The sequence below is a fragment of the Clarias gariepinus genome, chromosome 16 (genome assembly GCF_024256425.1).
Source record: "Clarias gariepinus isolate MV-2021 ecotype Netherlands chromosome 16, CGAR_prim_01v2, whole genome shotgun sequence".
NCBI classification, from domain to species: Eukaryota; Metazoa; Chordata; class Actinopteri; order Siluriformes; family Clariidae; genus Clarias; species Clarias gariepinus.
The window spans coordinates 689557-758969 of record NC_071115.1 but is presented as its reverse complement, the minus strand read 5'-3'; the positions used below and the strand labels follow the sequence as shown (position 1 = coordinate 758969).

Genomic DNA, 69413 nt, shown 5'->3' with positions numbered 1-69413 from the left:
CTCTAACAGGAAGGGCTCTTTGATGTTGTCGTTCAGGCGAGCAAACGTCACTTCTTTGAGCGGGATGGGACCCACGTAGTACTCGTCCAGCTGTCCGGGGGGCAAGGGGGGAGAAAAGGGTCGTCTCTTTAACTTAAACCTTATGTAACCATCAGATATCAAACATAAACAAGTGTCCAAAACAACTATTTAACAACTAAGAAGCAAGAGAGATAAGAATGTGTAGAAGGATGGAGATGCTGCTAAATAAGAACTCCAACAGCTCTATAAATACTGGTTAAAGTGTTTAATTTCCTAAATTTGCACAACACATTCAGTTGTACCAAAAAAAAAAAAAAAAGAACAAACATAACATGTCAAGACCGATTCATTTCAGTTACATTTAAACACACAACATAAAATATTTAAATGCCTTCAAGTACCTTAAATTTGGGCAGAGGAAGTGTCATCTCCGTGTGTCTGGACCAGATTCGCCGAGGTCGGGGGTCACGTAACTCCCCCACAGGAGGAAACCCTGAGTCCTGAGGACCAACAAATCAAAATAATTTACTTCCACTAATGTATAAAATAGATTTGTTTTTTAAAATCTCACACCCTGAGCATCGAGTGTGCTGTTATCGGTGCTGAGAACATTCACACAGCTCACACACACTTCCTAAATGTGTTTCTCAGGTGTGGGAGTCTAAAGTGGTCTGCAGTGCGTACCGGGACGCTGAAGTGAATCCCATCGTATCTGTAAATTTTCTGAGCAACCCTGCGGATGGCCGGGTCCTGGAGGAGTTTGTAGCTCTTCCATTGCAGGCTGAGAGTTCGCTGGGTGTCCGCCCCGCTGTCTGGATCCATGCTATTACTGCAAACACACACACAGGGAGTGAAGATGATCAGCCAGAAACACTGATGTGACAGTGTGTGAGAACAGTGAAAGTCTCAGAACTTAAGAGCATTAAGTGTATAAAATCTTCCACAGACGTGTTGGAGGACAGCGTTCTGCTAGCGCTTATTGTGCTTCATCTCTACATAAAGAAAGTGGTGCGGTGGAGTTTTGGTCTTTCTTAAAGCAAACATATCAGCTTAAAAACATTCAACTTTTATGCCATCACCACCGTCATTGCTGCCACGCATCATCTTGTACATCACTACATAGCTAATATGCTTTTTATTTCATACGCATTTTTCTCCACATACACACGACAGGAGATTAGCACACTCACACTAGCTAAACACAAAACACAGTGACGAGTGCCGAGGATTTCTCAGCGCCGCCTTGACTCATGCTGGTCCACCTAAACCAATACGACAAGAAACACTGTGTGTGTGTGTGTGTGTGTGTGTGTGTGTGTGTGTGTGTGTGTGGAGTTGTGATGTACATGTTTGAGAAGAGGTCGATCATCAGTGTTGCCAATAGCAACGGAAAGCCACACAGTCATCACGGGGGCATAAAATAATATCAGACTCTGGTGGATAAACAAAATCCTAGATCAGTCTAAAGGAACGGTGTTCAAACAAGCAAAAATTAAAAGTCACATGACAACACAAACTCCGCCCACCTCAAAAACATTTTCAAAATCTATAAAGGTGTGCGTGTAAAGACTCGAACTGAAAACAAACCGTGAGTACTGCTGTAGTACTGACCACGCCCACCAGGGGCGGAGCATCTACACTACAATACACTAGAGGGCTGAACGGGAGGATCACAGAACTGGAACATTAGCGTTTATTCAAACTTAATGAACTAAAAGTTTGTCTGAAGGAGTTTCACAAAAGCGGGAATCTCGATATGACGAGAAGCTGCAGCAGTGTTTCAAATCCAGCTCGCTTATTCATTTAGACATCACGTGACCCTGTAAACTGAGCGCTAAGCCTGTTTAGTAAATATTCAGACACACACACACACACAAACTCTAAGAAACACACACACACACAGAACACTAGCACGGTATCAGCTCACTCGGGTGCGAATAAAGTGACTTAAGAGATATAACTTTTTGTTTGTGCTCGCGCTCTGTCGTTAATAGTGACGTTCACGCGCAGACTCAGTGATGTTAGCCGCGTTAGCTCACCTCAGTTACCTCAGCTCATGGGCTTTAAGATATAAAACCTCTTAAATCGGCACATTAAATTTCACTTATCTGAGGTAAATCTAGTCCTTTTCGTGTAAACTCCGCCGGAATAAGTATAACTGTGTGTAAATGAAAGCCAATGGAGACGCTGGCGGAACACAATTAGCATCATGCTAACAACAGTACACGCGTAAAGCGTTAGTCAAATTTCAGACTGAATAAAAATTAAACTAATCCAAGTAACAAAATAAAATAAAGCGTCATGTGACGAATCAAAATTAAACACACCGTAGAGAAATGTTACATTAATGTTATTGTTGTTATTATGAACACGTATATCGTTATCGCAATACATTTCATTTAAAGCGTTATGAGTGTGATTTTTCCGCTATAAGAGTATAAACACATACCTTTTTATTTAACTTCACTTCCGGTCAGGTTTCTAATCTTAAACTATTAAAATCCAGACCTGTGACATGATGCGCGAGCGCTGTGAGCTAACTGTGCTAGCGCGCGAGCGGTCAGGCCTACACTCCGCTCCGTCGGCCGGGAAAAAACACCAAACCCTGAGCGCTGAGGAAAACACGCAGTTTAACTCCGCCTCAGGGCCACAGTCACATCTCAGAAAGCGTCGCTTGAGTTCCGGTGCAAATCCGAAACCTTACAAACCTTTACATCTCACCTCCGAGCGCGGTTTAGTCAAAAACAGTGAATAATACAGAGCGCCGCCATGGCGTAACCAACCTGTACACCTCGCCTGTCCGCCATTACAGTCTGCATCACTGCACCGCCCTGCGCATTCACAGCCGCACTTTCCACACCGCGCAGGAATCGGCAACCGATGATAGTTCATCTGTAAACTTAGTTATTAACAAGACAAAAACACTTAATTCGCCAAACTTTGAATAAATTATCTATTCTATATATATTGACTAAAATAAATTATAGGCGATAAAGGTTTACTTTTTTTATTCGACAGTAACATGAGTGGGTGTAAAGTGGCGAATGTGCTGTTGGGGATGATAAATACGTCATGAGGTCAGGCAGCGGAACTGTTAGCGCAGGCCAAGTTCAACAACAACAAACAACAACAACAACAAACAACAACAGTGTCGTTTTAATAAATTATTATTTATAATTATTGTGGCGACTCCTTACCTGGAGCAGCCAAAAGACCAACAACATTATTTGTAATTATTTTATTTGTCTGTTCCTCCTCAAAAAAAAATCCTGATTTTTAATCATTTAATTGGTGAAACTAATAAGATATACTTTTTATTAAATAGCATTTTATATGACTTATAATTAACATTAAAATCTATTTAGTTTTGTAACTACATGAAATTATTTGATTATTATCTGACTTTAATTTATAAATATTGCATTTTAACTCTGTGAGTGTTTTAGTTTATTTTAGTGACGCGTCATGTGATTGATGTTACTGTCGCTCTCGAGCGGTTTTTATTATTTATTTATTTATTCACTTATTTCGCTTTAAATGAGGTTCAGGTGTAATTATTAAACTGCGTGAATGGAAAGCCATTGAGGTCAAAAGCGGGTCGCGTGACCCTGAAATCACACGGTGTGGAACGCTGTGGCGCGCGCACACAGACACACACACACACACACACGTTTACTTAGTTAAGTTTACATGTGCATGTTTTGAGTAATGTTTTATTTACAGTAGAAACAATCAGTTAAGGTTGAAATCTTACTTTATATCTTTATTACATGATTATAATCACATTAAACTAAATTCTCCTCCACATTACATCATCACAAACTCAACAGCTCATGTCTGTTAAGACATTTATTCCTCATAAACTGGACAGATTGTTAGCAGACCTACTGTATAAATCTGTATTAAGACTCTGACCACAGAACAGTTTACACGCTCGTATTACTGACACCAAACCCAAACAAAATGTATTAATTTTGTTTGGGTTTGGTGTCAATCTTTTCATCTTTTCATCTTTTTCATAATTGATCAAATCTATCAATCTTCTTACATCCATGAACACTATGGACAATTACATGCTCACCTTCCTTCATATATACACTACATGTCGTACGTTTACATCCTGGACCATTGCACAAAGACACTTTAATAACTTTGCACACCTACCTTCACAACTACACTACATTTTACAGTTTTACGTTTACATCCTGGACCAGTGCACAAAGTCACTTTGTTCTATGCATATTTGCACACCCAGTACAGTATATTTTAATTTGTACAGTATATTTCTATTTTTATGTACATCATATTTCTATTTTTATTTTTAGTTCAATTTTTTCCTAGCACATTTCTATTTTTATTTTTAGTTCTATTTTTCCTAGTTTAATTTAATTTTTTATTTAATTTCTATCGTATTTCTTTTAATCATATTTATCTCTTATTTGTAAACTTTAATTCTCTTCTAGGGTCAATGGCAGTCGTATAATGCATTTTACTACATTTCGTACTGTGTATGTTTGTGTATGTGACAAATAAAATTTTAATTTGAATTAACTGCTTTAAACATCATAAAATTATTAGGGCCTAAGCACTATGACATCAGCACTATGACATCAGCACTATGACATCAGCACGATGATGACATGACTATGGGCCAGGTAGTGGTTAAGGCATTGGACTACGGTTCGGAAGATCCCAGGTTCAAACCCCACAACCACCAAGTTACCACTGTTGGGCCCTTGAGCGCGGCCCTTAACCCTCAACTACTCAGATGTGTAATGAGATAAAAATGTAAGTCGCTCTGGATAAAAGCGCCTGCCAAATGCCTAAATGTAAATGACTATGGACAGCTCAAAAGACACACAGGTTTGTGGTGCACCCAGGCGGCCATGGCACAGGTGCATGGGCCCACTCATTGTTTCTTGAGACTACATTATTTTTGTTTTTTTTAAATGTATATGAAATAAAAAATGTAAAAAAAGTTACTCATCAGAAGGTCAGGGATTTAAGCTCCAGTACCGCTAAGCTGCCCCTGTTGAGCCCAAGACCCAAATATTTGTCACGTGTACCTAAAAAAAATAGGTACACGTGACAAATATTTAAAAATTAGCTTATGGTAAAATGTGTCAAAAATGCATTAGCGCTCATTCATTTCAAACACTGGATGTGATTTTAACAGAAATCTGACGGCGGTTTTGCCCTGGAGGACGGCGAGCTGTTAGTCGGCTTTATGTGTTAAGGTCCAGAGTAAGAAAGAAAGCCAGATGCCTAGCTTTAGCTGTTTAGCAGTTGTTGCTAGCTCTGTTATTAAATCCAGACGCCGACTGATGACGTCATGCCATACGCGTGCACAGAGCACTTTAAAACATTTTGTCCTGAAAAAACAACCACCGAGATCAGTTTATCAAATGACACTATCTCTCTCTAATATCTATTGTTTTTTTTAAACAGATCCAAAACCCAAACCCCAGCAAAGCAGATCTGTTCTATGACCACATCATTAATGTTTACTGTAAACATTAAAAAACTTGGGGACGTGGGATTATGGAAAAATAAACTTCATCACACCGCATCATCGTTTATTAGTTCCCTACCAGCACACCCCTGAGCTTTTTTAACCCTAACTTAACGCTCTCTTAAATATGTATTCAGTTTATTTGATTTAATTAATTTGATCTTTTACATTTTTATGTGTTCCTGTATTAACACACACAGTGATTTCTGTTGTATAAAATAAATACTACGCAGACATTTATATGACATATTTCTGTTTCCGAATGCGCATGATTCATGTCAATTTTTTTTGTGAAGGATTTGAAAATAATTTTAATGCAAATTTAAGCAAAGTTTTCTTCTCTGTAGAATCTCTGTCCGTTTGTGTGTCGCTCTTTTCAGCTCTGCATCAGCTGTGTTCCTGATTTAAGTATTATAATGAATTATAACAGACATGTAGATTTCCTCGTCATGTAGATCGTTAAAACTTCATGTAATTTGTTCGTTAGCGTGATGGTGTACACTAGGATGACATCACAGTATCACCTGTTATCAGAAATATCTAACCAGATTTCAGTTTTCATATTCGTCAGTGAAGGAGCACAGCATCTGTGTGACTCCCGCCGTCACTCTGACTTTATACACACACACACACACACACACACACACACATACAGGCTGAAACATCTCCTGCTCTTTGTTTGGCTCCTCTACCTCCACCATTACCAGGGAAACCAAAACCGCCTCCTCCAAATCCACCTCGTCCCATCAGACACACAGGAGTTACACAGATAATGAAGTCATCACACACACACACACACACACACACACACAGTAGTGTATACTCTGTGCAGGATGAACCGTGGACCTTTGATTAGTAGAATATTAGAAATGTTAAGTAATATTTGAGTAGCCAGAGCCTCCTGTTCTTCTTTCTCTTCTTCTTCCTCCTCTTCACCCAAAGTTTGGCGTTTGAGTGGCCAAGGACACCTTAATGTGGCTGCCAGCACAATTTTCACCTGATGACTTCCATTAGAAAGAGAAATCATAGGACATTTTCTGGTTTAAGTGGAATAAATTAATTAATTTATTTTCTCATGCAACATAAATGAACAATCCTGTGACACTCTTATATCCCCAGCAGGGGGCGATGGTGTATTTACAGTATTTACAGGTGACCATGCAAAGGAACTATAACTACTCTATACTGTACCTGTCTGTACACCTGCAGGGTAAATGTGAAATAAGAACAACAAAAAGAAGAGTTGTTGCCTGTGTCACGTTGTGCATCTATAGAAACTAGCAGCATATTTAGAAGAGGTCACATGACCATGACGTTACCTGTGCACCAGGTAGAGTAGAGAGAGCACTTGTTTAGGAAGCAGGGTTTAGGAGGGTTTCGCTGTTTAATCTGTATTGTGTGTAATGTTTATGTAACAGAGGGGTGTACAAGTTAGAGGAAGAACAGAGGGTCAGTGAAGGACGAGGACGTCTCACCTTTCAGCTTCCCTGTCTGTCTGTCTGTCTGTCTGCATACAGGTTTATCATGGGCAAACCTGTCTTCACCAGGGTCAGAGAGAGAGACACAGACAGAGAGACAGAGACACACACAATGTGCTGATATAAAATTACAGCAGTAAGCAGCGAGTGATCTTCACACCAGGGTTGGAGGGTAACTAGGTAGCTACATTTACTTCATCATTTTTACATATCTGTACTGTGCTTGAGTAATTTTATTTGTTGATATATCTTACTTACATTTACATTTAGGTATTTGGCAGACTCTCTTATCCAGACTGACTTTAAAGTGCTTTGAAAATTCCCTCACTGGATAGGGGGGTGGAGGTTTTCTTGATCAGCTGCAAAAGAGGAATAGTGGACAGAGACAGACTTGCCAGGGGTGAGGCGCAGTAGTCCAGTCTTGAAAAACAAGGGACTGAACAAGCACCTATGTAGCCTGTGAAGAAAGAAATAGGCGGATACTTTTAATGTTGTAAAGAAGTAATTGACAAAAGCGAGTGAATTTTGTGATATCTGGAGAGAATGACAGATGATTGTCCACGGTTACCCCAAGATTGCGGGCAGTGGCTGAAGGAGTGATCTGATTGTTGTCCAGGAAGATCACAAGGTCTTGACCTGGGAATGAATCACCAGGGATGAACAGCAGTTCGGTTTTACTCAGATTGAGCTTCAGCTGACGAGCTGCCATCCAGGATGAGATGTTTGCCAGACATGCTGAGATCCGGGTGGAAACCTGAGTGTCTGAGCGAGGAAAGGAGAGAATGAGTTGCGTTTCATCTCCATAACAATGGTATGACCTTAACAGGGACCAGGTATAGGGGGAGAACAGAAGAGGACCAAGTACTGAGCCCTGTGGGACACCGGTAGAGAGTCTGTGTGGGGCAGATGTGGATCCCCTCCATGTCACCTTATACGACCTATGTTCTAGGTAAGAAGCAAACCATTTCTGTGTTGTTCCACAGATTCCAAAGCTTATAAGAAAACATAATATAATCTTGGGTAAAACTGAGGTACTGAAGTACTTTTCTACTTTTACTCCAGTGTACATATAAACAGAGAACTTCTACTTTCACTCAAATAATATTTGACCTGGGATTTCTCTACTTTTACTCATGTACAGGATTTTTGTTCTTTTGTATGGTTTCACACCACAACTATTAAAATTTTGATTGTTCAATAATATATTTTTTTCAACTAAGTGTAGATCATCTATTCACCAAACAAATGTGTATAAACCCCCGTTTCTGTTATGGAAACTAAATCAACACAAACACACATGAGTGGAATCAGAGTGTTTTCTTCACTTCCTGTCCCCAATTCTCCAAGTTTTAGACCAAAACAGGAAATGAGAATTGAACACATTTTTTGTTGTGAATATACGCCAGTCACTTAATAAGAAAAATTAAGTGTGTGCCACTAGTTATACTTATTATTAATGATTAATTGACTCCTGATTGTTGAGGTTTTATGTGAGAATGTGTTTAATCTATATATATATATCTTAATTTTGACGATATTTCATACAGGTGAGTTGAACAGCTAAAATCAAACTTTTTTTGCTTTCATCATTAACATATTAACATATCATTAACCCACAACAATAATGATGCAGCAGAACCTTCTTAAAACATTAATGAAAAGTTAGTGAATGTTCTGGGGAGGAAAAGTAATAAGGGGAAGAATAGAGCTGTGGCATTATGGCTCAAGACCCTGGTCCCAGATGGTGTGTGTGTGTGTGTGAGAGAGAGAGAGGTACAGGAGAGGATTTAGAATGATAACTTACTTAATCAAAGCAGCTGTATGTATATTATTTCTCTCTTGTTGAAGCTTATAGAAATTCAAAACCCTTGAGGAAATGATTTTTCCAAATACAGTAAGAGAGAGCGCGTGTGTATGACATAGGGTGTATTGTTTGGTGACGGCACTGCGGCCCTCAGGACAGTGGGTGTGAATTACAGAAAAAGAACTGGCCTCAGTGTTTCTTCTCGAAGTACCTCTGGATAAGGGCTTTTCTCGTTATTTAATCCCATTGGTCTACTATCTCATCACATCAGTGAAAGGGTGTATTTAATAGGGAGACTGAAGGATGTCACCCCCATTTTGTGTGAAAGAGGGAAATTTGTCCTCATTCATTTCAAATCAGGATTCAGGGTCATGAAACTGCCCTCTATCGCGTACTATCCTTTATTACTCTACCATTATCCACTGCATGTGTATATGGAAGCAGATCTCCATAGTTTATATGTACATTTTTCCTAAATATGTAGAAACAAGCATATTTAAATATAATCCAAAACAACCCACTGTTTTTTTTATAGATAAATCAGCTCTCCACACAGTACCCATCATGTCTGACTGAGAAGTTCGCCCTGCCAATGTTCAATGCAACAAAGGTAAGTCTGCAACTCCACAGAATATTCCAGAATGGACGAGATCACAGCCCCTTAAGTCCATCAGCACCAGGGTTACGTTATGTCATTTTATGCATAAAGTTACAGACAGACACACAGGAGCAGGGTACAGACAGTTTGCTGAATTTATAGAATCTCCATGAAAAGCAATTAAATGTAAATGTTCAAATTACCAAATCTGTAATAAATCTGTTCATATGCAGCTTGATACACAACACCCATTATTTATATATAAAAAGTGTGTTTTTGTGTAATTAATACATGCATTAACTTTAAAATATGGTTATGAGTGTTTGCCCTGGTACAAGATCGAGAGTGAGGTGATCTGATCATATCGATTAATTTACAGTAAACATTCCTTCCTTCTTCAGGCCGAGTCAGGCGTGAGCTGTACCTCACTGTATCTCACTATATTCATTAAACACTCAAACATAACAGTTTTAACACACAGTTGTAAAATAAAACAGTGATAAACACATTGAATGTTAATTTAAAGGTAAAGACACTGAAAAGACATTAAAGTCATTATTGCATTTATCAATAAAAAAATTAAAAAAGCCTGATGCATTTTTTTTGTGTAAAAAAATAACGCCTAAGGTTTGGGTTCATTGATTTCCTGTCGTAGTGTTTCTGCATGATGGTGAGTGTTATCTATATAAAGAGTCCCGCATGGCTCCAGGCTGTGAGACGTCCAGGCTGCAGGTCAGTAGTGCAGTGCGAGTCCACTGAACAGGCTCACTACCTCCCGAGGATCAGGGCTGTGAGGACCACACCGAGCACCACCAGGCCAGGAGCCGCACGCTTACAGGCCCGGTCCAGCAGCTGGGCCTCCGGCACCGTGGAACGGATCAGGCCCGCAAAGCTCGACACTCTGGCGTACACGCCGGGTCGGTTCCTCTGAGCACACCCCAGTCCAAAACTCACCACACCCGCCTGGATCCATGTGCCGTTCCCGAAGGAACAGACGAGGGGTCCGCCGGAGTCGCCCTGAGAGAGGAGACGTCTTCGCGTTAATGCTAGCTCTGAGACATGAGGGCTGACGTGCACGATAAGTATTATATCAGGTACTAATAGTGTAAATCAGATGTTAAGCTTCAACCGAAGTCAGAAAAACATTATTAAACTCTCCCTTAAATAAGCCCCTCCCACAACTGGACCTATAATATTAAGCTCTGTCTTTAAATAAGCCCCTCCCACAACTGGCTCAACGTTATTAACCATTGTATTATGAATAAGCTCCGCCTCCAGTTGGATGATTAATAAGCCGTGTCTCCTTCTGTAAAGAAAGCTGGTTGTTTAAATGCAATCTTTTTGCCCATTGCAATAATTTGCTGATTTCTACACTGACTACAGTAAGTGGTCATGTGACCATCTTACTAAGATAAACTCAGACTTTTGGAATTCGGCTCAGTAATCTGGCGATTCTGCAGAGGCAGGCTATACTGTTAATCTGCCATTTTACCCCTGCGCGAAAGCCAAAACCAAAAGCAGACTTTGTTTTATAATGTATGTACACTCTAAAAACTAACTCAGAGGACCTTTTACCACTACTTGATTTAATACATGGATGCAAGTTAAACATTCTAATTAATTGATTTAGATGAACTTTCTAAGTTGCAAACTTTATTTTTATAAGTTGTGATCAAATAATAATGCTGGTAATTATATCAACTTAATTTTGCATGTCATTTAAACTCAAATTTAATTGTTAATGGGTTGAAAACAAAATTTAAGTTGTCTTAACTTTAAAAAGTTGGCATAATAAGTTATTTTTTTTAAGTTATATCCTACCCCCTATGCCTGGACGTGTTCCAGTGGTAAGATTGTGTGTTAGCAGAGTTATAGGCTAACCAAACTCAATATAAACAAAATTTCATGGTGAGTAACACTTCAATTTACATCTAATAGTTCTACTAAAGTAATGAATTTACACTTGTTTCATTGAGATATCTGCTCAGCAAAAGAGCTGTTTGGGAAAACATTATTCAGGTTTTGCTAATTTGACCATTTGACTGTAAGCTACGTAATGTTAACTAATTTCAGTCACAGCCACAGTTTTTAAAAGTCTTTTGTTCATTCACATGGATGGCTGTGTGCTTCCACTGTAGGCAAATTGTAGTAGCAAAGAAGTAAAAGCAGAGTGTTTCTTTTATTTTAGTTTGCTTGTATTTTAGTTACTTTTGTAATACAATTCAAAGTTAATATTTTTCTGGGTTTTGTGGTATTTTTCATAACATTAAAGGGTATGTAAAATGTTGGCATTGTGATTCTGACAGTATCACTGAGGTGTTTGTGTCCACCTGAAATTAATATTTTGCATTAATAGTTATTCAATAGACATTATCAACCTAATGAGAAGTGTGTTTTGTAAGTTTGTCAATATTGTTTGAAAAAATGGGCTGTGAGTGCAAAGTGTGTAAATTTATCTCTCTCATTGGAAATGACTGTCATTCAGAGCTTAGTCTCTTGGAATGTTCTATGACATGCTACTTGGCTTTTGACTGTTATATTTATAGAGATTTGCCTAACTTTGTTGTGATAGCATAATTTATTATGCTTAGTTATTCTTACTGAGGACCAGTTGAATTTTGAGTTTTTTATTTGCATTTTGTGCAAGATTTATATATAATTTGTTCACATACTCAACTGCAGTTGAAAATAAAAGCTATTTGCACAAAAATAATGGTTGAACTAATGTCTTTTTTTTAATCTACTACATTAACAAAAACCAAAAAACCCTACATAAAAAGAAACCTGAAAAACTTGGAGTCACTTAATTTTTTAAATGGTTGCTATTTGAAATTTTGTATAAATTATTATAGTAATTAAACAACATATAAAATTGCTTTAAAACAATATGGTAAAGCCATTTGGAGCAACATAATTTATACAAGTTATCAACTTAAAAACTTGCCTTTTGTCTAACAGTTAATAAGTAAGGGGTAATTAAAATAATCTTTGACTGAAGAGGAAAAGCTAATTCCCCCAACGCAAAGAAGCTTGTTGGTTCAAAATAATTTCAAATGAAGTTGTCATAACGCAAAAAGACTAATGCAAAACGTTGCGTTAATTTTTTTTGTTAAGTCTAAACATTTCTTTTTAGAGTGTACAGTGTAATTATATTACTGTAATACTATTTTTAAATAAATATTTATCAGCCATGTAACAAACTTTTATTAACCAGGGACCTCTAAAACAAACAATAAAACCATCATTGGACTAAACCTGAGTTAAAATTGGATTATTGCTGAGATCAGACTGGTGCTGTTTTTAGATCGTTGTGGTCTCAACATTACTCACTGCTCCTTTAACACACTGTGCCATCGTGTCGGTGTTTAGGGGGGAGTGTTTGTTGTTCCTACCTGACACGAGTCCTTGCCTCCCTCCTGGTACCCGGCGCAGATCATGTCTGACAGGATAGACACTTTGTCTGAGTTAGACGAGTCGATCTGGTACATGGCGTTGCAGGCGTCCCTGTCGATAATGGGCACTCCGACTTCCTGTAGCGTCCCGACTCCAGACAGCGAGACTGTAGAGGGAAATCATTCACTGCTGTTTGTCCTTTTTCTATTTGTATTGGTTTAAACAAGCCAATCAGACTTTCCCCCTATTATGAGCTCATCTACCCTCCCTGGCTCAATACCCCTTTCCACCCAGCTCTGCTGTTCTCTGGAGTAAATTTTTAGGAGTTACCCTAAATAAAGCTAGGCTAGAGTGTAGATTAATGAGATTAGAGTCTTTAAAATCTGTTTGTTACTCCGGATCACCTCATGCTGGTCCCACAGAGATCTTTCTTATCTCCAGTGTTTTGGTGTTAAACACTTAAGCAGGTATTTAAACAGCTTTTTACTGAGGCATTTCATCACACTACACTCTGTAGAAGGTCTCACATAACCCCAACCCCACACCATTATGTTTTCAGTCACAGCCCAGTGATGTCTCAGCTAACCCGGAGCACTGAGTTCACGTAAACTGAAACCCCCCACCCCCACATTATTTATCTAGTGGAGTGCTCATCTGACTGCGTCATGCCCTTCAGATCAAGTGCTTATTGCTGTACCTGTTCAGTCAAGCTTATTTTTCGGCACTCACCTCCCTCCTGCGTGTCACCCCAGCCTGTGACGTAGCACATGGTTCCAGTGTAGAAAGTGAAGCCGGTGTTGGGCAAACACACAGGCTGGATGTGGATTGTCCAGGTGAGTGGCGAGTCCAGCTCTACAAGTGCCAAGTCTCTGCCCTCCTGAGGGAGGGAGTACCCCTGTGCCACCACCACCCTCTTCACTAATCTCAGCATCTGAAACTGGTTAGCGCCGTTGAGCTGATAGCGGCCCATGTAGAGACGGTATGAGGACACATCTGAGGGGCTGAAGAGATGAGTAAACAGAGGAGGTGATGACCAGAGTCAGGGAGATGTTATATCTACAGTATATTATATATCTATAACATTAATACAATTGTGACACTGTAGTACATATAAATTAGATAATAAATCAGGTTTACAAATAATTAAATATTAATAAATTAAATTGTTTTAATATTTATAAGAGTGGAGAATCTACGAGTCCCCTTACACAAGAAAATACAAGGTGGTATCAAAAAGGTGAAACAAGTTTTGTAACACACCAACAGATGGCAGCACAAGGCTGCACGCACAGTCACAGTAAGCACAGACCTTCATAAGTCAATGTGCCAAAAGACATGGTCCATGTAGATCAGGAGCTGTGCGACTGGTGCTGTTCGAAGCTGAATGCCGTTTCATCGTGGAGAGCAAGTTAGAACAAAGAGCGAACGTGTAGTTACATGTGAAAGGAGACGACGAGAGATCAGGATGTCGAGAACGAGCTTAACCCCCAAAAATGTGAAAACTATTCAGCAACTTGTGCATAATTATCATCGGAGAACAATCCACAACATTGCTGCGGTTGTCGGTGTGTCACATGGAACAGCCCACACATAAACATGCACTGTTGCTGCTGAGTTCGTCTTCAGGCTGCTGATCCAGGATCAGGAGGAACATTGCATCAAAGTCTGCCAAGAACTCTGTCAGCGTGCTGTGGACGACCCGTCCTTCATGACGAGGGTCATTACCAGTGACCAAACAGTGAAAGAGCTTGTCATCTCCACACCAGAAAAAGGAGAGGCAGGTCTGCAGCCCGACTGAGTGCATACTTAGCGTCTGTTTCCACATTCGCGGCATTGTGCATCGAGAATTCGTCCCCAGAAGCCAGTCCGTCCATAGTGAATCTATTGCCTGGTTTTAAGGCGTCTGATGGAGGACGTACGGTGAAAGCGATGGAATCTGTGGGACGTGAATTTCAAAACTTTTTGATAATCCCTCGTATCCTAAATTTTTATTTTATATCTATGTCTATCTATGATGTCAATCTACAATTTTTGTATCATAATATTCAACCAAAGGGGGAAAAAGAACAATACGTATAAATGGCCCAAGTAGACTTTACATTCCAACAACTCAGCTATTCCAGTCTTATAAAAGTTCCAAAAATACTTTAAAATACTCTCAAAAAAAGTGTTCAGTGATGAGTTTTATCATTATATCAGTGCCACATCATAGCTTCTTAGATTTAAATTTAATTCAATTTAAGTCAATTTTATTTGTATAGCATTTTTACCAATTGTCATTGTCAAAAAAGCAGCTTCACACAAACAAAAGAAAATATGGAAGTGTCTATGAAATGTGTGTGTGTGTGAATCAGAATGATCAGATCGTCCCTGATAAACGAGCCGAGGGTGACGGTGCTGAGGGAAAAACTCCCTGAGATGGTAATAGGAAGAAACCTTGAGAGGACCCAGACTCAACAGGGAACCCATCCTCATCTGGGTGATAACGAATAGCAGGGATTGATCTGCATTTATACTGTGTGTTAGGAGGCTGGAAGTTCAGTTTAACAGGAGATGTGGAGAAGTTCATATGGAGTCCAGTCTGTTACAGGCTCAAGTAGATTGTAGGAAACTCCAGTCCTGGAATTTACACTTGAATGTACTATACTATTATGTAATATACTAGTTACACTCCATTCATTAATTTCTTCTGCTCCAGTAAGCACTTTGTTCTTCTCATGATCATGGTGGATCCAGAGCCAATCCTAAAAACGCTGGGAGCAACCTAGCACCAAAAACAAACATTCGCACCAAGGGGCAATTTACTGTAACCTATCTGCCTACCCACACGTTTCTGGACAGTTAAAAAAAATGGAGAGGCATGAGGAACCCCATGATTATTAAATCATTAAATAACTATTGGACCACAACCTTATTTTAGGTCATTAAATTATTAACAATAATCTCTTCAGCATGATCAAGTGATTTCACACCATTACACACGAGAAAGCATTTCACCCCACTGACGTTGTATTATTATTATTATTATTATAGTGTCAAAAAACTGACTAGATAAAAAGTTTAGCTACTTGAGCTGTTGACCGCCTGTCCTTGGTTCTTCTTGGTTTTCCTATGATGTGAAATAAACCAGTTCCACTGGAGAGAAGTGTTTTCACCTTTTTTACAAAAAGAAACAGACAAATCAATCAGAAACAGAAAAATTGTTTCTGATTGATTGAACAGAGTTGTGTATTATTCCCTCTCTTTCTTGTACACTTCTCCTCAGTATAGAAAACTGCTAAAGATCAGCTCCCTTAAGCGCAACAGCTGCTATAATAGATATAAAAAAGACTAACGATGTTTTTTCTGCTTAGATGCCACTGGTGCTCCTCCCATGCCAGAGGGCACTTTATGTGCTACAGGCACACTTAGGTTAAACTGTCACAGCACAAGATTGTAACTAGTAATCTCTGTTCTCTCTCTGTGGAGCTACTCATGCTACTCCTGAGATTCCAGGGATCCCGACTTCTTCTGGCCTCCTTCACACCTGCCTGATCCACCAGTTTTCCTAAAACACTGTAACCACACCAAAAGCTTGGAGGTCACCGTCAGATTATTGTAATTGAATCCACTCCGGAACCGTACAGATGGCTGTGGATGTTCTTCAGAATTACAAAAGTTTTAGTCACTGGACAGTTTGAAACTGTAGTTTGATATGAGAGACTGTTTGTTAACGCTCATTCTCAAGTTAACATAACCAGCAGTTTGAACATTAAACACAGGAGACTTACTTGGGGAAACAGTGTGCCGCGGACAGAACCCAATCTTTAGAGATGATGGATCCTCCACAAACATGGCCGCTTGCTCCCATCTGGATGTCCACTTGCCAAGGCCACGCCCCGTCCTGTGCCTCACTTCCTCCTACAATACGAGCTCCTACAACAGGCCTACCGCATCCTGCAGATCGGTCAAAACACGGGTGTCGGCTTTCACGCAGTACATAGGGTCGGAAAGAAACAAATCCCTTTCTCGGTTCTTAGAGTCTGAGGCAGAAACTCAATACTGTACTTAAGTGGTGAAAGAAAAAAGAAAATAAAGGATAGTGTAATTACCTTGAGTTTCACATGTTGGGATGAACCACACACCTGTATGGTGAAAAGAACGATGGTGAGAACCGGAATAACACAAACCACACAATAGAAATATCTAAGCTAAAGACGCTGAACACAAACCTATTATTTTTTTCTTATCCATTATGTAATATTACACGTTTTGGAAGCTCTACGCAGATAATTGTGACTAATTACAGACTATGTTTTTAATTCAGGACATGGAATTCTTGTACCAGCGCATCACTGGAAATATTTCACACTGGTTGTTTATTCATTCATTCATTCATTTATAAGGATCTAAAAATGACACCTTTGCTATTCTTTCCTGGATATACAGCAAGGACGTGTAAAAGTTTCTATCCTTTGCATCTTCTGAGGCAAAAAAAAAAAAGATATTGTGCCTGAGTGTGCACTTTAAACACTACAAAACAATGCAAATAATAAGATCCAAAAGGCTTTTCAGGTTTTTCAGAATTTTTTAAAGATTTTGGATCATTAATGAGGCAAAACACATTAGAACAGAACTGTGTATTTATAAATATGTTTTTGATTCATGTTGTATCTTAAGATGATTGTTATTAGATAATATGATAGTAAATATACTTTATGTACAATTTTATTTTAAACACTATTGTGGAGCTCATGGTTTTGGATTTTCTCACACTCTAATTTCTTTTTTGATTCACACAAAGTTCAGTGTGTGTGTTTAATATTTAGAGATATTGCTAAAACTCCTCCTGCACCTGTGTGTGTGTGTGTGTGTGTGTTGGTTTATTCACCTGAGGCGAGCATGGCGACGAGCAGCTCCATCACTAAATCCATCATTCTGTGAGGAAAAACACATGTCTGTGTGAACACCTGGGATGGAACCCACTTCTGATCATCTCCCAGCTCCATCAGCTGAAGGAGCTACACTCAAATTACACACTTATATCGACATATTGTTTAAAAAAAAACAACAAATTAATCCGCATTAAATTTACCTGATGGTGTGTAGCATGATGCTAATGAACAGCGACCGTTAATTCCGTTATTAATCCGAGCGCACGCGGAGTTAATTTTAAGAAATTTAAATTTCTTGCTCCTCACGCGCGGCTGCGCTCGACTCCCACATTCCCCTCAGAGTCTCCGTGTGTGTGTGTGTGTGTTCTTTCTTCTTTTGTGTAAATATAAACTTACATATTTTTCACTTCTTTAAGCGGTCATGAAATAAAATCATAAATAAATCCATTAAGGGTGTAAACAGCAGTAAAACCAACAGCTCGAGAGGAAAAAACGTGCGCGTGATATGGACAGCAGAGATTCCTGAGTGCACCTGTGTGTGTGTGGGGGGGGGGGGGGCACCTGCATGCGGCGGCCAATCAGAGCTCGCCACGTCACTCCGAGCCCAATGGAGCCATTGTTCTCCTTCAGGTACTACAGTCAGTTTCTATAGCGACATCAAGGGAGCATTGTTAAGGAGACCCCCCTCCCCCTCCCCCCCATTACAGCAACATGATTCCAACTTCAGAGCGCGTCACAACTTCACAAGATCAAACATTTAAGAGTGAAATAATCTGTTTATTTATATAAAAGTCTTTTTTTTAATAAATAACTATATATATATATACACATAAAAATGCAAACATGTTACAAATGTTAAGGTTATGTGTGTGTCTTGTGTCATTTTGACGGACATTTTTCTTCCTAACACAAATAATGTCTTGCCCTCCAGCAGGATTCACACACCGGTCACCCGAGCAATGGGTAATTCCATATGCTCACATCAATCATTCATGCGCTTCAGTTTGTGTTAAACACTTACCCGTACATCAAACATAAAGCAGAATTAGATAATAAACAAAGAGAATAAGATCAAGCACAAGCCTTGTTTATTTTTTTGTTTTTTATTAAGAAAAAGCAATGTACAGTCTAACAGCGTCCCTCTTCGTCAAACACTTCTGAACAGGACGATTCAGTGTCCGTCTCTACGTCTGTCATTTCTTGGAGAACTTGGCCTGTTTGTGTTTAGGTGGAGCCCATTTTAGACACAACGTGTCGACTGTGGAGAGAACAGAACACACACGGGTGAGGTCACTCATAGATGTGCTTCAGAGATGTGTGATGGACAAACTGAAATCTAACAACAACAACAAAAAGTCAAGAACAATAACATGGCAAACAGAGAAAACAATGAGATAGGAGATAATTTGGGATGATTTTTAGGAGAAGTACAACTTTTAGATATCAGACCACCCTTGTTGGTTATAGATGGTTATAAATTAGAATTAGCCGGTAATTACCACTGTGTGTGATGAAGTGCAGTTACTGTTCTCACCCTTTGAAGGCAAATATTTTCCGTTAACACCTTTCACCCCACAGCATTTTATTTTTTTATCATAAAATGTCAAGTGATGTGAATAAGTGCATTTCTATATAACCCCGCCTGCACCACCATCAGAGCTGCTGTTCTAGAGAATGAATCAACCCCGGTGATGTGGCTTGTACCTGTGATGGGAGGTTTCTTATACTGAGCGCTCTTCAGGTGTTCCTCCACCAGTTTGGGCGTGACGCAGATGACGTGCTGACCCTTCCAGTACTTGACCATGTTGAGAGACTGCAGCGTGCTAATGATGTCACTCTGCGTGATGCTAGTCATCTGGCTGTGGACAGAACAGGAGCTTTCTGTGAGCTTAGTTTGAACACAAAGGTGAGGTATCTTGTGCAGTGAAAGTGTGTTCACACACACACGGGCGTACCTGAGGTCTTTAATGGACAAGGTTCCTCTAAAGTCTCTTAGGATCTCCAGCAGGACCCACGACCAGTAGCTCCTGTAGCTCAACTTCCCCAGATCAGACAGAGGCTTCTCCGGAGAACCCACCGTACTCTCTAATTTAGACAACTCATAACCTGCAAGAGCACACACATGCACACAATTTTATCGATGACCAAAATGTGACTTAGAGGTTAACAGTGCAAAAGTCCTGGCACCCCAGTGAGCTGATCTACAGTTAGCGCATGACGAACACAAACCACACAAAATAAAAACATAAGATGAAAGAAAGAAATGCTGTGACGCTAAAACTCACTGAACGCGATGAGGAACTTGCCGTATCCTCTGCGCTGGTACGGCGGGAGTGTGAGAATACACGCCACGTTATTCCCATCTGGAGACTCCTTTTCCTGAATTTAACACACAAACACACACAGTAAGATGAGAAACTCAGAAGCAACAAATTTCTCTCTTACCCATATACACACACACACTCCCTGACCTTGGAGAAGTAACCAACGATGTGCGCCCCCTGCCTGTTGACCTCAGTGAGGATGTAGAAGATGAAGGGCTCCACGTCGAAGTAGAGCGTCTTGTGATCCAGGAAGAGTTTAGCCAGCAGACACAGGTTCTGACAATAGAGCTAGATCCGGACCGAACATCAGAACACATCAAAACTACAGCTTTAGAGAAATTAAAGAACTGAAAATTCGGAGATACACACTGTTGGTTAATAAACTGTTTAGCGCAGATTTAATTAAAGTGCTTTACGTTACTAAACTACAGCCTTAATATTTACATCAGCAATATTTAAAAGTTTTAACAAGTTTATTTATTGTATTTAGAAATGCACATATAAAAATCTGCTCTTCATTAGTTATTTTGCTTTTTTTAAAATCAATTTCTATATTTTTAGATTGTGCTCAAATTGGTGTGGTGTGCAAGATGCAGCATGAATCTCTTTATTTACATCCAAATTCAGACAGATCGAAAAACAAACCAGCAGTTTTCCACGAGCTTAAATTTAAATACTTAAAATATTTTACGACATGTTCAGATTATTCTCGGCCATTAAATCAATGTTTTATTCTGTCACCTGTAAATCATTTTAATAATTATTATAACCATGCATCAGTAACTGTGTTGATGGTTCAGGTTTTCTGTATGGTTTACAGAACAGACTCATGCACGTGTGTTAAAGTTGAAGCTGACCTTATGGTCTCGGCCGTCCACCTCGTAGACTGAGATGTTCCCCCTGCGGTAAATCTCCTTCCCTGGAGGCTGCCTCCACTGACACTGAGTCTGAGACACAACCGGCCACAGAAACAAAGCAGGAATAAGAAAAGTTTAAAATAACCTGGATGAGAACTGCAGTGAAACACTGCAGTTTCTTGTCATGGCGCCCCCATGTGGTGTAATAATTAAACCAAAACATCATGCTCAGGTGAAACTGACCAGGTGATATCTGAAGGTCTTCTCATACTTCATGTACTTGAGACAGTATTCACAGATCCAGAGCTTCGGCTGCTTCCCGTAATCGTCAGGGAACGGAGAGAAGTACCAGGCATCGATCTCGAAATTCCCGATCTGGATCTTATCTACGTACTTCACTTTGGTGATCTGCAGGGATTAAAGTTCCAACACACAGCATGAAAGGAATATCACAAGTGGAGAAAAACACACACACACACACACACGACTCATCCTGGATGCTGGCTGCAGTGGATTGCTCATCACTGACTGAACAATGAGTTAAACAATAAGAGGGTGAGCAGTGTTTCTCCCTCACCGCCTCGTGCTCCTTCTCCAACGCTGCTGTCGTGGGATCCATCTCCGCATACGTCTGAAACACACAACACAGCATGACATGACATATACACAGGTTCGTTTTACTATCTAAAGCACAAGATGTCCACATGATTAGACGCGGAGGTAAAAAGAAGCCGATTAACTCAACACTGTGAAGGTCTGTGTTCCGGTACCTTCTGCACATGGTTGATCTCGTCGTGTTTGCGTTTCTGGTTGCGTGTGATCTTCCTCTCCGGCTGATCCCCGAGCTCCCCTCCTCCTTCCTCCACGCTCTTCCTGACCGCATCCTTCACCGTTTTGGTCAGCGCCAGACGACCCTTTCCGACCCACTCGTCCAGACGCCTGTTAACTGCAACACAAGGCACGATAAAGCAAGAGCCGTTATTTTAGTTTCTTCTTCTTCTTCTGTCTGCAGGAAAACTTTGGTTACTGAACATTTATCATCTCACTTACATCCAACATAATGTACGTAGAACTCCTCTCTGCCCTCCTGCTCATTTAGTCTGGACTGGATCACTTCTGCTGAATCTATGAGAGAGAGAGAGAGAGAGAGAGAGAGAGGGGAGTGTGTGTGTGTGTGTGTGTGAGAGAGATGATTATTTAAATGGATTTTTGGAGGCAACAAATGAATGGTCCATAACAATAACTTTATCATTCCTGTACAGTAATAGTGATTTAAACAGCTCCACGTGGTTATAACTCGTTATATTTCCGACTCACGCCATGTTTTGTCTGCGCGCTGACACAGGTAAGTCTCCCCGATCTCCACTGACACCTCCTGCTCCCTGCCGCCGCACAGCGACGCTCCATCCCCGGCGCGCGGGTTACTCGAGCCCGAGGCTTCCCTCCGCCGCTCCGCGGCCTCCGCCTCGTCCTCCTCTCCGCCGCTGCCGTTGGACGATAAAGGCGCTCGGCTGGCCGTCTCGACGTCTCCCCGGTCCTTGGCGGGGTGTCCGGGGTCCATGTCCATGTCCATGTGGTCTCCTCGGCCCCGGGGGTTGAGTGTATTCGCGGTGCTACTCGGGACGCTGCTGGCCGCACTGCGCTCCCTCCTCGACATTAGAGACGATTTGAAAACATTGCGCAGCGCTCTGCACCCCTGCGCATGCGCGTTGCCTCCCGCTGGTGGGCGGGGCAAAGGACGCGCTGCCGGCTCTTTCTGCTCGAGCGACACGAATCGACTCACGTGTTCGTTCGTGTAAACAGAGTGGTGTGTTTAGCTCTTTCAGTGGTTGGGAAATTATCGTGTACGTTTAAAAAAACAACAACATTAATGTAACCACAGAAATAAAATAGTCTCCGTTAATAGTAAAAAAAAAAAAAAAAACTCGCACATAAGGCAATAAAAATTTGGGAGTCAAAAAGAGTCGATTCCTACCTGTGAGCCGAGTCAAATGATCCGATTCACCCGACATACTGAGATCACAATGCTACTTTTATTTTAAACTCAGCCTTAAAAATAAGACGTTTATTTTCCTTTTTAAGAGCAGAACTTGTGTGTTAACCTCGGAACTGTGTGCATAATAATGAAAGTACTTATGTTTATTAAAAAATATTGTTAATTTTTTATTTTTAGATGAAAACCCATCGACTCATTCTGCAGTCTATCTGGAAGTTAATTCATGTCAGCTGAATAAATTCTTAGTTCAGTGGAGACGTTTCACTTGTACATGTATGACTTCAGACGTGTTTTCTGTATTTTTGAGCAGAACCAGCCTGAAGAACGAGGATCTTATGCATTATGCATGCGTGTGTGTTTTGCTGTGTGCTGAGCAGAAATAAGGACACGGGTGAGTAGAGTGCAGGTGTGGAGTTTATTACAGTGGTGGAGGTTGGTGTAATTACAGAGGTGTTGGTGATGCAGGTACAGGTGGGAGAGCTGGGAGGGAAGCTGGTCGGCGTGTGCGCTCCTCCCTCCCCCCACTGTCAGAGAACTCCTTCCTTCTTGAACTCGCTCTCGGTTCTCTGATGCCAGCTCTTCCCGTTGCCTCTGTGGTGGCCCGCCCGTTGTCCTCTCGCTCCTCTGTGGTGGTGATGGTGGACGTTCCCGCCGTTATCCCACTGAGAGTTTCTCTCGTGCCAGTGGCTATACGGTGGCCCTCGTGGTCCGTGCCTCCTTCCCCTGTCTCGTTCCTGCCCAGTTCCTCGTTCCCTCGCTCTGTTTGACACGGCCTGCTGTTCGTGTTTCGACTCCGGTGCGTCCTGGAGGCTGGTTTCAACCCTCTCGTCTTCTAAAGCCGGTACCGCCTCCTCTATCACTTTGACTAAATGTCTGTCTAAATTTCTACTGGCGTCCTGTGGTGCCTCACTGTTCCTGCTGCTTTCTGCTACAGACACACTGAGCTTGGTCAGGTTCTCCAGCACACAAGGAGGAACCGCATGAGCCGCATGTCCTCCTCGTCCACCTCCTCCTTTCCCTCTGTCTCTCCTGCCCCCTCTAAACTCTCCCTGCTGTCTCCTGCCGTGAGAACCCCATAAAGCTCGGCGATAAGACGGGTATGCTGCGTTCTCTGCTCGAGGAGGACGAGGGTTCTGATTAGAGCACGCAGGAGGAAGAGGAGGAGGAGGCAGTATCTGGGCGGAGTCAGGATCTGAAGCATCAGCGCAGGCGGAGTCTGATGAGTCAGCGGGAGCCTTAAAAGAAAAAAAAAAATAACATGTTAAAAAGAGTTTTAAAGTTGAAAAGATTAACAATGTTTTCTAATTTGCATATTCATTCCTATTCCAAAGCAGTAAGCTAGATGTTGCAAATAGTTCCTCATTTGCATATTCAACTCATCTGCCCCAGTACCAACAACCATTTTAAAACATCACCTAATTCTATAATTTACATATAAATGCCTTTATGTTGTTTTAGCTACCCGGCCTGACAGAAACATGTGAACGCGCGTGACGTCTCCTAAACACGTACGTGGTTAATGTGAATAAGGAAGCGGTTCGACTCGGCCTCGGGGTCGATGACTCCGCCTTTCTCTCTCTGACGGTCCAGAATCTTCTGTAGATCCGCCCACTTTCTTTTAAACTCTGCACTCACTGCACTGTCCTCCTGCTGCAAGAGAGAGAGAGAGAGAGAGACAGAGAGAGACAGAGAGAGAGAGAGAGAGAGAGAAAGAGACAGAGACAGTGAGACAGACAGAGAGAGAGAGAGAGAGAGAGAAAGAGACAGACAGAGAGAGAGAGAGACAGAGGAACACATAAGGAACACCTTCACTGAGATCATCACTCAAAAAAATCCCAAATTGTTCCAAATTAACAGAAGGTGAAAAAATGAGAATAACTTTAGGAGAAGCCGCACTGCTCCCCTCACTGGAGAGTGTGTGTCCTAGTGCAAGAGCCTGAGAGACACAACGAGACACAACGAGACACAGCGTACACACACACACCCCTACACGAACCCAGCTTTTCTTTTATGTGTGTGTGTGTGTGTGTACCTGAGAGAAGCTGGGCTGTGGAGATGAGAGCAGTGTGTTCAGGTCGTACTCCAGCGGCTCTCTGCACACAGGACACACCACACACAGCTCCTGTAAGAGAGTGAGAGCAGAACCTCCTTTAGCAGAGTCGAGTCGTCTTTCATCGTCACTTCATCCACATACAGTTCAGTTCACTGTGACACCAGACAACGTTCCTCCAGGACCAAGGTAATACACACAACATAAGTTAGAGGAAACTCCCTCAGAAACCTAATAAGCGGACAAGCTGAACAAGACAGACTGACATTATAAATCAACTCTCAGAAAACTGTTCCTATGGTTCCAGTGAGGGCTGGACAGAACATGTACACACTGCGAGCTGAGTGATGTGTATGGGATGCCACACCTCACACTCTCCTCCGTCACGGGTCTTGTCCTGCTTCAGCTCCTTCACTCGCTCCTGCAGCTCCTCCTGCGAGTGTGTGACATAGCGGCCCAGGCAGTGAGAGTGGAAATAATGATAACAGCTCGTCTTGGTGAACACCTCGCCTTCCTGAACCCCATGAGAAACATCACAATCATTAGCAAGAACATCATCAGCAGTGAGATATTATTTCAAGCAGAGCACAGTGAGATAGGGTGGGGTCAGAGAGCAAGACATTTACGAATGAGTCAAGAGAGCAGGAAGCGAGACACATCTGAGCAGGTCAGGAGAGCAGAGAGCGAGACGTATTTGAGACGTAGTGAGTGTATTCTCTTTTACCTTAAAGCCATACAGACAGATCACACAACTGCCGTGAGGGATGTTGCTCTCGGTCAGGATCTCTTTGGCTTTCTGTGGAGAAAATGAAATAAAATAAAGTAGAAATGCATACATACATACAGACAGACAGACATTCAGACAGACAGACCTCAATGAGCTGATAAAGCACAGATGTCCCCACACAGTCCTCAGCCTCCGAATGTAAACTGTGCTCTAAACTGCAAGAAAACAAGAAACATAATTAACTTAAATGGATGGACACACACACACACACACACACAGAGAAGTTAGTCAGTGTGAGGTGTGGACAGGAACCTGAGCAGCTTGTCATCTGAGAGACCTCTGGGATGGTGGATGGAGATGCAGGGAGGAGACGCCGGGTACTGAAACACAAACCACAACTTCATCAGGTCTCCATCAGAACTCTGCTTCATTTCCACACTGTGGGTTTGAGCAGCAGTGCCAGAGACACGAACAGAGACAGGCAGGAAGAGAGACAGGCAGACACCCAGACGGGCAGACACTAACCCTTTATTATTAAAATACCTTTATTTCATAATGAGGTTCCATTTATTCTTCTAAACGTTTATATACTGTATATTTACAACACCTCAGTACCTACGGTACCTACAACACCTCAGTACCTACGGTACCTCAGCAACTAATTACAGTACCTCAGTACCAGGTGTGATGTGAGAACGCACCTCCGAGTCCAGGTCCAGTGTGAGAGTGAGACGGACAAACTGCGCGAGACAATCTTCTCCAGTGGACGGGTGGAGGACCACACTGACTCTCCATCCTCTACACACACACACGCGCACACACACACTTATTTCATGCACTTCTATAATGTGTAATAACGATAAACACCAGATGTTCACATAAGTATGTAATAATGAGATTTTATTTTACCCATCATTACTCCGGGTGACGGTCAGATCATCCAGATAGATGGACTGCAGAACCTCAATCTCACACTGGACACTGTAAACAACAACAACAACTATTACTGTTAGTTTTATTATTTATTACATTGTGTAACTCTGAACATAGCTAAATATTCTATTGGATCTGAAATTATCTGAACATTTTACTGCACTAGCCCTGTCCCTGAGACACCCCACTAGCCCTGTCCCTGAGACATCACACTAGCCCTGTCCCGGAGACTGAGACATCGCACTAGCCCCGTCCCTGAGACACTGCACTAGCCCCGTCCCTAAGACTGAGACACTAGCCCTGTCCCTGCGACAGACACTGCACTAGCCCTGTCCCTGAGACATTGCACTAGCCCTGTCCCTGAGACTGAGACACTGCACTAGCCCTGTCCCTGAGACTGAGACACTGCACTAGCCCTGTCCCTGAGACATTGCACTAGCCCTGTCCCTGAGACTGAGACACTGCACTAGCCCTGTCCCTGAGACTGAGACACTGCACTAGCCCTGTCCCTGAGACTGAGACACTGCACTAGCCCTGTCCCTGAGACTGAGACACTGCACTAGCCCTGTCCCTGAGACACTGCACTAGCCCTGTCCCTGAGACTGAGACATTGCACTAGCCCTGTCCCTGAGACATTGCACTAGCCCTGTCCCTGAGACATTGCACTAGCCCTGTCCCTGAGACACTGCACTAGCCCTGTCCCTGAGACACTGCACTAGCCCTGTCCCTGAGACACTGCACTAGCCCTGTCCCTGAGACACTGCACTAGCCCTGTCCCTGAGACACTGCACTAGCCCTGTCCCTGAGACTGAGACACTAGCCCTGTCCCTGAGACATCACACTAGCCCTGTCCCGGAGACTGAGACATCACACTAGCCCCGTCCCTGAGACACTGCACTAGCCCCGTCCCTGAGACTGAGACACTAGCCCTGTCCCTGCGACAGACACTGCACTAGCCCTGTCCCTGAGACTGAGACACTGCACTAGCCCTGTCCCTGAGACTGAGACACTGCACTAGCCCTGTCCCTGAGACTGAGACACTGCACTAGCCCTGTCCCTGAGACACTGCACTAGCCCTGTCCCTGAGACACTGCACTAGCCCTGTCCCTGAGACACTGCACTAGCCCCGTCCCTGAGACTGAGACATTGCACTAGCCCCGTCCCTGAGACTGAGACATTGCACTAGCCCTGTCCCTGAGACATTGCACTAGCCCCGTCCCTGAGACACTGCACTAGCCCCGTCCCTGAGACTAAGACACTGCACTAGCCCTGTCCCTGCGACAGACACTGCACTAGCCCTGTCCCTGAGACTGAGACATTGCACTAGCCCTGTCCCTGAGACATTGCACTAGCCCTGTCCCTGAGACTGAGACATTGCACTAGCCCTGTCCCTGAGACTGAGACATTGCACTAGCCCTGTCCCTGAGACACTGCACTAGCCCTGTCCCTGAGACACTGCACTAGCCCCGTCCCTGAGACACTGCACTAGCCCCGTCCCTGAGACACTGCACTAGCCCCGTCCCTGAGACATTGCACTAGCCCTGTCCCTGAGACTGAGACATTGCACTAGCCCTGTCCCTGAGACACTGCACTAGCCCTGTCCCTGAGACACTGCACTAGCCCTGTCCCTGAGACACTGCACTAGCCCTGTCCCTGAGACACTGCACTAGCCCTGTCCCTGAGACACTGCACTAGCCCTGTCCCTGAGACACTGCACTAGCCCTGTCCCTGAGACACTGCACTAGCCCTGTCCCTGAGACTGAGACACTGCACTAGCCCTGTCCCTGAGACTGAGACACTAGCCCTGTCCCTGAGACTGATGAGTTTTCCTGCTAATCTCTCAGCAGCTAGCAAAAACACCCGACAGCCAGAAGCCACCAGCTCGGATTTCACTAACACTGTTGAGTTAAACTGACTCTGGATTATCCCTCGTCCTCGCCTTAGCATGAAATATAATCTGATCATTAAATGAATATAAAACATTCCGCTGATATTTAAAGCGGCTCACTGTTTATTCACACATCCTGTCACACAGCACTCACTCGCTCTCGGCCGCCATCTTTCCCAGCTGGCCGGTGACGTCACAAGCGCGTAAATAAAAAGGACCCGCTCACTGATTGGTGAATGTGAGCCGAAGACCTGGTTCTTGAGCTGGGATTGGCTGGAACAAATAACCCCAGCTATTCTGGCCAATTCATAGCGCGAAGGCGGGACTTACAGAAAAAACAGGCCACGCCCAAAGACAGTGACGTCACCTTTTAACTTTTATGTTTTTATTCTGTTCATTCAGACAGTTCAGAAAATAAATAAATAGAAACTATAGGAAAAAGACAAAAAAATAACAGATCAGTAATTAGTTAGTCATCATATTATAGTCATAGTACATACAGTTATTAAATTATATAGTAAAATATTTAAAACTAAGATTATAAGTGATTCGTATTAATCAAATGTCAGGCACAAAATACTGTTTAGTTTTTTTTTTTTACATTAAACTATTTATTGAACAGTACTTTCATCTATCATTCACACAACTTCACTTTCTCTGAAATAGATCCTACTGAAACAAGGATTATGAATTAAAAACATTATAGTGATTACATGCAGGCAGACTCCCACAGGCCAAAGATATGCAGGTTAGGCTAATTAGTGTTCCCAAATTCCCCACAGTGTGTAAATGGGTGTGTGAGTGTATGTGTGTGTGCCCTGTGATGGATTGGCACCCTGTCCAGGGTGTACCCCGCCTCGTGCCCTAAGCCTCCTGGGATAGGCTCCAGGCCCCCGCGGCCCTGAATACAGGATAAAGCGCTATAGAAGATGAGCGAGTGAGTGAGTGAGTGAGTGAGTGATTACATAATTTACAATTACCCTCTGGGTTTATATATATATATATGTGTGTGTGTGTGTATAATTAGGAAGTCTGGGATGTAGTGTAGCAAAATACAGTTTATAAAGCAAAATACAAATTTATACACACTCTATTCAGTTAAAGTTTAAAAATATTTGGACTTTAACCATTCTTTAATATTTATTTTAGCTGTTTCATGTTTCAATAACTCAGGATCCACTCTATACAAAGTGCAGCCTTGTCTATTTTTTAAAGAACCAAAACTCATTGGACATTTAGCTGATCAGCTGTTTTTGTCCAGGTGTGTGTTGTACTGTACCTCATTGTTATTTAACTTACAGGTAAACAGACACAAACTCTAGTCTAGAATTGATTTAATGGTGTGACATTTAAACTTGTAATCCTTTCAGTCTTCTCAATATGAACTTCAAACAGCTGTAAATTTCTTGTCTTTCATTTAGCTGTTGTAACCACCAATGAATAATAAAAAAGCAAAAAGCAAAAACAGAGACCAAAAAAAAAAAAAAAGCTTTTGGTTCACTTTTTAAAAACAATTAAGGTACAGGTGAACTCAAGAACACCAAAAAGACCTGGGCGATTTTGGAAAGCAATGATGGTGGAGGACAATATAATTTATTCTCCATAATTAATTTAAACCCAGAGCACTTCTCCAAGAGGTTGGAGAATCTGTCAACCAGAATCAAGTGTCAACCATCAAAAGAAGACGTCACCGGAGTAAATAAAGAGGGTTTACTACATGACAAGAGCCTCAGAAAGTGGAAGAGCAAACTGGAGTTTTACAGAAGCATGAAAAATCTTGTACAGTGGAACAAGATCTGATGGTGAGACAAGATGAAGATCAGATTGTAGCAAAATGATCTTCATGATGATGATGATCTGAAGTGGATCGGCTCATCTTTCAGCCTGAGTGTGTAAAGTGGCTGTCTTAGTGTCTAAGCGTGTAAAGTTTTGAAGTGTACAGGGCGAGTGCTGAGATGCTGAAGGTCACATAAAGACCAGACATCATAAGAACATGTGAGAAGTGAAGACACCCGAGAGCTTCCACAGGGACAGACCACACTGTCTGCTCATGTCTACAAACTTCAGACGTCTGGAGGTCAGCGGCTCTAAAATTATTTACAACTTAGTAAGGAAAATTAATGTATGATGTTCAAGGCTCTAATCGTAAGCATTTGTAATATTGAGAAATGAGAAACATTTTTATTAAGTAAAAGACACAAAGACCAAAAATAGTGCATTTTAAAAGCAGTATTTTATTGCTAATGATTAATTCAGACGCACGACTCGACTCATCAATAGATTTAATTTGTTTGTTTTTTTTAAACACAGACACATTGACGAGTCACATCAGCTCTGTTAATGGCTCGTTGATTAGATTTGTAATAACAGTGTAATACCTCTGCATGGCGCTCTTTTAGTCATAAAATTATACTGAGATGTTTCTGTAAAAAAAAAAAAAAAAAACAACAAAAAAAACCTAAACAAAAAAAAAAAAAAAAAACACCTTTTGGGTACTTTATAGTGGCTTCCAGTTCCAGTTCCAGTTTCTCTCGTCAGTGCAAAGTCACGCATAAACACGATGTGAAGCGCGAGTGCGAGGGCCGCAGGCGCAGTTCCTCAGGCTTCACCTCTCTCTCTCTCTCTCCCTCCCTCTCTCTCCCTCCCTCTCCGTACTCAGCAGCATTTCTTTCCTCTCTTTCTCCTGTCGCGGTCGCGCTGAGCGTTGATGTGCACCGTGTCCTTCTCTCGCTCCCGCTCTCTCTCCGCGCGGTTCTGACTCTGCTTCTTCGCCCTCAGGACCATGTGGGTGAACTCCATGAACATCTGGGTCACACAGACACACACACACACATACAGTGTGAAGACAGAACAATCAGAATACTCCCACACACCGCAAAAACAGAGAACACGTTCTGTAATCTGATTGGTCACTGGTTTCTAATTTAAATAAAGTTAAACCTGGCTCACTTCCTCTCTCCACTCACTATTCCACACTGCCGGACAAACGTTTTCACTAATACTCGCTCAAATGTAACAGAAATTTTCACACGATGAATGTGTATGTGTGTGTGTGCGCGCACAGCAGACATGTAGCCTTGAAATTTCCTTTAGGATCAATGAAGTATTTTTCTTTCTATCCAAAAATTTTTCTTTATTTTTAATATATTTAATTAGTTCATTAGTGACTGACTCAGGAATTTGTCTGTTAAGTATAAACCTGCAACCAGTTATAATAATAACAATTATAGTAATAATAATACAAAATAGAAAAAGATTAGTGGTAAAAAAAAAAGGTAAACAAACAAATAAAAATGAGAAAAAATACTAATACCAATAAAACTAAACAAACATGAGAGATTTCCTCAAAGATGAATTTAAATTAATTAAAAAAACATTTTCTGAACAAGACCACTACCCAAGATAATATAGCTTTAAATAAAATCCAAATTAAAACCCAGAAAAAAATCTAGTATTTAAACCAAAAGAAATTAATGTTTACAAACGTCATTTTAAATCAGTAAAGCTCGGATTTTAAATGTAGCAGCACACGTTTTTCTGTAATTCTACAGCTGGACCAGAGTGACACTATTTAAAAAAAATAATAATATAAAGAAAAATCACATCCCTATTATTTAGACACTGGTGTTGCAAGTTAAACTGTGATATTTAACAGTTAAATGTTTTATGTAGTTTTTAAATCATATTTATCGAGGCCAACAGATTTATTTATCACCTCATAAATTATTGATAAACTCTGCATAGACTCCTGACTGTGGGTATATTACTTGTAGTAAACTGAAGCATTTTGTGATGAAATAATCGTGATTTAGATGTTTTTTATTAACTGTACAGCTCCATGTTGCACTACACATTTTGTATCTTTTATTTTTGCAGTGCACTCTGGGAGAATTTTTATCAGGAATAAAAGACCTGTAATAATTATAACAGACATAAAAACCTCTTCTACGTTGATGTTCTCCTTTGCGCTGGTCTCGAACACTCGAACCCCTACAGTCTCTCCAAACTTCAGAGCGTCCTGTGAGTCCACCTGCTTCTTACACGGATCATCGTTCTTATTCCCAACTGGAAAAAGACCAAGAGTTAAAACCGATCATGCACACGCGCTCAAACACACACACACACACACATGGGTGGAATATAATCACACCCACACTGTACAACTCCATTAATCCCACAAGTCGTTAATATTAAAATATTTCCTAAATATGGCTGCTGCTCATGATCATCTCTGTTCACTGACTGAGCACGAGCCAATCACAGAACAATATGCAAATGATATGCAGATGCATCACTCGTGATGTGAATACAAAGAGATTATGAAGGTCGTTCTAGATTTTGTTTGTATTAGGGTTTATTGCCATTTCAGCATTTAATGGCAGATATATATTAAACATCCAACCAATTTATACGAAACAATATAATATTACCTTATAGATTCTTGGCCTTGGCCAGAAGAACAAGATGTTATAAAAGCTTCTTTAGATGCACTTTTGCTAAAAATTCTGCCTTTGTCTTGCAGAATAAGTTTAAATTTAGTTCTGGAAAAAAATTCAAATCATTTTTTCATGCCATTAAAACTTGGGCATGTCAAAAGTATATGCTTTATAGTCAGATTAGTGCTTAAGTGCTGACATTTTGGAGCTTCCTTGCTCTTCAATAAACATAGATGGTTCAAACCTTACAACCTGGTCGTGTCTGGATCTGAAGGGGCGAAGCATATTTTCCCCACAGCTGGGCTTATTTCAAATTATTTGTTATTTTGGCATTCTTCCCATTCTGCTTACCATTTATTTAATATATATACCGATTGATCATTGGCTTGAGAACTGAGGGTGGGATTTGGGATTTGAACTCTGGGTAAGCTGTAGGAACAGTCTGTGTGCGTCTCCTCCTTAAGTTTAATGACAGCAAGTAAAACGAAATTACTCGTGAATTTGGCGTGTTCATCTAGCAGCTACCTGCTATCTTTAATAGTTTCTGTAAGGGCTTGGTTTGCTGCCATGTCTGCTTGTGCGCTTCCTGTGATTCCACAATGTCCTGTGATAGTCGTTCTAGAACCAGAATGCGTCTCACTAAACACTGACCTAATATTTTACACACGTTATCGCAGTTCTGAGAGATCTCGTTCAGCCACCGCTTCACGTTCACAAACGACTCCGGATTCGTCACATCGTACACAATAATCACCCCGTGTGTGTTCCTGTAATACCTACAGAGAGAGAGAGAGAGAGAGAGATAGTTATTTTTCCCCCACTCTGAAAAATATCAACATAAAACAAACACCTTTATCTCAGAAGATTATCTTAGTAAGAGACACAGCGGTCTTCTCAGTACAGTGTGTGCGCGTGTGTGTCAGAATGTGAGAGCCTGTGTGACAGCAAGACAACTGCACAAACACGCACACACCCTGAGAGCACACTAATGTTCAGACACCGGTTTTGTTGCTCTTTTGTTTGTTGTTTGTAATATTTATAAATAAATGCAGATGAGCCGTAGCATTAAAGCCAGTCACATTAAAACCACTAAGGTTCTGGGTGGCGCTGTGGTGTCTGGTACCGGGACATTAGCAGCAGATCCTTAGGGTGCGGCGGGGCCTTTGAGAATCTGACAAGTTTTTTGGCATCTTCCATGGGGCTCGATCAGATTGGCTTGGGATCTGGGGAGTTTAAGGGCTCAGGAACGTCTCTCAGATCCATCTCTAAACTCCTGCAGATTTCCAGTGGAGTTCACACTATTAGTGTATAAGCTGATGGTCAGGAACAACCCAGGAACCATCGAGGCTCAGGCCTGACATGAACTAGAAGCTGTTGGAACACCAGTGTCTCCAGTTAAAACAGTTTACATCACCATGGACTAAAAGGAAGGAAAAAGCTCCTGCTCCAAAATCCACACCTGCGCATGGACAAAGAAAAAGCCTACTGGAGGAAAGTCCTAAGTAAAGGTGAGAAGAATACTGTAGCAACTGTTAAGCATGGTGGTGGGAGCATGGTGGAACTGGATGCACAAACTGGATGAAATCATGAAGAAAAAGAAGAAAAACCTCAGAGCTCATCAGCAAAACCTTTAAATCATCAGCTAGACGCTCAAAACCAGCACATAACTGACCTAAAACACACATCAGAGCTGGGTGTAGAACAGATAGAGCGGGTGAACTTTAACCTTTTGGAGTCTCAGACTTTCAGTCTCCAAAATGTTATTCAAAGTTTCAGGAGGCCAAAAGATTTAATAAAATACTACCCATTCCACCAGACTAAGAGATCAGAGATCAGATATTAGATATGAGACGGGAGCTCAGAGACAAAAAACATCTGCTGAAGGTAAAACTTACTAAGGCGCGTTCACCAAAATATCAGGTGTCTGAAAGCCCAAATCAATTAAACCTTGTGCTCCAAACTACAAAGATAAACAATGAGAAAGACAGAGCACAAGAAAAGAGAGAGACTGAGAAAAAGAGAGAGATCTAAAATAAGATATTTAACAGAGAACTAATCGGTGCACTTTGTCAATTATACGTGCACTGTGAGCTGTGAGGCGTGGCTCTGTGGGTAGAGCTTACGTTGAGGTGATGGTCCTGAACCTCTCCTGTCCGGCCGTGTCCCAGATCTGGAGCTTCACTCTCTCTCCATCGATCTCCACCGTCCGGATCTTAAAGTCCACACCTATAGTGGTGATGTAGCTCCCTGCAGGAGAAACGGACAACACAGGGATAAACTACCTCAATAATAAACCTAAAAACATATGTACACACACTGACTGGCCAGATTATAAGGAACACCTGTTATTTAGTCCAGCCAATCACAAGTTGATACTTCTGTCTGTCATATGCTTGGCTGATTTGAGAACTACGTAAACGAGCAGGTGTTTCTAATTATATGTATATATACACACACACACACACACACACACACACACACACACACACGTTAAACCCACCAGAGAAGGAGTTGTCTGCAAATCTCAGTAGCAAGCTGCTTTTTCCAACATCTGTATCCAAGAGAGAGAGAGAGAGAGAGAGAGAGAGAGAGAGAGAGAGATATGAGAGAGAGCTGCAGTGTCGTTTGTAATGTACATGTGCGCTCCTTCATTCAGCCAGAGACCAGCTGTCACTCCAAATTCTTCTTTTCTCATTTATTTATAAAACACCAACATCTTGCGCTTCCTCATAGCGCTCTAGCATCGTAACCGAGCGGTCGCTGTGTGATAACGTGAACAGGATCTAAAACCAAATCTTGAGGTTTTAAGTGAGAAACCGCATCACGCTTTAAATCTGGCAGCACTGGTTTCACTTCACAATTTCTCAACTTCCTCCTGGGCTGCTTCAGAAATCTGCTTGGTTACGTACAGGAAGGTTTTACAGTAATCAGGAGAAGAAATGAAAAAAGAAAATGAAGGAAGGTGAAATACGATAGCGGTGTTCTCTGCGAGTCCAAACAGAAACGGTGCGAGTTTGACACCATAGGCTTAAAATTAAATCTGAGTCACGGCAATGCAGAGCTGCTTTATCATGATGTGCATGAGATTGATATAAATTAGGGTTGTCCCGATACCACTTATAGTCAAATCGAGTACTAATACATCCATTTGGGTACTCACTTATACAAAGTACCGATACCACTACATGCCGTTTTCCAGAACAGAAGTTTTGGGAGCGCCCCATGTCTGAAACACGCACCCGATATTGCTTTGTTAGTGCATGAACCCCGAAACTGCTCTCCATGTAGAGTGCCTCCCTGTGGAGTAAACTTCTCACCCATGCTTCTGAAGTGCTACTTCACTTTTTTGATCTTCTGTTTTGTTTTTAGAGTAAATACAAATCAGATTACCGTTATAATGAACAGTATACATAGTAGCAGTCAGAAGTTTGGACAGCCTACTAATTCAATATGTAATTCAAAAATCAGGAAAGACCATGGAATTAAAGGGGGTGTTCAAATTTTGGACTAGTGGGAAATTGTGTCCTCACTCTCTTTGTGGAAATGTGCTCTTTGTGGTCCTTCAGTATCATGGCAACTGTTTATAAACAGTGCAACATTATTACTGAAGCCAGAACATCAACTAAACAAAAATGCTTTACGATTTAAAGAAGAGAATTCTTATTAAATATATAAAAAAAATCTGTGAAAGGACATGTACCTGCTACCTTGAGCAGCATTTAAAAGCTGTGGATAAATATTTTAGACATTGCAACTTTCAGTAATGATGTTTCAGTCATCTCACAAATTAAAATTTGAGCACATAAACATTTGTCAAATAAAACAAACTCACTTTGACTGTCGTCACAAAACAGAGCTGGAAGCGAATGAGAAAATGAGAAAGACTAAGAGACACGCTGCTGAGCTGGATTAGCAAGACAGACTGCATGAAGAGATACGCTGCTAGATGAACACGCCAAATTCAGAAGTACTTTCGTTTTACTTGCTGTCATTAAACTTAAGGAGGAGACAACACACACAGACCTGAGCGCTGTTCCTACAGCTCACCCAGAGTTCAGTTGTTTCTTTGTTCACAACCAGAAAGACAGCTCCACTTCAGTCTCTCATCACAGCTGTAAACACTGACCCAGCTTTGACACAACAGGGAGGAGGGGTGTCGTGTATAGTTAGTGCCGGCTCTGCCTCAAAGTGAACAAGTGAATGTGCGCGGTATCGGATCGGTACTGATATCGGGACGTCCCTAATGTAAACTAAACATCATGACGCAACTCTGAGCGGTATAACGATTATAAGATCACTTCTGTGATTACTCTCTGAATTGTCCTCTGTAGAGGGTCATGGGACCTTATATGGACTCGGGTCACTGGTCACACTCACACTGACACACACACTAGAGGCACAAATTTGAATTCAGCATGTCTTCGGACTGTGGGAGGATCAGTTATAATTGATTACAATTATAATATTCTTTGATATCAAGATTTGTTTTTTGTTTTATGTCCTTGATGACAGTGTGCGGTCACAGCGAGGGTCTGTAAGGTAATTTTGCCCACAATGGTTCCTGAAGGATGTTAATAAGGAAAGAATAATAATATTTCCTCAGAGAAATCTTTACCAGTGTTGGTTTTAGCATCACTCTGAGTAACAGCACTTGAGAAATCCTTCTGCTGAAGAAACCGTGGTGTGCGAGCCACTTGTTTGGATTCAGCGCGTCTTTAAAATTTGCATAGAGGTTAAAACAACATTAGATAATTACTGTTCCGTGTCACAAACACGTGTAGAAAACGAACGCTTTGGTCATTAGTCTTCGTTGCACGCTAGCCTGAACACAGGATAAACACAGTAGTATCTTAAGACTTAATTAAATGAAAAACGTTACAATTATTTTATATATAAGTAAAAGCACTGACTGGAGTCTCCGATGATGAGCAGCTTGAAGAGATGATTGTAGTCCTTTCCCGCCATCCTGCTGAACCACAAACGTCTCCGAGTTAAATGAATTTCCGGCTTTTACTCCGTTACAAGTCTGAGTTTTAATCAGAGCATTAAAAAGTTTTCCCACAAAAGTTTATTCCAGATTAAAGAGAACCACGTGATCCTACAGTACACTTATCTCTTTTCTGACGATGATAAAAAGCAGATCTGCAGTGATTTACGTAGAGCTGGTGTGTCCATATCCCGGGAATTCCGTGACGAGCTGTTTGGGAATTCAGCTGTAAGTGCAGTAGGAGCGAGACGCCAGATCCGATGATCTCATCCCAACAATGTGGGAGGAATCTCTTCTTCTAAAAAAACATCAGCTGGAGCAGGAGCAGCTCCCATTCTGTTCCAGTCCTGCAGGCTCGTGTCTCTCCTACGGCTCCTCAGTGGGCAAACACTGACTCCTTACACATACACACACAACCGGCCACGCCTCCTCCTCGTTCACCGCAGTGCCCTAAAAACAAACAAACACATAAAAACTTTAAACGAGCAGCCAAACATCGCTTCATGCGCTTCCTTTCTTACCCTGACGCGCCCATCACTTTGGAATAGGCTCGATTTGGACTCGTCGCGTCACATGACTCTTATTCCATCGCTCCAAAGTCCAATCTTTATGCTCCCTAGCAAAATGAAGCCTTTTTCCCCCCTCACTAACAAGTGGTTTTCTTTCTCTCGTGGGTAAAGTGCTCTTACTTTCACTATTAAACATAGCTCAGTTTTTTGCTGTTGATTTTTTACCTTGCAACTTCACAGAGTGTTTAAGTGATCTCCAGTCATAAGTGAAAAATCCTGACCACATTTCTTCCACAAAGTTGACGGTTCAGCACTATCCATCCAGGCAATAATAATAATAGATCGAAGGGTTCATAACCCAGTTACAGTAATTTCAAATCTCCTTAGATGTTTTCTTTGCTTGATGCAGATCATTAATTCTGCCTTTTTAAAATGGGACTGTATAAAGGCATCACAATGGAACAAAAATACTGCTCTACAAGTGTACAGGGCGAGTGCCCTGTCCCTGAGACACTAGCCCTGTCCCCCCCCCCCCCCCAACACATAAACACACACACTACCAACACAAACATATGAATGTCATGGTAACTGTGTCCTCACTGATCTCACCTATAAAACACAACACACGCGCGCACACACACACACCTCATTGCATTGTTGTGATTGGTCATGCACGTCACCACAAACATTGCACACTGGTCACACACTAACCCTAACTAGTGTTAGCACCTCGACGTACATGATAAAAAAAAAAAATATATATATATATATATATATATATATATATATATATATTATATACTATAATATGTTGAATATGTTAAATTATAGTTATAATATAATGAAAAAATTATGTTTGCCATGCGGGCCCCTGAATGTAACAGAAGGAAGCGTCATCACCACCCTTTAGTTATGAGGTAATGTGTGAGGTAATAATATATCTGCTGAAACAGTGGAGCAGCGTGAGGAGCGGCAGTGGGTTGGCCAGTTAACAGTATCACGCAGGTATATATATATTTAAAATAAAAAGCAGAATAAATTCAGACAGCAGAGAAATTCTGTTCTACATTCTGGACACGTTTCATGACCAAACTATTTAATGTTACATTCAGCACCAATAACTTAATTTATCAGTCGGAGTATTCTGAAGTGGTCTCTCCTGGTCTGTGGAGGATCAGCCCAGATTAGGTGTTAATCCAGGTTTACTCAGTGATTTTATCAAATTATTCTTCTCATCACACTGTGAGAGATCTGAGTAAATCTTGTACCGCACTCTACACCTGTCTGTGTAACCGCGCCCGATTCATGCAACGGTCTATAAAATGCTCTAACTTCAGACCTGTGAATAAAGAACATGACAGTAGGACGGAAGTCCTTTACGGTAACAAGGAGGCGTATTTACAAGTGTGTGTGTGTGTGTGTGTGTGTGTGTGTGTGTGTGTGTGAATGTATCATCATCGTACATGATGGGTCATCGGTCATTGCCGTGCTCCGATCTGTAGAAATCAGACGAGTGCTGCTCTGGCCCTAAAATGTAAAAGATTGTATTTTCTTTATCCAAACCTCAAATATTGGTTTACTGCACGCACACACGTGCACACACACTCACTACGTAGTGAGAGCACGCACACGCTAAATAAATGAGTAATGACATTGACACTTCCTTTTTAACACTGTCGAAACAGAAATAAGAGAAACAAGTCGAATCATTCTGTCTGACCAATCAGAGTCCTCCATTGTCTCTTGCTCCGCCCACACATCCCTGTCGTCATATTTAATTACCAATCAAACATCCGCTTTATGTGTATGTTTAAATAGTAACATTAAGTCAGACACACACACAGAGTATATCCCTTATCTGATGAAAGAGCATGTTTAAACCTGCGCTGAGTAACACTCTTAATGGATCTCAGTCACATTTCTACTCTCACACACACACACACACACACCTGATGGAACAGACTGGGGTAGCACAGTAGGGGAGAGAGAAAGAGGGACACACCCACCGGCTCCCCTAAAGTCAAAGGTCAAACGTCAATTTTCCATAAAAACAGGAAGAGATGGAATATTCTCCCCCCTATATTCAGCTCATGGTAAAAATAAATCATAACAGTCCTGTTCATTTACAGAAATGTAATTAAAGAATCAAGAAAAAAAGAGAGAAATCAGCTTAAAAAAAAAACAAACAAAAAAAAACAGGCATCATTAAAGAAGGAAAAATATCTCCAGCACAAGGGTTTATAATATTATAATATTAATAACAATAATAATTATTATATTAATTGCAGTAAAAAATACAAAAAAAAATTGTAAATAAAGTTTGAAAAATAATCTAGAAAAAAACTATTTATATTAAACAAATAAAATAAATTAGATAAATTAAATTTTAAATTAAATTTGATAACTCAAATATAGTAACAATTAAGGGTGAATAAAGTTAAATATTATACTAATGAAATAACTCGAGCAATAAGTAAATTAAATAAATTAAGTGTAATTTTATTAAGGTATTGAAATTTTTTTATAATTATTTAAGAATTTTATTGTTATTACCTCAAACTCAAAGGCAAAATAGCAACTTAAACTAATTTAAAATAAAAAAAATAAAATAGTTTTAAAGAAAAAAATCTAGGTATTTTTCAAAAAAATTTAATTACATTTAATCCACACAAATTATTCAACATACTAAAATGTAATATAAAATAATTAATAATTTTATAATAAACTGTATTTATTAAACTAAAATAACTATTAAATACCTATTATATTTATATTATTTTTTAAATAAATTATTTTCACAAATAAAATGGTTAATTTTCTAAAATTGAAATATAAACTGACAGAACAAATCAGGAATAACTACATTAAAATAAATAAAAGTAAAATCTGCAGCTATTCTTTGGGAGATCTGAAAGAGAAAAAAAAACTGCTGTTCTGTTTACTTACAGAAACCCGATTATTTCTCCTTAAACCCGGTCATTTTACAGAGATTATTAATCCCTCACCTGGTATTTTAATATTGTAATATTATTTTACACATTCTACCCCCTCTCCATGTACTTTAATATTCTTTTACACACATTAATCCCTCATCAGATTTACCTCAGTCTCCTCAGGACGGAGAGCTCGCGCGCGGAGGCTAACCAGAGTTAGCAGCCTTAGCTAGCCTGAAGGAGTTTCCTCTTCCCGATCCGGGAGCCTTAAAGTTTCTGTCACGAGCCGAACCGGGCGAAACCGCGTCACTTTGACACAACTGAAAATAAAACGTTACAGAGGGTAATGACCGACTCCCCGGTTACCGACGCGCTCCGGCTGCGGGTCTGGGCGGCGGCGGCAGCAGCAGCATTCCGGCGTGTCGGAGCCTCGGAGCGGCAGGAATCAGGTCTGAGGTAAAGTTAGGAGGAAGCGGACCACCGCCAGAGGGCGCGTGTGCAAAAAAAAAAAAAACACATCCTGATTACCTTCCTAATGGATCCGCAGGGCACTAGATCGAGTGCCCTTAAAACCTTATAGGATACCGGAAGTAGTGCGCGTGACCAGGGCTCAAGCACGGATTTGGGATACAGCCTTAAAACAGCGGTTAATGGCAGCTCTTCCCTTAAACTCAGGAACTGTTTCTCAGAGAAAGTTTCATAAGAAAAGTGATGAAATTAAATCTCAAGACAGCATTCTGGTTCAAGCAGTGTGTTTTATACTCCATGTTCACACTCCACAGGCCTACGTAATAAAATTGTATTATTTATCTTTTTAACTATTATTTTTTTTCTGTAGGTTTAACACAAGAGCTATTTATCTGTTTATAATCAATAAACTGATTTATTCACATCAATTATATAAAGATAGACCAAAAAATTTTTTATTATACAAATAAACTGCGAATAAAATACATTATTACACCTACTATTATAGAAAATGCATTACATTTTACACAAACTGATTTGTTTCCAGTTTAGATGAATTACTGAAAAAAACAATCACAGAAATACTCGAGATGATCTCTCTCTTTAAAGGAGCGGAACGGTTTTACAGATTGTAACAAAAAGAAAAAGAAAACACTGACGTGGAATATTTCCATGCAATACAGCAGAATCTCGAAATTACTGACCATCAGGTGTAGAACGGCTCCTGGACGTACCGGCAACAAGTCGGCATTTGGGTCGTTTCTACACTGAACATGCTTCGTATGTCAATGGAAATTTCTTCCAAAAATTTAATTCGTATGCTGAGGTTCCACTCGTACTAGTTTCTTTATTTATCAGTCTCTTTACTCTGTTTGATATCAGCTCCGCCCCCAAGTCAGCGAATGTAGACCAAGCTCCACCCCTTTTCAGTAAAAGGGACTTGATCAGGCAAACGGACGGGGTGTGGCGAGTTAAGAGAAAAGGTGAAGAACGTGTCTGTGACTTCCTCATGATTGCTCCAGATGTTACACACTGCCACTTTAAAGGTGAGCGAATGTGAGATAGTGAGATAGTGAGAGAGTGATGAGGGTTTTTGAAAGTGTGTGAGATGTTCAGAAGGACAGTGAGAAGGCTCTGTAGGAGAAGTTGGTGAAAACGTCGATCTGGTTGCTGCTGCCTGCGACAGTCATCACCTGCATAGTCAACACACACCACATTAACACTTATAATAAACACTGATTAAACACTGATTCACTCATCACGTCCTGAGAGCTAAAAACACACATCATCACGTTATATCTGACGGAGATCGTCTGTTACACTCCACACACGCAAGGTCGTATTTCAGGCTTTTTATCAAAGTCAAATCTTTAAACACACAGTGCCAATTCATTTTGTTCCCAATCCAGGCTATGCTAACCCAGGCTAGCGTTAGCAATGCAGCTTTGACTTGTCACCTGGCTTGTTGTCACGGCAACGGCATAAACCTGCTGCCGGTTTTTGGTTCCAGACTGCTTATTTATTTATTTATTTATTTAAGTCACTTTTTAAAGACCTGTCCAAATTTAGTGATTCATTCTGACTGTCTTGTTGAATCAATCTGAGGTCCGTTCTTCGTACGTCGCTTGACACATCCGAGAACAACTGACACATCTAAGATGAGATCATCGTGCTAATTACAATCCAGCTAAGTCGGTTCTTTGAGCTCACCTGTTGTTGATGATTAGTAGAGCTGGATTGAGTTGTCTAGGATTATTGCGCGCTCGTGCGTTGGTTTAAAACGCGATATGCATCAACAGTAGAAACACTGATCACAAGCCCTCCGATTGGTGGATGAAATGCCAAAAGAGCGGCTCAACTTTTTTTTTTTTTTTACACGTGTTATGCGCTGAAATGCCCCCCTGCCATGGATTGCCCCCCTCCACATAATGCTATCAAATATTATATTAGAACATAAATTCATATGTTAATGGTTTACAAATTACATGAGACAATAAAATAAATATATAAGCAATATAAAAAAATATATTTTGTATATGAAAAAATAGAAATGTATATTTTTTCAAATACAACATGTATACTTTTATATTGTTTATTTTATAATAAAATTAGTTTTGTCCAATTTATCATTATAAAATAATATTTTTATTATATATAAATATTTATTTGCATATTCATGACAAACCCCTGAAAAATAAATGTGTTCCAAAATAAACATTATACAAGAATTTGTATTAATGGCCTTGACGGCTGTCTCGTGCCTAGGGTTTATTATAATAGTAATATCATATTTGATAATACTAAACCTATGAATTTATGTTCTAATATAATATTTAATAGCGATATATATGCAAGATACTTTTCCTTTCCCACGTGAGTCAGTCCACGTCAGTCGTGCTCTTTAACCAATCAGATGTGACCTCGCCATTTCAACCAATCATAACCCGGCAGGAGCGCAGGCTAAATCCTGTTTACATGAAATAAAGCTGCTCCGGAGCAGGTTCAAGCCTACGGATATGTTACTATAACAGCAAATGCGAGAAGCGCATCGAAGAACGAAACAATCCAAGATCAGGACAAATCCACAACAATCAAATCCAGCTAACTTAGTTAGCGACGTACGAAGAACGGACCCCTGTATGGTGCTTGTTTGTTTTTGAAGTTCATGCAGTCGTTATTGTCAGGGTCAGGAAACAGGGAAACAGTAAAATGTTACAGAAACACTTTAGTGAAAATAACTCACAGTCACAGGTACAGTCGAGTCACACGACTTTGATGATGTCATACGTGACTGTGCCAGTGCAGAGTTATATTTGAACCAGAGATCCTGGCAGTGAGATGTTTCTTTTTTTATGTTTGTAGATGTTTATTCTGATGTCACTCTCTCCAGCTAAAAGATATTCTGGATAATCTAATCTCTAAGCTCTCGTACACACTGCTGCACATCTGTACTGTAAAGGTTCCCATAAATGTTTTAAGAGGAGCTGTGGAGAGCAGATTCGATCACCTGGTGTTTTTTTGTTTTTCAGGAAAAAAAAAACATCCAATTAATTATTGATAGAGATGCTCCGATCAGCATTTTTGGGGCCGATCACCGATTACCAAGATCATGATCTGCTGATTGCCGAACACTGCCGATCACAAAATGGCAGGGGAATGGAAATCTTTTATCTATAATCTAGCAGAGTTTGCACCATTTGTAGAAATGAAACTTACTCTAAATTAAATATATTGAAAAAAAATGTAGAAATAGGCTACATAAGATCTTAAAGAACCATCAAGTGTTTATTTTAGAAAATGAGAACTTGAGGCTACTGTAGGCCATCGTTCCCAAATAAGGCAGAGTAACTTAAAATTAGTTTAGTTTCTCATACTCGGCATATTCAGTTGTATGGCGTGTTGTAGGATGCCTAATCATGTTAGTGGTGTTAAAATGCCGTAAAATGCCGTTTACGTTTTTATCGGACACTTTGAAAAACTTCCAGACGGGAGAACTCATGTTGCCACTGGTAAGCTCCGCTCTGCTGTTGTCTACCTGTGTGCCGTGCATACACGTGTGAAAAAGTCGCGTGAATAATTTCCGTCAAGTGATCAGCTTTTTTGATCAGCGCTTTTGGGGTTCGCCGATTAAGCTATTTTTAGCCAATATCGGCCGATCATGATCGGTGGCTGATCAATCGGAGCATCACTAATTATTGAATAGTATCATTATTACATTCTGTATTTTTTGGTAAAAAACAAAACTCCAATCGAAGATCGAAGCAGATCTCAGTATTCTGCAAATACAACCTCAGATGATCAACAAACTTCAGTTTTCATGCCCTTATTTACTTAACACAAATTATATTGGTGCGGTGTGTGTTTGTGTGTGTGTCTCCGCTACACTGCATGAAATGAATCAGGAGCCAAAAATCATCAGGAAGCGTTAGTTAAGTCACTTTCTCTTTCATTCTAAGTGTGTGTGTGTGTGTGTGTGTGTGTGTGTGAGAGAGAGAGAGAGAGAGAGACTCACCCTGTGTTCAGTGGTGCCGAGGTTCAGGGCGAGTGTGTTGAGAGACGGAGGAGTGCAGGGGATCTGAGCCTTCACACTTCCCCCCAGCAGGCAGTGAGACACGTTCGGACCCTCACCTACTGCGAAGATCTACACACACACACACACACACCTTATGGACACTTGTTCCAGTTGAAATATTTAATAAAACACTTTTATTTAAACTGCATCCATGTGCTCCGATTGGTTGGAAGGTGTTGATTAATTCTCTCTAACAGCAGCTCTGACAGTAGTGGTTTATATTAAAGCGCATGCTTCAATACGTTATCATTTCCATAGCAACGACTGAATTGTAAGCTGTGCCTAATAAAGTGTTGTGTGTGGAAGGAGTCTCCAGTGTCAGAGGTGGACTGAGGAGTTTCTACATGTCTCACGTGGAACATCATAAACAAGCTGCGATTTTCTTTATTATTAACTTCAAGGAGAGGCGATAAAGTAAGACATGGTGGTGTGTGTGTGTGTGTGTGTGTGTGTGTGTGTGTTGCTATCAGAGAAATAAGACACTCTGGGATGTTGGGGATGTTTTAACCCCACACATCTGTAAATGACTGCTTTTTTCCCCCACATGAAATAAAGAAGAACATTATTGCACAAGAGCCTGGTTATCTCCTCCAGCGCAGACAGGTCGTCTAGCCGGCTCATCTAGCCGGGTTTGCTAGTTTTTTTTTATCTGATTGTGTACGACTTCTTTATCTCAGAACTCGTACAGACCTGTATAGTTGTCGTGTTTAAGTTGATATCTGTGTTTTGTGTCGTGCACAAGATCAGCGTCACGAGACAAACGTGCAACATCTGGTCATGTGACCTTCAAACACATTAAAAACTTAAAACTACTGTATTTTTATACTTTAATATCTAAATTTAAACAGTAAGATGTTTATGAGTTATACAATCAATGTTATAGACATGTGGAGTTTTAGAATGTGACAGAGAAAATAACATACTGAAGCGTGCGAAAGTTTTCACACCCTTACCTCTAACTGGGTGGGGGGGAACAAGATGTACAGTGTGATCTTTATTGCTTCTAAACAATCGAAAGAAAAACTGTGTGTGTGTGTGTGTGTGTGTGTGTGTGTGTGTGTGTGTTAGATCTGTTTAAGATTTCTGAATATTTTTTTGCTCCTTGGATTTTTCTGGGAATCTTTTCCATTGTGTTTCTGTGTGTTAATTTATCCTTTCATCCCTTCCTCCGGCTACGTGAGAGTGCTGATCTATAGTTTTGGTGTACATTCCACACGTGTCTAATGCAGCAGCCTGCACGTCCGACACGTCTGCCGGATCGAGTTACCTAAAAAGTGAGCGCATGTCTTTTAAGCGTGCTGATGATGTGCAGGAGTGTTCAGTACAGAGTCAAGTGGTCATGCTTTATGGTGTAAAGAAGGAGGGAGCATTAACTTTCGCACAGAATCGTTTTAGGATATGTGGAGCCGCTCAGGGTGAACACTCACCAGGTCCTGGTGGAACACGGCGTCTCTCTGGCAGCCGCTCAGCGAGAACACGGAGGTGGGAGACATGGAGCGGAGATGCCACAGCGAGAGGGCGGGGCCTCCACCACACAGCTGGGGGGGGGGGGGGGGGGAGATGATCAGTAAGGTGTGTCAGCTGGATGTTGTAAGTGAGGAACAGTGTGTGTGTGTGTGTGCGTGTGTGTGCGCGCGTGTGTGTGTGTGTGTGCTCGGTGACTGAGCTCCACTTCCTCCTCACCATCCAATCAGAATCCGTCGCTACGCAGCTGATCCACTTCCCGTACTGGGGGCGGGCGCATTCCTAAACACACCGACGTACAGAAGGTCAGTCTCACAGTGCGTGTGTGTGTGTATGTGTGTGTGTGTATGTGTGTGTGTCTCACCTCATATTTATAAACCTCCACACAGTGCACACTCTGGCCCGTCCTCCAGTCTATGAAATCACACACACACACACACACACACACACACACACACACCATGTATTAACACAACATTCCATTTAACTTCAAACAGATTTCTAGAAGTTTCTGATACACTGTGTTTTTTCATGACTTGCATGAGGAGCGCTGCTCCACTGTACACTCCTGAGGGGGGAGGGAGAGGGGGGGCTACTCACCCCACATTCTTACAGCTCCATCCTCGGCTCCTGACAGGATCTCTCCCTCTCTCTCTCTCAGAGATAAACAGTGGATATAATCTGTGTGTCCCTGCAGAACCGACTACACACACACACACACACACACACACATTATGATTACTAAATGTCAAGATGCAGAACTCTCTGCTCAACTGAGACTGAATTATCTGCAGTAGAACCTGAACACACAGACTCAGGTTTAATAAACCCAGACCCACGGGCTCTGGCTCGGGTCTCACCTTGAAGGTTCCGGTTTCCATGTCCATGATGTGGATGTTATTGTCTCCCCCACCGACCACCAAGCTGTTGTCCTAGGCACAGAGAGAGGGTGTGAAACACACACACACACACACACACACACACACACACACAGAGCTGAATACACAGCGTGGTCGGCGCTCACTCTGGTGTTGATGATCATGTCGTTGATCTCGGGGATCTCCAGCCCGCTCCTGAAGAGAGGAACATCATTAACATGCAGTGTGTGGAATTTAAACACGTTTAATACACACCAGTGACATCACACCAGTGAAATGCAGTGTGTTTTACTTGTAATTGGGTCTCTTTGTCCAAACAGCTTTAGTGTTCTGTAAAGAAAAAAGAAAAAAAACGAGATTGAAGTGAAAGTGAAAATGGAAAGAAAAAAAATAAACACAGTCCTGGTCTTGCCACGCCCAACTGTCACCGCAAAACTACACCTTAAACAGCCAGAACCCCGGGGGATCGGCACTCTCATTTGTTTTATTTCACTGAAGTTTAACAACTTTATCCCCCTGCTGGACTGATCTTATATTAAAAAAGGAAAAGCCATACAATAAATATATATATATATTGTGTGTGTATATAAAAATTTAACCCTCGTAAACTCGCCATTATTCCTCTCCTCCCCAGGGGAGGCGCCACCAAATACTGAAAGTTAGGGTGCCAAATTTATTGATGTAGTTGATGTAATTGCGACTGTAGTTGAACTCTGACCTTCTTGCTCAGCTCCGCCCAGCTCCAGGCGCTGATCTCTCCGTTCCCCGAGCTGAGGAGGTGTGTGTCTGTGGAGAGCAGCGAGAACACGGGACCTTCATGGGCTGGAGAGAGAGAGAGAGAGAGAGAGAGAGAGAGAGGAGAGAGAGAGAGAGAGAGGGAGAGAGAGAGAGAGAGAGAGAGAGAGAGACAGAGGGAGAGAGAGACAGAGAGAGAGAGAGAGGGACAGAGAGACAGAGAGAGGGGGGGACAGAGATAGAGAGAGAAAGAAACAGAGATAGAGAGAGAGAGACAGAGAGAAAGGAGGACAGAGAGAGAGAGACAGGGAGGTAAAGAAGAGAAGTTTGTTATGTTGGACTGCAACTGTTTTATTCTCTCAGTAAAAGATGGAGGAGGTGAGAGAGAACCGACCAGTAAAGGTGAGGATGGGTTTCTGACTCGTGTCTTTCGCATCAGGACTCAGAGCAGCTGAAAGGCTGCAGAGGAGAACACACACACACACACACACACACACACACACACACACACACACACACGCACACATTATAAACCAGCTAAATTAATACATATATTTAAAAAGAAAATTAAAAACAAACATGGCAAGGTGTCAGTTAAAAAACACCTTTTTTATTACTATTAAATAATAAACCAAAATAAAATAATGAACTTTTAAAAACTCTAATTGAGATTAAATTCCATTGAGTTTAAAAACAAAACGAGTTTAACAATCATGTTTAATTTAATTTGACTAAAATGAGGTAATTTTGAGTTTAAATGACGTTAAACTCTCACTAAAAGTAAGAGTAAAGGAGTAAAGTGAATCTGAGTTTAATTTAAACCATTAAACCAGGATTAAACTGGGATTTACAGGATGATGGAGTGACAAGACCTGAAGACCACCAGAAGGTGGCAGTAGTGCTACCTAGAGACCAAGAAGATAAGACAGGAGAGAGAAAACCACAAAATATGAAGGTGTGAAGTAAAATCACATGACTCATGTATGACGTCATGAGGCCATGTTCCTTTAGGGAGGAGTTAAAGAGCTCATTTGCATACATCAGTGTTCTGTGATACATAAAGTGAACACCACACGCCTCGGCACAGACCGACGACTAAACACACACCTTCATTACTTATACTATCTGTGTATAGTACACTCCCGTACACGTTACACAGCTTCGAGAGAGAGGAGGAATAACTACAGCACTGTGAGGATGAGGATGATGATGGACGCGACCCTCGTGTTTCTCACCTGAACAGAGCGATCTCTCCGTAGTTGTTCCCGGCTGCTAAAAAGCGCCCACACGGAGAGAAACTCTGCGAGAACACGGACATGTGCAGGAGCTGTGGGGAAACACGCAAACAGTTTTATTACAGGACTTTAATCCAGATTTTGGGGGAAAAACATCTCATGACTTAAAAGCAAAAGAAGCGTAACTTCTAGTAAAACGACACAGTGTTGGGTTTCAGTAAGAAAGAACTAAAATGGCCAAATAATGTACATAAAGTTATGAACCAAAATGACAAGTTTATTCGAGATGAAATCATCGAGATGCGCTACAGTTCCGGTCACTTTCACCGTACGTCCTCCCCGAGACTCGCCTATTGATGGTCCCGCCCCTGGGGATGAATTCTCAGTGCCCAATGTGGCGAACGTTAAAAAACACGTCGAGCGTGCACTCGGTGGAGAAGGACGGGTCGTCCACGGCACGCTGACGAAGTTCTTGGCAGACTTGTACGCGATGTCCGACTCATGTTAAAATCCCACGTGAGGATCGCCTGGACTGTCCCGTACGACACACCGACAACGGCAGCGATGATGTGGATTGTTCTCTGACCATCATCGTGCACAAGCTGCCGAACGCTCCCGATGTCTTTTGGCACGCTCCCTGTGACTGGTGCCTCCGGCCTGGTGCTGCCATCTGCTGGTGATTTAATTCTGTAATGATTTTCGGGCTCAGCGTCTCTACAGAGCTTCAGATCGTCTCACCCGCTCCTGCGTCCCTGCGGGGATCACCAGGGACGACCGGCGCCATATCATATCATCACACTGCGTATTGACACTCTGTAAGTATTACAGTTCTAAACTTGGTCCACAGTTAGCTCGAGCTACACAGGACTCTGTTCTGCCTGCCAGTGTGTGAGCAGTGCCACCTGCAGGACTACAGAGGAACTGCAACACATCACCACCTCAAACGCAACCATGCATCAAGTAATAAAATAATAACAATAATAATAATAATAACAATAATAATTATAATAATAGTAAATTATAAATCTCTAATTTTTCTTATTTATATTGTTTCTATTGTTTATTTTTTCCCTGTTATTAACCTTAACTTCGGGTGTGTATTATCTATTTTATCGAGTGTTAAATTTTAGGGGGTACAAACTTTTGCACTCATCTCTAAGCACTATTAATAAGTGGATCTTTATATCTGAAATCTCTAATGGTTCATCGACAACCTGCGAACAGAATAAAGTCAGTAAACCTGAGAGGAACTGTGCATCAGAACAGCAGCCTGAGGCGGGAAAACACGAATAAACCTCTGAGATTAAAGTCTGAACTAAAGACCGAACTGAAGATCATCAGTGTTTACCTCAATCGGACCCATTTTCTCTGTAGAAATCAGTTTTAATCCCTGAATTCTCACTCAATGCTCTCTCGTTCCGCCAGAAACGCGTTTTGAATTCGGTCGCTGGAATATGACGTCACAGGCGCGGGAGTGTGACGTCAGCCTACTAACCGCGGCAAGGCCTCCCAGCACGTTATTTATTGTTAACGTCGTCTATGATTTGTTTATTATTTACTCTGTGTATCATCTTTTTGTTCCCTTTGAGTTACTTGCATGATTCAAGTTTAAGACCTAAAATATTGTTATATCTTTCTTCTTTGAATATCGTTATTGTAATTGTTATGAATATGGAAAGAAAAGTGCTATTACTGCTAAACCTTTTAGGACGGATTTCTATAGAACTATGAACCTTTTTGTAAGGAGTATCATAAGATAATCATGTGTAATTTATATTCGTATAACAAGTTGTTAAATCTTATTAAGATTAAAGCAACTTAAACTCTGGGGGGAAAAAAAATTATTAAAAACACAAGGAATATTAAAACACACTGCATATAAGAAATAAAAAATGTTATCACATTAAGAACCCATGTTAATGATGATAATGAAAAAAATACAACAATAGATACAGATACAACCATTTATTATTTATTTATCTGTCCTCAAGTTTTCCCACAAAGTGAAACAAGTGTGTAAAGCAGGACACGTTCCACCCAGTGACGGTTCTGATCATAGTGACTTATCTACATTCAGACCAAAGCGAGAGTGGGTGGGTGGACGGGGAGAGAGCAGGAGAGGGAGAGAAACACTATTTATAGTCGAGTATTCAGGTGTGTGTTGGCACAGAGGAACACGTGACACGTCTGCAGCTCTACTTCTCTCCCGTTCCTCACGCATCACCACCGTAATAAAAGTAAAAAATAAACCAAAACCAAATCCCTGTGTGTAAACGCGAGTGCATGACTTCTCGCTCCAGTTTAATTCATGTGCAGATCATCATTTACAAATACTTTTTGCTGTGTTTTGCTTCCCCAAAGTTAGACAATAGAAAGGTCATGGGAAAAGAAATATACGAAGATAGCGTCAGTGATGTACAGCTCTCCTTCTGATTGATTGACTCCTGGTGATTATTTTCTCTTCCTGCTGCTCGATCTGCTCCTGGATCTCCTGGAAACAGAGAGAGAGAGAGAGAGAGAGAGAGAGAGAGAGAGTGAGCAAGAGACGTTAGAGTATTTAGGAATAATAATGGATCACACTATGAGAGAGTGCACTGCAAATGCCCTGTGGACACGCGTCATACAGCACATTATATCAGGAGGAGGCTTCAGCAAGAGAGGCAGAAAGTCATTGAGCAAGACAGTGAGAGAGGGAGGCAGAAAGTCAGTAATAAGAGGCATGGAGAGAAGCAGAAAGTCTATGATTGAGGCAGTGAGAGTTAGCAAGGAATGGTGGCAGAAAGCCTAGTCAATGTTAGAGGCAGTGAGTAAATTAGTGAGGAAGAAAGACAGAAAGTCAATGATAGAGGCAGCAAGTAAGTCAGCGAGAGAGAGGCAGAAAGTCAGCAATAGAGGCAGCTAGGCAGAAAGTCAGCGATAGAGGCAGCAAGTAAGTCAGCGAGGATGGGAGGCAGAAAGACAGCGATAGAGGCAGCGAGGAAGGGAGGCAGAAAGTCAGCAATAGAGTTAAGCGAGTAAGTCAGAAAGTCAATGTTAGAGGCAGTGAGTAAATTAGTGAGGAAGAGAGAAAAAGTAAATGATAGAGGCAGCAAGTAAGTCGGCAAGGGAGAAGGCAAAAAGTAAGCAACAGAGGCAGCAACAGAGAGAGGCAGTATGTCAAGGGAAGGAAGTGAGTAATTGAGAGGAAGAGTCAGAGAGTGGGGACAGAATCACTGAGTGAGCGAGGTGGGGACATTGTGAGGGAGGGAATCAGGCTCGGAGAGAGGAAGCGAGCGAGTCAGTGTCTCACCGGCGGGGCGGAGGGGAGCGCGCAGCTCTGCGCAGACGTGCAGGCGGAGAGTAGCTGAGTGATCTGGAGTCTCTGAGCGAGTCTGCAGGCTCTCTGGCCCGACGTGCAGGAGGAGGAGGAGAACTGCGAGAAGAAACAAAAGGATTTAAAGTCCTCCAATAGCGCCATGTCCGACTCCGCCCTCATCAACACCGTACCTATGGTCTGATGACCGCTCTAAAAGTTAAAGCTCTTATCAAACACTCTAAAGTGTCTCAGCACTGATAACACACCCCACTTACACTGTCTATTATTAAAACATGAAGAGTAAGAAGATGACCTGTACCTTTTCTTCTTCACTTCCTCACGCTCTGAGGAGGACGAGTGTCTACTCACGGCCGCTTTCCGTCCCCTGGAAGAGAAGAGAAGACTGTGTAGTTACTCTACTAAATCACTTCGCTTGATAACTTCTAAATCGATAACGTTAAAACTCTTTAAAAACAACACTTTAGAGTCTGGATGAACTTCTATCACTGAACATGAAATTCACTAAACACACGCTGAAGACTTCACGGCCACTCACCCTTTCTCCGTCTCGGAGTCGGAGCTATCGGAGGACGAGGATGAAGATGATGATGATGAGGACGAGGACGATGAAGAACTGGAGCTGCTCCTGCTGTCGCTCTTCTGCTGCTTTGCAACTTCTTTCTCCTCTCTCCCGTTCACAGTGTCCTCCGTTCTGACTGGTCGCTCCTGGCTCCGGGTCCTGCGCCGCTCCCGTGGAGACTGGCTCCTCGAGCGACCCCTTGAAGTCGTCCTGGTTTCCGATTGGCCGACGGGAGGAGACCTGGAGCTCGGAGATGGCCGTCTGGAGCGTTTGGGAGATTCCTGAGCGGGAGGAGGCGAGGAGGAACGAGAGCGCTGCCTCTTCTCGCACTTCCTGTCCTTTGGGGGATCGGGCTTCCTCTGAGGAGAGGGCGAGGAGGAGGAGGAGGACGAACTCGAGGAGGACGAAGATGTAGAGGAAGAGCGACAAGGAGGTGACCTCGCTGCCTTCTCTTTCTCACGTTCTCTTTCTCTCTCCCTCTCCAGCTCCCGCTTCCTCTCTTGTTCGCGGTCTCTCTCCCTTTCTCGCTCTCTCTCCCTTTCTCGCTCCCTCTGTTTTTCCCTGGAAAGAGAGCGACTGCTTTTGCGCCGGGACGCAGGAGAAGGAGAACGACGAGACCTGGTGGAGGAAAAGATATTGTGATTGACTTTTTTTCTTTTTTTTTTTTTAACATTAATGCCTTCAGTTCTGTTTGTTGAGGTGTTGTTCTTACCTGTACGGGGGCGAGCGCCTGCGAGGGCTTCGTGACCGGCTGCTTCTCGTCCTCCTTTCTCGTGAGTGTGCTCTTGCTCTATCGCCTGGTCTTCCCCTGTCTCGCTCCCTGTCTCGCTCTCTTTCCCTCTCCCTCTCCCTGTCTCGCTCCCTCTCCCTCTCCCTGTCTCGCTCCCTCTCCCTCTCCCTGTCTCGCTCCCTCTCCCTCTCCCTGTCTCGCTCCCTCTCCCTCTCCCTGTCTCGCTCCCTCTCCTTCTCCCTGTCTCGCTCCCTCTCCTTCTCCCTGTCTCGCTCCCTCTCCCTGTCTCGCTCCCGCTCCCTGTCTCGCTCCCTCTCCCTGTCTCGCTCCCTCTCCCTGTCTCGCTCCCTGTCTCGTCGTGAGGGCGGTGTCGCTCTCTTGCCTCCTCGTGGAGGATCTAGGCGTTGCCGTGCCGGAGAATGTGAGGGGGAACGTGACAGCGAGGAGACTCTTTTGTTTTGGCTCTCCTTCTCCCGCGCTGTGGGCGGAGACGGTCGCTTTCTTTCGCTCGCTCGGTTCTTGTCTCGGTCCGAGGGCGTGTACCGGTCACCCCCCCGCTCCCTGCCCTGGGCGTGCGTGTCCTCCTCAGGACTGTACCTCCTTCGTGCTGGAGGAGACGGAGGAGGGCTGGAGGTCTCGGTGGGAGTGTACCGCTCCTTTCCTCGATCTTTCTCCTGAGTCGACTCCCTGTCCCCGCCTCTCTCCCTGTCATCCTTTGTGGTGGGCGGAGCCGGTGCGGTTACAGAGGCGGAGCTCTCCCGGTCTGCATCCCTCATTCCCTTCTCCTGCCCTCTCCGAGCCATGGCTTGCGCTATGACGGCAGGAGGCACCCCTTTACTTTTCTCCTTTTTCTCGTCCTCAGAGGATGAAGATGAGGAAGATGAGGAGGAAGAGGAGGAGGAAGATGATGACGAGGAGCTGTCAGAGTCGCTGTCACTGCTGCTGCTGTCTGTGTCACTACTGCTGCTGCTGCTGCTGCTGCCATCGCTGCTGCTGCTGCTACTCGAACCTTTTGATTTTTTTCTCTCCTTCTCCTTGCTCTGAGCTTTTTCTTTCTCCAGTGGACTTTTCTCTCGGGTTTTTTCCTGCCTCTCTTTCTCCCTCACCCTCTCGTCCCTTGTCTCCGTCTTGGCTTTGTATCGCTCCGTCCTCCTGTCTCCCGACTCGGAGTCTTTCCCGGAGTGTCTCTCTTCAGAGCATCTCCTGTCTTGTTCTTCTTTTCTCTTCACCCCCTCCTGCTCCCTTTCTCTCTCTGCCTCTCGGCCGTTTCTCCTCGTCTCCTCTCGTCCCTTTTCTCTCTCTGCCTCTCGGCCGTGTCTCCTCGTCTCCTCTCGGCCCTTTTCTCTCTCTGTCTCTCGGCCGTTTCTCCTGGTCCCCTCTCGTCCCTTTTCTCTCTCTGTCTCTTGCTCGTTTCTCCTCGTCTCATCTCGTCCCTTTTCTCTCTCAGTCTCTTGCTCGTTTCTCCTCGCCTCATCTCGTCCCTTTTCTCTCTCAGTCTCTTGCTCGTTTCTCCTCGTCTTATCTCGTCCCTTTTCTCTCTCAGTCTCTCGTTCGTTTCTCCTCGTCTCATCTCGTCCCTTTTCTCTTTCAGTCTCTCTGTCATTTCTCCTCGTCTCCTCTCGTCCCTTTTCTCTCTCTGCCTCTCGGTCGTTTCTCCTCGTCTCCTCTCGTCCCTTTTCTCTGTTGCTCTCTCGTTCTTTTCTCTTCACCTCTTCCTGGACCTTCTCAGCATCTCTCTCTCGCTCTTTTCTTCTCGTCTCCTCTCGCTCCTTCTCTCTCTGCTCCTCTCGCTCCTTCTCTCTCTGCTCCTCTCGCTCCCTCTCCCTCGCGCGCTCCGCCTCTTTCTGTTTCCCGTTGGCGTATGGTGAGTGGCAGGGAGGTGAGACAGATGAGTCACTGGATCGCGCTCTATCTCTCCGTTTCTCGCTCTCTCTGACTCGACTCGACTGTGAGGCAGCGTCTCTGTCCCTCGCTCTGTCTTTGTCTGAGGGACGTGCGGGTGAAGATGCCCTCTCCTTGTCACCGCTGCACCCCCCCCGCGCTCGGTCTCTCTGCGGCGAAGGTGATGAGGAGGACGAGTCGTGTCTTTTCTGGGGCTTGCTGACCCTCTTCTTCCTCTCGTCCTCTCGCTCTTTCTCTGTGCTCCGCTGCCTTCTGTCTCTCTGGCGTTTCGGAGACGGGGATGGAGATGATGAGTCATGTCTTTTGCGTTGAGAAGGTTTCTCTCCGTCTCGCTCCTCGCTATGTGCTCGTCTGTCTTTCTGATTTTTAGGAGGCGGAGACCGAGATGAAGACGACGAATCATGGCGCCCTTTTTGAACCTTTTCTTTCCCTCGCTCCTTTTCCCGCTCTCTTTCCCGGCCCATCCTGCTCCGGTCAGGGGATCTGGAATGTCTCGAGGACTTCTGAACGACAGAGGGAACATAACATTTCTGTTAATAAAACGGCACCTTGTCACACTCGCCACAGGATGACGGAATCGCTAATTCTTACCTGTCTCACCTCCACCTTTTCTGGACTGTCTCTGTGGCGCCCCCTACGATCAGGTGATCTGCCCTTCCTCCCCTCATCTGGCCGGGCTACAGACGTGTCGTTCTGTTTCTCCTTTACCGCGACCGGTGACCTGCTGAACAATGAGAACACGCACTGCTGTTACCATAGAAACTATATAATGCATTAGGACAAACTGCACTACAGTAGGGTCAGGGATAGCTCAGTGCTTAAAGCATTGGACTACAGCCCCAAAGTTCCAGGATCAAATCCCACGACCACCAAGTTGTCCCTTTTGGGCCCTTGAGCGAGGCCCTGAACTGCTCAGATGTGTAAGGAGGAAAAAACAAACAAAAACCTGATGCACGGTTACCTGCCAGCCGAGCTGGATGACCTGCTGCGCCGCCGCCGGCTTTTTGTAGGAGGAGGAGGAGTCTCATTCTCACTACTTCGCTTTCTTTTACTCTTCTTTATCTCAGGGCTCTCCTCTGACGAGCTGCCAGGCACAGAAACATAGGAAAAACAAAACAAAAACAAACACATGTGCTCAAGTTAAATTGAGGACATTACACACCAGAAACAGTCAAATTTGTAGTTTTGAGATGGCAAGACTTACCTGCTGTGGTCACTCTGAACTGACCGCTCCCTAAACACATGCACACACAAACACATATATATTAAACACTTAAAAAAAAAGAGTTTTGTTTTTTATTTATGATGCTTTGTAAATAACAGCACTAGAAAGCGCAAACTTTCCTAAACACACCTTTTCTTTTTCTTCGTCTTGTTTTTCTTCGTTTCTCTCCGAGGCGATGGAGACGGACTTTCAGAGCTGAGATGAAAAATATCATGAAAACTCAGTCCAATAATCAACCAGTGCAGCTCTTACATTATCCTACTGCTGTTTGTTTTTACCTCTCTTTACTTTTCACTTTCTTCCTTTTCTTCTTACGGCTCTGCTTTCGAGTAGGTGAAGAATCCGAATCAGAGTCTTCAATAATCCTGTGGAGGGGACATAAAGATCAAAGGACCCGAAGTGTGTGCACTGGCAATCCTACACTAGCAGCATGTTCTTCTGCCTGCCCGTCTCGCGCCCCCCACCATGCTTGTGCCCGTCTCGCGCACCACCCTCCCCCCCCCCCACCACCATGCCCGTACTTGCCAGCCCGTACTCGTCTCGCCCCGGCTGCCCGTACCCGTCTCTCTCTCTGTGTGAGACTACCCGTTTGACTCTCTCATGCACTCACTGGTATTTCTGCTGCTGCAGCCGCTCTCTCTCCTGCCTCTCCTGCTCGCGTTTCTCTCGCTCTCGCTCTTTACGTTCGGGGTGAAAAGACGAGCCGTCCACGTAGTCCGAGCCGATTCCGAACGCCTCCCTGAGCCGGTCGTTCTTCTGCTGGTTCGCGGCAGCCAGAGCGTGTGTCTCCGTCACACTGCAGCGCAGAGAGAAAGACAGTTAAGTACACTGTAGTGTAAAAATTTGCCAGCACCGTTAAATATATAAGAGAAACAAAGATTAATTGGTTTCTTTTTTTTTATTTTCTATGTGGAGGACTATTTTTAATAAAATGCTTTTAAAAAATAAAAGTTAATTTAAACATTGTCATTATTCACAATACAAGGAATAGCTTAAAGTTGACTGAGATGAATTAAGTGCATTACAGTACCATACATTAATATTTTAAAGCCTTTTCTCAGATGCAAAAACGAAAGAAAAAAAAAACTAAAGCACATATTAAAATAAATGTTAATATTTGCAAATGTATTTACATTTTACAGGTTGCAACAGAACGCTCCCTTAAATCAATACACAGCTAAATGTTTGCGTCTCCTTCCGCTTTGTGGGTGACGTAAGCGCTTCTTCTTCGTCTGTGTTTACCAGTGGCTTGCATCCGAAAGAGCGCTGTGTCACGCCAAACAAATAACAGCGAAAAAACATAACGCAAACTTTTAAAATTAAATAAAAGAAGCTTGGAGGCAGAAGATTTTGCGTCGATCATTTTTTGTAATCGAATGACACGAGTTACTCGAGAAATCGTTTCAGCCCTATTTTTCAATTTATTCCAAACCCGTTTTTGGCTTTCGTACCGTGCCGGTGTATGTCTGGGCCCCGTCTCCACCACTGGCCAGATTTCACAACAGTAATACTGCTGAGATATACTTCTGTTTATGCATCTACACTCTCTGGTACAGCAGGTAGCAGTATACATCAAGCTGGTTTGCGAGCCACCCAAAAAAGTAATAAATGACATGGACCTTATCTCCGTACCTCTTCACCTCCACCTGTAACCTTTCAGCATCTCTCCCTCGTTTGTTTCCTCTCGCACTTCGCCTCTTCCTGCTTTCAGTTGAAGCGTGGCGAGCGTTTGAGACAGTCCCGTTGTCTGTTTATCGCTCTCCCAGACTCACCTCCGCATGGCAGTGTCTGTCCCGCACACTAGGCCTAATATTATTGATGTTTCAGAGACGATGCCAACTGTAACCCTTACGCCTGCCTTCATACTTTATCAGCTGTGGTTGTGCAGTTCAGAAGAAGGCACACATGTACCTTATGCCCTGCATGCACATGGTGCAATACACACGTGAACAGTGGTGGTGATGCGATCACTGAGCACCAACACTACCTGTAACAGTGTTTAATCTAACACACACACATTTCATTCACAGAACTGTTAAATACACTTTTTAGTAGAACGATGTAGTTTTATTTAACAATCGCGCTGCTGCCTGTTCTCGCTCATGACAACACATTTCAGTGCACATTTATTCACAAACACACACCCTTCAGCATGACAGGAAGCGAGAGCGCAACATCCGTCAAGCTGTAACACCAAATCTACAGGTCAATACTAATGTGCGATGTGGAGAAGTGGGCGGGGCTTCCAGGGTGCCTGTAACACTGGAGATACAGCCTGGTGCTGACGGTGTGTGTGTGAGCCCGAGTACGGCGTCAGAACCATTAACACTCACGTCGGTTTCTCGGCAGCAGACGGAGAAGGATCCTGTTTCTCCTGCAGCATCATACGGAAACTGCTCACCTTCTCCTCGATCTCCTCAGCCGAGTACCTGACCGAGAAAAAACAAACACACCTCGTCAGTGCCATGCCCTCACGTTTATACCCGCAGCAATTAAACCTCATTGTGCTTTTACAGAAAATTCAGCCTGATTAATCATTGATATAAATATCTACTACTCTATTTTATTTGTACAGCACATTTAACAATTGTCATTGTCGCAAAGCAGCTTTACAGAATTATAAGTGAATGCGACACAATACTACACGCCACCATATCAGATCCTCCTGTGTACAAGCGATGGTTGACTGATACGAGTCAAATAATATATTAACATTCTTCTATAATTTTATATGTTGTGCAACATCTTCTAAAACTTCTAAAGTCTCTATTCTATAAATTTTATCATTTTAGTGTAAAATTTGAGTGTAAAACTACTAAAATTTTCTTTAAAAGAATTTAAAATAGAAAAGAATTTAGAAAAACATGTTCACAAAGTTGTGAGATCTCATGAGGTAAAAAAAGTTTGTGTATTCTTCAAAAATATATCAGGATAAGCATTAGGAGTGTGAACCACCAGCCACCTCCCAATATGTCGTCGCCTCAGTGCCAATTAGATTAATATTGCAATTCTGTAAATATCAAGATTTTATCTTTTTTTCAATTTTAAGACGGTAAACCTTTAAAAAACGTTTTACACCTTATCTTTACTCACCAGCTTCACAACTGAACACAAGTTATAACATTAGTTTTTACCTTAGTGTATCTCTGTCATACACTATATTTATTAGGGATGCACCGAAATTTCGGCCGCCGAAAATTTTCGGCCGAAATAGCATTATCGGTTTCGGCCGAAACGTAAGAAAGCGCCGAAAATAAAAGCCAAAATTGTCGCCACGCCTCTCCCATCCTCCCGTCTCGTTCGCGCTGTCATTACGCATCAAACACGGAGTATGTCGGCGGTTTGGAAGCACTTCAAAGTTTCAGATGAGGACAGCAAAGTTGCAATATGCAATATGCGCGAACAAAGATCGCTTTCCTTTGCTTGCATGGACTGCGCGCAAGTACTTATCTGCCCCAAGCACCAGCACAGACAGTGAGAGATTATTCAGTGCAGCATCTCATGTTCTTGATGAGAACAGAAATCGTCTCTCCAGCCAGAAAGCTGAACAACTTTTGTTCATAAAGAGAAATCTGCCATTTTTGAGAAAAAAAAAAGCAGCCTAATTTGATGTTGTTTACAGTTAAAGGTTTGATTTATTTATTCTGTTATTGCAATGTTGTTTTGCACAGTAATTTAAAATTGAAGTAAAACGTTTAATGCAGGTAATATTTTGCACAATTCGTAAAGGCACTAAAAGCTAGCACAGACTGAGTGATTTTATTCAGTGCAATATGTTCTTTTATGAGAAGAGGAACTGTGTCTTCAGCCAGAAAACTGAAAAACTTTTGTTCATAAAGATAAACCTGCTTCTTTTGCTTAAATTAAAAGCAGACCAATTTAGTGTGTATAGTTATGTTGTTTACAGTAACAGGTTGGATTTATTTATTTTTCTTCTGTTTGTGCACTGTTGTTTGGTACAGTAATTTAAAATGGAAGTAAAAAAGCAGCTAGCATTTTTTTGCACAATTTTGTTACAGAAAGAAATTTTATTTAGTTTTGTTATTGTTAAACAGCCTTATTACTGTTATTTATTATCAATAAAAGTTTGATTGCTTAATTAATTTGTAGTTTTTTTAATACAAACAAAAAGAAAATATTTTAAACATGTTTTTTAATGAAGCCATTTTCGGTTTCGGTATCGGTTTTCGGCCAAGTGCATCCAAAAATTTCGGTTTCGTTTTCGGCCCAGAATTTTCATTTCGGTGCATCCCTAATATTTATCATCTCTAAATAAACTTAGCAAATAATTCACTCCTGTCACTCGGGATGCCAGTGTGTTAACAGTTCAGAGTGCGCCACCTGTAGGATTATAAAGAAATGCCGGTCTTTTACCAGATCATTCACCTCCAAAGTCTTAAGCTTTTTGACTGTGCACGGCGAAAAAGACTGATTGGAGGCTGTTTACTGCGTGTGACGTTTGATAATGTTAACGACATAAAAATGCATTTCTGCTGCAGCCATTGATTAGTTTGATAACATCTGATCAAAATGAAAACCAGCCATATCCGGCCTCTTACCTGTGCGTCCTTCTTATAAATACAATAAACCATTCAACATCAATTTTGGATACAGTGTAGTAATACCTGTATTAGCATGCAAGAGAATTGTGATTCATGATCTATTTTTTAACTTGAGCCATCTTTATAACCTTCTTATATTTAAGACACGATCTGTGATTTCTAATTTTTTTAAATTATTATTATTATTTAGGAGTTGTGACCCCTCACCCTTGCTCCTCCATCATGTCCTGAAGTTCAGCACATTTGACCTCCAGCTGTCTCTTCCTCTGGTGCTCCAGGATGTCAGCGTTGGGTTGTCGGTTCAGCTGGCTCTCCAGTCTCTCCCTGTCCTTCTCGTCCTTCGGTCCGTGATCGTCTCGGTTACGCTTGGCCCGAACGCACGACAGGTTCCTCTGCACGTAGCCGTTGGTGCCGCTGCCGCGCGGTGTGGTCAATCCGATCCCGTTATACATCTCTGCTCTGGAGGAGATGCAACACAACACAGACAGGTGATAATGTCATCTCGTGTAGCTGTACATTTCAGCGCTCGTGTGTTAGAAAACAGAGGATAGAAAGAGGATGAAGGGCCCACTACACAGCACTGCGGTGCATGATGACGCCAGGATTCGAACTCACAACCTGCTTAAACAATCAGTCACACTGTAGATTATACATTTAAACATCTGATGTGATGGATAATTTATTTAATTTTGTCCTCCATTTTGTTATAATTTGCACTTCTTAACTCCACATGGCTCAATACGACGATCAGCCCAGGAAGATGTAAAGGTCCACGTTAAGGTGTGTGAGGATTGGAGTGAGTGATCGAGCGCCTGTGGCCGTGTCTCCAGGATCACATCAGCTGATGAAGCAGAAATACTGAAATGCGAGCTAAAATAAAGCTCCGTGACTCACACCCGGCTCAACAGGTGGTGCAGAAACTCCAGCCAGGTGATCATTACATCTCTCACACACACACACACTGGAGGAACACCTTAGAAGATCAGGTTAAGGAGAAGAGAAATAATGGATATAGTGAACAGACTATATATTACACTGGCCATGAATATAATCCTCATAACTATTATAATCTGCAGTGAGTTTACAAAGAGACAGGTTTAGGATCTGATTTGACGCTAATGTTCACTTTTTTTTTCATTTACACCTTTATATTCAGAAAGAACATGAACTGAGTTACACAACATAACTTCATCTCCTCATGAGCTAGTCTAACTAACTAACTAACTAACTAGCACTGTATGGCACAGCATGGTGGCGATCCCTGACACACTAATGAGAATATAAACACTATTAAAACATCAGATTACATTTAAAACACAACTATAAAGGGTAGTTATTATTATTGATAATATTATTATTATAACAAAGATTAAATGCCACACAGTATTGGAACATGGCGCGCGCAGCTGTTGCTAGTTCCCCACACGGCCTTCTGACTGAAATGCTAGTAATGCTAACCAGCTAACTCACTGACTCACCGCCGGACGACCACCCAATCAATCACATTTACAACATAAAGATGTTTTTTAAACACTAAACGATAAAAGGAGCTGGAGCCGCCGCGCGCGAGCAGGACGCACAGAGGCTAAGCGGATTAGCTAGCTAACTGTTAGCTAACATGCTAAACACGTACCTCTTTGTTCCCCCGCGAGGGAGAGAACACAACCTCACTCCTCACGGAAACCGAGCACCGGCCGAGCTCTATCGAGGGAACTAAATAAAAACTCACTGAACACAAATAAAGCCGAGGATTTTGCCAAAACTAAAAAACGAGCTGCGTAGCGTTGGCTAAAGAACGAAAACGTGTCGTCACTGAGGACGTCATATCCACGCGACAGTACAGTACTACTACGACACACTACATTTCCCGTCCCCATGATGACGTATAAATCAGGCGACGGTCTGTCTGAGTACTGGCTAGGCTTTCAAATGTAAAAATAAACTTTAAAAAATACAGATAAAAGAGAGAGAGAGAGAGAGAGAGAGAGAGAATATCAACCAAAGAATCATAAAGCAACTTTTAGCTTATAATAAACATTTTATACTTTTATTAATTTAACATTTATTACACCTCAGGTCTGATATAGCAGAAAAGAAGATGAGTTAATAAATTCAGTTTAATTCAATTTTATTTGTATAGTGATTTTAACAATTGTCATTGTCGCAAAGCAGCTTTACACAATCATAAGAATTATTTAATGAGATGTGTGTGTGTGTGTGTGTGTGAGTGAATCAGAATAATCAGATCGTCCCTGATGAACGAGCCGAGGGTGACGGTGCTGAGGGAAAAACTCCCTGAGATGGTAATAGGAAGAAACCTTGAGAGGAACCAGACTCAACAGGGAACCCATCCTCATCTGGGTGATAACAGATAGCAGGGATTGATCTGCACTCATACTATGTGTTAGGAGGCTGGAGGTTCAGCTATAACAGGAGATGTGGAGAAGTTCATATGGACCGTCTTCATGGTAAAGTTGAACCGTCCCCAGTCACCACACGCATCCCAGACAGACCACACGGGGCGTCCATGTGACGGGATCTCCAACCAGAAGAGGGACACCAGGGCGAGTCAGACAGGTCCAGAGGACAGAAGGGATCTGGATCACTGGCAGCTCAGGAGAGACGTGTATAGCTCGACAGAGAGAGGGAAAGGGAGAGAGGAAGGGAGAGGAGAGAGCAGAAGAGTAGGGGAGATAACAGTTAGGTATGGTCACAGTCACACAATGTATAATGTGAATGTATATTAACTGTAGAGTGCAAGCAGAGACTCCGGCAGGACTAACTATGACATCATAACTAAAAGGGAGAGCCAGAAGGAAACACAGACATGAGGGGGAACTGAGATGTAAAGCAAACAATCACCTCACCGTCAGCAAACCTGAGTGATCAATGAGAGTGAGGAAGACAGCATCCAAACATACCAGTTCACCATAATACTCTACGTCCATGAGTCCCCCAGATCTGCTCTTGTGTTAGATCATAATGCAGCCGCACTTTTCAATCAAACTCTCAATATGACTTTAAACAGGAAGATGTGACGTACGTGGCTCCAATTTCTCTTAGATTCAGAAACGAAGGTGTGAAACGATACTGAATAAAACGTCCTGCTTCCGTTTCCATCACAGCTTTAATTTGTGTGTGTGTGTGTGTGAGAGAGAGAGAGAGAATCTCAGAACTGTGGTCAGAGATAAGGGTAAATGGAAAAACAAAAACATCTTTATCTTTTACAAGGTTGTACCCACTTGACTCCACCCACCAGGTCATAACTTCAAAAGCCAGATCCAGGGCAAAGTGATATTTTACATTATTGTCATTTGCGAGACACCCTTATCCAGAGCGACTATTTTATCTCATTACACACTTGAGCAGTTGAGGGCTCAATACTGGCAACTTGGTGGTGCTGGGGTTTGAACCCAAGACCTTCTAATCAGTAGTCCAACACTTTACCCACTGAGCGACTCCTGCCCCACTGTCAGCATTTTAAAGCTGGATGCCGAGCAAAGTGATATGATTATATAATATTGATTATGTAATGTTTTATTTTAAAACATGCTTTTCTGAAATATTATGTTCCCTAATTTATTGAATATACATAAATATTTTTACACTCACTAGAAGCAGCTGGTAATATAATGTTTTTATATTGTTATAATAATTTCTTTTAATATTAAGAAATTAAATAGGATCTATTTTTTTCATTTTTATTCTGTGTATTGTTCTACATACATACAGTATATATAATATACTTAATATTGTGCAAAAGAGCAGTTACAGGTTGGTGTGAACAATTGTTAGATGGTTGTTGATCAGTGCGTTTGTGTGTGTTGTTTATCAGTTCAGTCCCAATGTTTTGAGGTAGTTTTTCTAAGTAATTGTGTGTGTGTGTGTGTATGTGTGTGTTCATCAGTCCATTCCCTTTTTGCTTTTTGTTGAGGAGACGGATGTCTTGTGGGTAGAAGCTGTTACACAGTCTGGATGTGAGTTCCGAAGCCGTCAGTACTTCAGGAGGGTAAAGAGTGTGTGTGATGGGTGTGTCTGATCCACCACAATGCAGGCGGCTTTGTAGATGCAGCGTGTGGTGTAGATGTCTGTGATATATCTTCTCAGGGTGCTCAAGATGCTCTCGATAGTCCCTTTGTAGAAGGTGGTGAGGATCGGTCGTGGAAGCTGTGCCTTTCTCAGCCTTCTCAGGAAAAAGAGACCAAGTGTTGGGCTTTCTCATGCAAGGAGTTGGTGTTAAGGAACCAGGTGAGGTTCTCCTCCAGATGGACACCCAGGAATTTAGTCCTCTCGCTGATCTCGTTGATGTTCAGCGGAGAGGTGGTCAATCCGTGTCCTCCTGAAGTCAACAACAATCTCTTTTTTCTTATGTTCAGAAGCAGGTTGTTGTCTTTAAACCAGTCTGTTAACCTTTGCGTACGTCCTGCAGTCCAACGCATGTTCCCTGTGTGAGCTAGACCCAATTAAAAAAATATAAAAAATAATTAAGTAACTATTAGAATGAACGTTAATAATAAATCCATTGACTATAAAAATAAAACCGGAGCTTTGTGCTGCGAGAAGGAGCACAGCACGCTTTAATAGACATATTACACAACATTTAAAATGTAACGATGTACTTCATCATGTTCATTCATGTTTAATAGTTTGCACACATTTTTACTGTATTTATTAACAGATGCTCCTTTACTCTGAGAAACAATGCATGTTAAGATTTTATGACGTATGAATGTGAGAAAAACATTTTATCATTTATGAATAATCCGTAAGCGTTCATAATCTCTGTAACAGTTCTGGGGGTGCAAACTTTTGCACAAGAGGGTTGTGCAGTGTGTTTCTGCTGCACTAGGAGGAGGTGCTGAACAAAGCGTCTCCGAGTGTGTGAGATCAGACAAATCTACAGTGATGACATCATCTAAAGACTCTGGCTTTTTTATTTTTTATAAATTTCTCAGAAAGTGAGAAGAGCAGCAGCGTTAAATCAGCGGTCAGCCGAACCACTTCCTGTACATTCCTCCCTTCCTCCCTAAACCAAGGTTTATGTTAGATTAGTGCGTGTGTGCATGGTAGATTATGGTTAAACTTCCTCTGTAAGGGTGTGTGTGGTTGTGTGTGTGTGTGTGTGTGTGTGTGTGTGTAATGAAGGTTTAGAGTTAGTCAGCAGAGTACACACATCACCTCAGTCCAGAGCTGCTGAATCCTGCGATCTGATTGATCAGAAGTGTTTGATTAATTCTCCCTAACAGCAGCACTGTCAGTAGTGCAGATTTATATTGATGCACTCGCTCTGATACGTTATGGTTTCCATAGTAACAGCTGATCCACAGGGATGTGTGTAACATCAGTGGAAGGAGTCTCCAGTCTCAGCGCTCGGAGGTAAAGCTGCACCTGTAGGCCTCCTGAGATCTGAGAAGTGATCAAGGCTGACGAGGAAGCGACCGAGTAAAGCACTTGGCGACATGCTGTTGTAGGAAAATAATCAGTAAGCCGCGGGAGGGCTGACGAGGCGCGTTTGGGTTGGGGGGGGGTTACAGAGTGGAAGGATTTTTCTTCATTTCTAATAGTTAACTTTCCTGCATGTCTCATTCCGCTAAAGATCTTTACTTAATTAGAATTCAAACACAGTTACCAGAAAAAATTCAAATAAGTGAAACCTAAAACCTGACAGGGGGCGTACAAACTTTTGCACGCCACCTGACGTGACCTGAGCAAACTTGCAAGGCGTTCTCTTTTTCTTGTCTTATGAGTCAACCGGATGTTTGAACCTCTCTGCACTCAGGCCGAGGGATGAAATGGGGCGGAGCCACCACAAGACCACATCCTCCCTGCACCTCTCACCTCATCTCAGTGTCGCCATGGCAACCAAACAGTCATTTCCTCCTCGAGTCTGCCGGGGAGGGCTGAGGGCGGCGGCGGCGAGAGGCATCCCAGAAAGCATCTGTGGCAAGCGCTGCATGTGTAAAAGAGGAAACCATGGAGAAAGGGGAAGAGACGAGGACATGAGACGCAAAGTTTTTGTTTCTTTTTAGTTTGTTCGGATGAAAGGCGGTGAAATATCAACGAGCAAGTTGGAGGGTTCTGGAGTTCCTGTGAGTAGAACCGTGTGCCATCCGGTTTCACACTGATTATTTTTACTCTCTTATGCTCTGACTTTTGTTTTACTTTCGGCTCAAAAGCTCATTGTTATGACAACTTAGACATGAGTGCGCGCGTGTGTGTGTGTGTGTGTGTGTGTGTGTGTGTGTGTGTTTTATTGAAACCTCTGAGAATGTAGAAGTGCCAGAGCTTCTCAAAACTATTTCTCACTCAAGTCTCTGTTTTCTAGAACCCATCATGATGAAGTCGAGCGCCGTGTCTCTCAGCGTTTGGTTCGTTCAGGTTCTAACTCTCTGCACACTTCATGAAAGCCTGCTAACTGCACAGGAGACAGATGTTTCCATAACAGTCTCAGAAAACCCCACAGCAAACCACAATGTCCAGACAACAACAACAACAGCAGCAGTGATGACCACACCAGTGTCAGCAGCTGAGGCACCCACGCTGGAGCTGAGCAAATTCACGAGCCCGGTGCAGAACGAAAGGAGAAACGTGACGATCAGCGTCTCTCAGCAACACATCACGAGGCTCACCGAGACGACTGTCTCTGAAAACACCACGAGTGTCCTGACGGAATATCAAGAAACAGGAACCGTCACTGAAAGCACAAGTATAAACGTTCAGAAAATGGCTGCGATCTCAACATCTGGAACAGCCACCCAGTCGGACCATGATGTCCAAACATCTATGAGTTGGACAGGAGATGGACCAAGTGATAGTGAGGAAGCAAACACCACCACGGTGCCACTGGTTCACTCAACATACAAGACTGATGCAACACTTACTAGTGGAAGTTATCCAACAACAGATCACCAAAGTCCAACTCCCGCTACAACAGAAACCTGGAGTTA

The 69413-nt window shown here is 42.3% G+C and overlaps 8 protein-coding genes across 10 annotated transcripts in view; 1 reads left to right on the top strand and 7 right to left on the bottom strand.

The window, feature by feature from the left end:
* setd1a (SET domain containing 1A, histone lysine methyltransferase) overlaps positions 1–2837 on the bottom strand; it is a 20928-nt gene extending 18091 nt beyond the window's left edge. Inside the window, exons 1-4 of one of the 2 annotated variants that reach the window (XM_053514423.1) lie at positions 2805–2837; positions 706–850; positions 423–521; positions 1–90 (exon numbers count right to left, since the gene is read on the bottom strand). The exon at positions 1–90 is cut by the window's left edge and continues 181 nt beyond it. In XM_053514423.1, the coding sequence (XP_053370398.1) occupies positions 1–90; positions 423–521; positions 706–843 (327 nt within the window). In that variant the 5' untranslated portion in view covers positions 844–850; positions 2805–2837. The other variant, XM_053514422.1, reaches the window with a different exon arrangement.
* Positions 2838–9967: 7130 nt separating this feature from the next.
* On the bottom strand, positions 9968–18007 carry si:dkey-16l2.17 (serine protease 27). Its single transcript, XM_053515073.1, has 7 exons — positions 17881–18007; positions 17677–17723; positions 16898–16930; positions 16577–16742; positions 13536–13807; positions 12806–12972; positions 9968–10430 (listed from the first exon to the last, which is right to left on the bottom strand). Exons 1-7 carry the CDS (start codon positions 17895–17897, stop codon positions 10182–10184), a joined length of 951 nt encoding a protein of 316 aa, XP_053371048.1. The 5' UTR covers positions 17898–18007; the 3' UTR covers positions 9968–10181.
* A 744-nt stretch (positions 18008–18751) lies between these two features.
* kat8 (K(lysine) acetyltransferase 8) lies at positions 18752–22739 on the bottom strand. Its single transcript, XM_053514347.1, has 11 exons — positions 22179–22739; positions 21912–21986; positions 21632–21807; positions 21439–21492; positions 21105–21269; positions 20862–20951; positions 20152–20292; positions 19966–20059; positions 19636–19786; positions 19385–19539; positions 18752–18938 (listed from the first exon to the last, which is right to left on the bottom strand). The coding sequence occupies exons 1-11, from the start codon at positions 22516–22518 to the stop codon at positions 18874–18876; spliced, it is 1506 nt and encodes a 501-aa protein (XP_053370322.1). The 5' UTR covers positions 22519–22739; the 3' UTR covers positions 18752–18873.
* A 514-nt stretch (positions 22740–23253) lies between these two features.
* On the bottom strand, positions 23254–28641 carry rnf25 (ring finger protein 25). The gene is made up of 10 exons (XM_053514349.1): positions 28610–28641; positions 26544–26615; positions 26336–26432; positions 25947–26014; positions 25780–25849; positions 25632–25703; positions 25275–25421; positions 24890–24979; positions 24370–24507; positions 23254–24092 (listed from the first exon to the last, which is right to left on the bottom strand). The coding sequence occupies exons 1-10, from the start codon at positions 28624–28626 to the stop codon at positions 23385–23387; spliced, it is 1479 nt and encodes a 492-aa protein (XP_053370324.1). The 5' UTR covers positions 28627–28641; the 3' UTR covers positions 23254–23384.
* Positions 28642–30665: 2024 nt separating this feature from the next.
* si:dkey-16l2.16 (ras-related protein Rab-35) lies at positions 30666–41791 on the bottom strand. Its single transcript, XM_053514350.1, has 7 exons — positions 41490–41791; positions 37802–38328; positions 35392–35442; positions 35015–35138; positions 33543–33667; positions 32396–32520; positions 30666–31260 (listed from the first exon to the last, which is right to left on the bottom strand). Exons 2-7 carry the CDS (start codon positions 37854–37856, stop codon positions 31111–31113), a joined length of 630 nt encoding a protein of 209 aa, XP_053370325.1. The 5' UTR covers positions 37857–38328; positions 41490–41791; the 3' UTR covers positions 30666–31110.
* Positions 41792–42227: 436 nt separating this feature from the next.
* Positions 42228–51625, bottom strand: thoc6 (THO complex 6). Of its 2 annotated transcripts, XM_053514360.1 has the most exons (13): positions 51521–51625; positions 50173–50264; positions 49332–49396; positions 48921–49024; positions 48495–48532; positions 48349–48397; positions 48185–48256; positions 47925–48027; positions 47689–47738; positions 47544–47606; positions 47288–47398; positions 45801–45929; positions 42228–42981 (listed from the first exon to the last, which is right to left on the bottom strand). In XM_053514360.1, exons 1-13 carry the CDS (start codon positions 51533–51535, stop codon positions 42901–42903), a joined length of 972 nt encoding a protein of 323 aa, XP_053370335.1. In that variant the 5' UTR covers positions 51536–51625; the 3' UTR covers positions 42228–42900. The 2 variants fall into 2 exon arrangements, with proteins under 2 accessions (XP_053370335.1, XP_053370336.1); XM_053514361.1 differs by lacking the exons at positions 42228–42981; positions 45801–45929 and adding an exon at positions 46760–47127.
* A 497-nt stretch (positions 51626–52122) lies between these two features.
* srrm2 (serine/arginine repetitive matrix 2) lies at positions 52123–64304 on the bottom strand. The gene is made up of 15 exons (XM_053515224.1): positions 64100–64304; positions 62674–62925; positions 60238–60333; positions 58515–58700; positions 58183–58269; positions 58034–58099; positions 57884–57913; positions 57641–57763; positions 57271–57403; positions 55032–57182; positions 54760–54902; positions 54024–54665; positions 53787–53852; positions 53462–53584; positions 52123–52663 (listed from the first exon to the last, which is right to left on the bottom strand). The coding sequence occupies exons 2-15, from the start codon at positions 62916–62918 to the stop codon at positions 52624–52626; spliced, it is 4131 nt and encodes a 1376-aa protein (XP_053371199.1). The 5' UTR covers positions 62919–62925; positions 64100–64304; the 3' UTR covers positions 52123–52623.
* Positions 64305–68314: 4010 nt separating this feature from the next.
* The window catches only part of si:ch73-248e21.5 (uncharacterized), a 2692-nt gene continuing 1593 nt past the window's right edge, over positions 68315–69413 (top strand). Inside the window, exons 1-2 of the mRNA XM_053514183.1 lie at positions 68315–68555; positions 68792–69413. The exon at positions 68792–69413 is cut by the window's right edge and continues 1593 nt beyond it. Of these exons, the coding sequence (XP_053370158.1) occupies positions 68800–69413 (614 nt within the window). The 5' untranslated portion in view covers positions 68315–68555; positions 68792–68799. The remainder of the gene's footprint in view (positions 68556–68791) is intronic.

Coding starts and splice junctions, on each gene's coding strand:
- rnf25 (XM_053514349.1), bottom strand. Junction 25,850..25,946: donor TCAGATGACAAGCTGCTCAG/GTTCCTGTCCAC, acceptor GTTTTCTTGCAG/TTTAGAGCACAGTTTACATT. Junction 24,093..24,369: donor TCCTTATTCACATTAACCAC/GTACGTGTTTAG, acceptor TTTTCTTTTAAG/GCTCCCGCTGACTCATCAGA.
- si:dkey-16l2.16 (XM_053514350.1), bottom strand. CDS start 37,856: ATGGCGGGAAAGGACTACAATCATCTCTTCAAGCTGCTCATCATCGGA. Junction 35,139..35,391: donor TGCAGACAACTCCTTCTCTG/GTGGGTTTAACG, acceptor TTTCTCCTGCAG/GGAGCTACATCACCACTATA. Junction 31,261..32,395: donor AGAACATCAACGTAGAAGAG/GTTTTTATGTCT, acceptor TGTGTGACCCAG/ATGTTCATGGAGTTCACCCA.
- si:dkey-16l2.17 (XM_053515073.1), bottom strand. Junction 16,743..16,897: donor CCCAACATGTGAAACTCAAG/GTAATTACACTA, acceptor ACCGATCTGCAG/GATGCGGTAGGCCTGTTGTA. Junction 13,808..16,576: donor GCGGCACACTGTTTCCCCAA/GTAAGTCTCCTG, acceptor TCATCTCTTCAG/CCCCTCAGATGTGTCCTCAT.
- kat8 (XM_053514347.1), bottom strand. CDS start 22,518: ATGTCGAGGAGGGAGCGCAGTGCGGCCAGCAGCGTCCCGAGTAGCACC. Junction 21,493..21,631: donor AGATCAACCATGTGCAGAAG/GTACCGGAACAC, acceptor TGTGTGTTTCAG/ACGTATGCGGAGATGGATCC. Junction 19,787..19,965: donor CAAGTTCCTCATCGCGTTCA/GTGAGTTTTAGC, acceptor GTGCTCTTGCAG/GTTATGAGTTGTCTAAATTA.
- thoc6 (XM_053514360.1), bottom strand. Junction 45,930..47,287: donor CCGTGTTCCACCAGGACCTG/GTGAGTGTTCAC, acceptor GTGTGTGTGTAG/ATCTTCGCAGTAGGTGAGGG. Junction 42,982..45,800: donor TCGGCACCACTGAACACAGG/GTGAGTCTCTCT, acceptor TTGACTATGCAG/GTGATGACTGTCGCAGGCAG.
- srrm2 (XM_053515224.1), bottom strand. CDS start 62,918: ATGTATAACGGGATCGGATTGACCACACCGCGCGGCAGCGGCACCAAC. Junction 57,183..57,270: donor AAAAGGTGGAGGTGAGACAG/GTAAGAATTAGC, acceptor TCTGTCGTTCAG/AAGTCCTCGAGACATTCCAG. Junction 53,853..54,023: donor GACTCCGAGACGGAGAAAGG/GTGAGTGGCCGT, acceptor CTTCTCTTCCAG/GGGACGGAAAGCGGCCGTGA.